Below are 72,089 nucleotides of genomic sequence, written 5' to 3'. Positions count from 1 at the left end.
GACCGTCAGCAAAGTTCCCTGGCTTGCTCCGGCTTCTTCTTTATCAAGGCATTGATCCGATGCGATGAACTGCGATGAAAGTATTTGATCATAGGACCCAGGATTAAATCAGAAATCTGTGAAGGAACACTTATTGATTGAATCAGGTTAAACTGTTTCTGATCTTGACTCGGTAAATAAAATGAATGACGTGTGATTGTGTTAAATGCCAAACTAAAGGAGTGGTGTCATGCTGATAAACGTAGTGACAGTCATGTGATTATTGGTGGGTGGAGCTCGGTATTTCCTGACTGGCAGTGTTTCTTATTCAGAAGCTCCCAGTCCTGAAATTGTCTTTAAGACGGACATTTCTGCAACAAAATGAGTTTCTGTGAGCCCTAAATGACTCGACTCCATTACAGGCACACACATATACACACACACACACTCGCTCTGAACGACTGGGAATTTAAGAGAGTTGTCATGGCAACCCTTTAGCAACACATCTCTCTCTCTGTCTCTCTCTCTCTCTGTCTGTGTGTGTGTGTCTGTGTGTGTGTGTGTGTGTGTATGTGTGTGTGTTGGTGGTGGTCTGGAGGGTACTGTAGGTGATTTTCCATCAGCGTCGCGATCGCTGACCTCATTTCACACTGACGGATTCTGTCTCTTTTCCAAAAAGTCAGCATGTGACAGAGGAAGGGGAGGGGGCGTCTGAGAGGAGCGGGTAATGAGTGTGATGTGTGAAAGACGACTCAGTCCATCTCCTTCATTTCCTGTCTGAGGAGGAACCTTATGTCCTTATCTATTTTTATATCCTCATGGTAGCCGAGCTCAATCACATTGTTCTTTATCTGCGTGTGTGTGTGTGTGTGAATGAATCAGGGAACCGCACATGCTTTGACTTGTTCCTGTGTTGAATTCTAATGAGGGACCGTACGGGACGCCACGACTGTGACACGATTGGTTGTATTTTTTATAATAAATGTTGATTTTATCTAATGACAGTGTGTGTTACTGTGTTTATTATGTTGCGTGTTTGCCGTTGTTTAAAAACTTGACTTGCACAAACAACGTCTCATGCATGTCTTTCTAAACAGTCGTGAGACTTTTCTGGAAACTTTCTGAACTCTCCTGAAGAATGACAACATTAAATTGCACTTGCTGCTTATGTTTAGCTTAAGTTTGCTCTGTTATGTCACTTGTGCCAGAGGATAACCAGGGTTCAGACTGTGATGGAAAACCTGGAAAAGTCATGGAACATCCAGCCCGTTCTCACTCTGAAGTCTTCAAATATTACCGCTTTTGCAGTGCTTTAAGCGTAAAGATCCCGATGCCAATAGCCACCTTTCCCAGCTGTATGGTACGCCGCTGAATGTCATCAGTTAAGAATGATACACAGCTGGACGGCACCTGCCACAGCAGCATGATCAGAGAACAGTTGGTGTCAATTGAGAACGCCACCACATGATATGCCGCTAAACAGCGTCAGGTTGAAACACTGGCAGTAACAACGTAAAATACGGCCGTTCATGCGGGAGTCCTGGATTCACTCACTGTCTTAGCATTATGTTTTTTTCCACACTTAACCATGTGCCTCTTTTTCCTCACGTCTGTGCCAGCATGTGTTTGATGACATCCCAGCGTTGATTTCCGTGTCCTGTTGTTGCCCAATCATAACCACATGCAGCTTAATCCCACCATGTGCTTGTGTTGACGTCACAGTAGCGGCAACCCGGAAAATAAATGGCAGACGCAGAAGGATACCTAGAGCGTAATATGTAGACGCTGGTGTCCGCTGCAAAGCGGCAACATGTGACAAGTTGAGAAGTTCATAAGCACATTCATTTCAGGACTAGAAAAGTCATGGAGTTGGTAAAATTATTAGCAACTTTTAATACTGTTCAAGCGGAAATATTGCACCATTATGTCACCTTGCCCTTCTGTATAAAAGGTACCATCACAGAATGGAGGGACAGAGATGTCTTACTTTTTAAGTTGGCAGGATGGGTGTTTTGATGGCATGTTTTGATAGCATCTTTTGCTTTAGGTTCCACTGCAGGAGAATTAAAAAGCAGTTAGCAACTAACTCAAATAAAAAGAGCAGCAGCTGTAAATGTCCATAAATTGTGAAAACAATGAGGAGCTCCTTATTCTCTGAGCAGAGGTTGAGATTAGCCACCATATAACGGTGACACTAAATGATTGTTATTGGCACATTATTTCATTGTTATTGTTTACAAAGTGCTGCTGAGGTGTATGTGATATTTCATCACGTCTCTTGATTGTGCGGTGCCGGCATGCTATCTAAAATCTCACACTGAAGCGATATGATGCCGCTGATATTTGGTACTGTGTAAGAATGCAAAAGACTCAGTTTTTGGAAATGTGGCCTTTTGTCTGTTTGTTTTATTATTCATGCAATACAGGTTGTGTATCCTCCTCAGAATGCAGAACCGCGTCTGGCTTCAAAAAACAGCCTCCTTTATTCTGTTTGCTACAAGAATGATGATTTTGACGTGCATCAGTTATTTCAGATTAAAAAAATCTGTCAATTCTGACACAAATGTGAAAATGTAAATTCAACTAAATCATGCTTTCTCACTACATTTTGCATTCATATTTCTCCTCTGTCTTTGTTAAATTAGGGATTAGCTGACTCCGAAGCAGCCGGAGAGGAGTCAGCGGGTGGGGACTGTTTGCTCGAGGACTCTACAGTCCAACAAACGGCTGTTATTGGACACAGCGGCAGAGACTGAATGTGCAACCGGATGCTTACAGGACAGTCATTCATTAACAAATCCCCATTCACATTTAGAGCTACTCTGCTGTGAAACTGAGTCTCTGAGAATTGCAATTTGCAGGTAAATGGTTGATTCGCAAACACAAAAATGTCCTCATATGATGACAGCCCTCTGAACAGACCTGAGGGCAGCGTTGTGACCTTTGCTCTGTGCTCTGCTCCTGCAGATATATTCTGCTGTGACAGATGAAAGCTACTTCCTGTTTATTGATCCTGACGCAGTGTCTCCGAGTGCTCACAAAGGTAAAGATGCATGTACATAAAGGCGCTCCACACACACATGAAAGACATGCGCCTCTCTCTGCGACGCTTTCATCAGCTGCCTGCGTGTAGAGGCGACTCGGGTTACAGGTCACCTGCTTTTAAACATACGAAAGGAACATTTCCACCAGAGACACAGACAGGAGCTTGTTTCATGTTTGCCGAGTGTTTTGCTTCCTAATGGAGTCCAAGATATGATCATTACATCGATTTGTCCATCAGATATTTTTGGCTCCGTGGTGTTCGCCATCTGATAAAACTTGAACTTGATGAAAAAGTTTCATCCAGGTTTCATCAAAGTTTTCAGAGTAATGACAGCTGAGGCAGTAAAATTACATGCTCCATGAGTTAGGATTCCCATTCCTATTGTTGGAGCAGAGAAAGTAATTTCACAACACAAATCTTCCGCAGTATAATGCCCCAGGACTTAAATTCACTTTTGTGTGGTTCTCTCAGATGGCCTCATGCTGGAGTTGAGGCGAAGCAACTTTATTTGTATCACACCTTTCAACAACAATTCAGAGAGTTTTACATGAGACAGAAGAGAAACAGGAGGCAATACATAAAGAACCATTTAAATAGGATTCAAAAGAGTAAAATAAAAGATGAAAGAAGTTAAAAATCTGGTAAAAGAGAGGAGGACATGTGAATAAAAACAGCAGTCAGAATGCATTGCAAGCTGTAAATAAGCCATCCCAAGGTTGATTTTATAAAAGCCAGCAGTGACTAAAAACTGAATGGTGATTTTCTGTGTTTGATTTTTTTAGGACAGTAAGCATCAGTCTCACATGATCTGAAGTGGGGCACAAGATCGGAAATTTATTAACTATTATTATTGTATTAAAACTATTATTATTGTATCAACATTAAGTAGGTATTACGGTTATATTCTGTCCCTCTGGGATTTCGGCGGCTGTTTTTGAGATTGTTACAGCCTGACACACCCGATTTCACAGCAGCTATTTGAAAACATTGTGATGCATGTTGTAATGTTAATGCGTTCATTTATTCCGTATTTGTGCACGTTTTCTGAAACCTTACAGATACAGACATAAAGGAGCAGAACTACCGAAGACTGTTGGGGCAGTGTAGCAGAGTTCAAGTAAAATACTTTTATAGTATAAGAATTTTCTGTCCACATGTGGAGATGTATTTAATGGCCTCACAGATCACCCCTGTCTACAAAACCACCTCTCTTAAAAAGTACACTATTACGACCTCCTCCACTGTTGCCTCATTTGTTGTTGTGTGAAACTTTTGACTCTGCCCTCTAGCCCCATCTACTGGCTGTATTTATAGAAACATAAAGGACGCGTAGAAGTATGAGGACAGTGATATTTATAAAGTTTTAGATTGTATCTGTTTTAAATAGTCAGATTTGCTGTAAAGTTGCAGCGGTTGGACAAAATTGCAAGGTCACGCAGAATTCAGAGATTCTTCAGAGAGATTAGCTGATTTTATGTTAACTGTTGCAAGCATTGTGAAATTATGGACGTATTCTTAAAGGAGCTTTATCTGACATTTATAGCTTTGATAAAGTTGCAAATCATTTCTCTCTATGCAAAGGTTTCATGGAGTTGATTCCCTCTGTGTCTGATGTCAGCTGAGCTTCTCTGTTGTTTGTTCTCGTAGACAGTCGGGCCACATGTGCACGCAAATCCCTGTGAGTCTGTCTCAGTGGCTAGCTTATCTGCACTGCGCACACACTGTGGTTACTCCTAATATCACTGGCCCGCCATTGTGGGTTGGGCATTGTCACGAAAGTGTAGCACCTATCCTCTGCTTGGGCCTGTGGGAAAAAGTTTGAGAGTAGAGATCTGTTTACAGCAGATCTGATGCATAAAATGACTTAAAAATAGTAAGGCGAACATGAGGGCAGCAAGAGGAGAATTTCCAATGTTTAATAGTCAACACAATCAAATTGTATTTCGTTTATTAAGTTTTATTTTAAGTGGAAACAATGCAGACCCCAGTCCCTGTACAGAGGAACTGACAGATGGTCTAATTTTCTGACTTTGTTTGTGCAGAATGAGATAAATTCACTGCATGACTTAGTGAAGAAAAGTTCAGGGTTTGTCAGCAGATAAGGCACATGCGTTATACTTGTTTTTGGCAATGATGTCAAAGAAGGGCCGCGTGGCATTTCTAAATTAAAAGTGTGAAGTCTCTTTTCATAGATCTTATAATAAACCCTATTTTTCAGCACCCATGTTCAGCTTTTTGACACATTCTTTTATTAATTTTTGCTAGCATGGTGCTTTTTTTCTCACCAGACACTCCCTTCAACTTAGTGGGGGCAAGGAGAATAATATAATTCTAAATTATCCACAAGATCATTGACTGAGACCCAAGAGAAGTTAGGTGAGGAAGAGAGAGGCCAAATGAATGACTCACTAGTTGTTTTAGTGATATACAGTCTTATGATTAACTGTGATTGACCATGTGTCTTCACAGTGATGGTCAACCCAAAGACAACATTAGGAACAGTCAACAGTAACATTTTGGCTTCTTTGCGGCAGCAAAACAAGTTTTAACAAAATAATATGGTGGACATGCTAAGAATTTGGTTTTTTTTACATTCCCAGCAGATACACAGCAACATAAGCATTCATGTGGGGGTCGTGCTTGTTTTTGCCTCAGACAGTCTGTTAGTGAAAGGTCCGCTGTTCAGGAGACCACTGTTAGTGTTCCGTGTGAAACAGAAAGCAACAGCATTTTAAAAATGTATATGTTCTTAAAATAACATAATACATTGACATAATGCCTAGTTTTATCTGACACATATGATGCATTTCACGTGCATTAAGTTGCATTCTTATTTTAACCAAAACATGATCATTTTTAAAACCTAACCTTTTACTTTTGTTGCCTAAACAGAAAAACAAGGTAAGCCTACATTGGGAGCTTATTGTGAAAGAGACTGTATACATTTGATGAGTGAAAATGGCACATTTCCTGTGAACACTGAAGTTTATTTTGAAAAGACACTATGCATGTAATGTAAATGACTCTAAAAGGTAAGTGAAGAGCTATCATGGAAATAGTGCACTATATAGTGTGTTTGACATTTCGTAGTAGTATACCAATTCTCAGCAGTTAATTTTATCCACTATAAGGTGCACTATAAAATACCCACAATGCACAGCAAATTTGAGGATGCATACCATATACCATACATTTTACTCATGTATACCACAATGCGATTAAGTTGTGTATTTCCAGAGGAAGAAAATTGCAGCATAGTGTCCCAAATCTCATTCAGTTATTCCCTATTATATATAGTTTGCTATTTAATACACACTGCATAGAGAACGGTGAGTGAGTGAAAGAGTGAACGGTGTCGAAAACAGCCTAATAAGGTGAATTACTTCATGTGGGCCTTTATTTTGGTAGTGGTCTTTCCTTTTTTTACTCTGATGCAGAGCCCTTTTTTGTTTATTCTAGTGCATTACTCTGATGGAACCTTTATTTTGACATCTTCTCCTGCAGGAAACAGGATATTGACACAAAAAGTTTGAGTACAAAGGAGGGAGGACTGCTTTTCTCTGCAATACCAAGCTCTTGGGATTTCTACATTTAAGCGCCTGGCTGCAATGGGAGCAAGGTACCGTGTCAGTTAAAATGCTTTGTGATTATGTGCGGAGATATGTGTTTTAATTTATTCAAGACTATCACTGTCATAGCAGACATGCAGACATTTGCTATGGTGATACTAGCTTTTTTGTTTCATTTGTGAAAAGCTCATTTTATTTGCTTGTGTATTTTCTGGGTCTTGCAGTGTTTATGAAGAAAAGCTAAAAAAAAATGCTCAAACATAGATGAAAGCTGAACACATTTAAAGACTTTTGAAAACATCAGTACGCCTCACTATTGTCTGGCCTGGGATTCGCTTCGAAACTCGAAACTCGAAATTCGCTATGTAACGAGGGGAAATTGACTGACCCTGCTGTCCCTGAGCATCCAAAATTGACTCTATAGGAGTACTTAGAGCAGGCATGTCAAACCGGTCCACAGGGGGGCCGGTGTGGCTGCAGGTTTTGTTTCCAACCAAGTAGCAGCACACCAGACTTGACTCATTTAATCAACTGATCTCCGTCTTCAGACAGTTGATTGGTCAAACTGTGTGCTCTTGGTTGGTTGGCACAAAAACCTGCAGCCACACCGGCCCCCCTGTGGACCAGTTTGACATGCCTGACTTAGAGCATCAGTTTGACGTGTAGCGCCACTAACCAAGTGTCATTATTTGACAAGTCTGGATTAAGAACAAGTTGCTTTAATTGCTATATGCTCCATTTTGTTCACCAACTAACTTTGTCAGTCTGCAGTTTGGCGCCAAGCAGGAAGTTTATGGTTAGTTTTTACCAAACATTAAAGTTGAGGGTGTCAAACCAAAACAATGAGCTGAACGACAGTAGAACGAAATGTAAAACTAAGGTGAAGTGCAGAGGCAGGTGGTATTGACTTAATCTTTTATTGGTATAAAAATGTTTATCACAACAGATTTAAAGTGCTAAGAGAAATGGAAATTTGAACTCTATAATATTGTGACATCTGAATAAATGCCATCTCCTGAAGAAGATGGTGTTCTATAGTCAAAAGCTGCAGAATGGCCGATTAATGGCCCTTTCGATGATTATTTTTTTAGCTTCTGTTAAAAATAAACTAGCATTCATTTAAATATACAGTGGCCCTGAGGGTCAAAACACTACATTACCCAAAACACTACAACATTTCACAAAAATATTTCACAGAACAAAAATAGGAAGAAAATAAAACCTACAACTTTACTACATTTTAGAAAACACTACAATATTTCACAAAACAAAAAAAAACATTCACAAAACAAAACAAAAAAATCACAAAACACTAACATCTAAAACACTACAACATTTCACAAATCAAAACATTTCACTAAATATTACAACATTTATAAAAACACTACAACTCTTCCCAAAACACTACATTTCAGAAAACACAGAATTTCCCAGTTGCTATTTTGTTGTTGCTGTTGTGTTTCAACCCTCGTGGCCACCGTAAATTCAGCCAAAATGGCTTTAAATAAATATGCTCGTCTGCAAGTATCAAACTCAAATTGGCTTTCAAAAGGACAGAAGTAGAACATGCACACACACTTGGCCCGGCTCCAGCACCGCTACCCCTCCATTTCTCCACGCCATCCACAGGTGTTGGGGGGAAGCAAATGAAAGTTGGCGTATCCAATCACAGCTTGACGTCAGGGCGCCACCCCTCCTGGTAGTGAGCCCGCTGACAGAGCGAGCCATCTGGGCAGCAGAGAGCCGGCGACAGGCCCATCCATTGCTGTGCCCTGCCCTCTGGGCCAGCAGCCAGCGAGACAGACTGGGAGAGCTGGCGGGGATCAGCGCTCCTCGCTCGCTCGCCAAGATGGAGCATGTTTTGATGATTCCAGCATTCAGTGGGGTCAAGATGTGCATGAGTCACTTTATTTAAAGCGACGGGTTGGTTTCAGCCACGCAGTCTGACTGGTCACAGATGTATCCAGACTGTTGCATTAAATAACCCGTCATATTTTCACATAAATATGCATATGTCGATAGAACGTAGTCATGATTTGTCTGTGCACTTTTTTGACTGACCCGTGATCACAGTTCTCCTGTGTTTTTGAGACATTTTTTTTCTTGGAGGGTGAGGCGGCGATGATAGCGAGGAGACACTACATGCAGGAGAGTTTAAAACCCCTCTGGCTACACTAATCATGGTTGACAGAAAAGTACATGCACATAACTTAGTGAGTTCACTGGATAATAATTGAGAGGTGGAGACCGGCTGTGATGAGAAAATTAAAATGATAATTGTCTTCTTGCTTGAACTGAAAGCTTTTTTTTTGTCCTCATCTGAATTCCAGGGAAAAGTTTTCAGCTAAAATGTCACGCTGAAGCAGAGAGCATCCCATGGAGGAAGTGCCTTTTAGCATTCATGACATCACGCTGCCCGCCAGGCTGGAGACGTCTTCTCTGGCCGAACGCTGAACTGCAGGAGGACGGCCTGCAGACACAACAGACACTAAACTGAATGTTGATCCGACAAAGCTCAGGTGAGTTTTTTGACCTTTGGATTGTTTCATGTGTCCAACTTTTTTAGCTATGCAGTGGCTCTGCTTGTGAGGACTTGCAGCAATGTCAATGTGGATTAGGTCTGTCAGCCAACAGTGATACTCAAAAACAAATCTGGCCCCCGATAGCCAGCCTGCGGCCCCCCCCCCTACTTTTAGTATGAGGTGCCAGAGGGCATAAAATAGCATGAAAGTTTTAAAAAATGCCAGTGGAGGGTCCCCTGCACGCCTCATCCTAGCTAAGCCCTTAATGTTCTAAAATTCTAATAATGTCCCGAAATCTTAGAAATGTTTTGAAATCTGAGAAATGTCCTGAAATGCTAGAAATGTTTGAAAATCCTTGAACTGTCCTAAAATCCTAGAATTCTTTTGAAATCCCAAAAAAATTCCCAAAATCCTATAAACGTTCAAAGATCCTTATATTCTAAAGTCCCAGAATTTTTTTGAAATCCTTGAAATGTCGTAAAATCTTATGAAATCTGGAATGTAAATCCCAAAAAAGTATCCATGTTTGGAGCATAAACATTTAGAAAATGATTTAATAGTTGCACGCATGTGTCAGGTGAGACTGACGGTCATCACTCTGCAGAAATCCTGCAGCTCTTCAGTCTTCTTCTTTCAGACTGTAGTTTGAGTCGTGGATTTGCCCGTGGATTTTTTTTTTCGTTCACTTAGTCAGATTTGGAACAGAAGGCTTTCTGTGACATTTACCCACAATACTCCTTCTTCACACTACCACCGACCGGACTCCCACTCTCTCCGAGTGAAGATGGAAGATTGTTTCAACAGTTTGTTTGGACGAAGAACAACGAGCCACCTGCCGACTAAAAATGGCCAAACGCTGTTACTGAGCAGCTCACAGGATGTGGATGTAGTGGCTGAGAGGCGGAGAGAGACAGGAGAGGTTCATCAGGACCACGAGGAGCACCTGCGCCCACCACGCAGCACACCACCGCGTGTGCGCGCGCACATAAAAAATATGTTTGTGAGGACGCAGCGAGGGCGAAAGTGTGCCTACACTGCAGGAGTAAAAACTGCTGGAAGACTAGTGCACATTTTTTCAAACTGAACACCAGAGTTCAACCTTTAAATCAAAGTTTGCAGAGCATCATACACCGGGAGTATTTTTGGCTCTATAGTATTATGCCCATTGTGCAAAACTTTTACGTACTTTGCGCCCATCTGATGTGTAAACTTCACGTGGCCTCCTGTGATTCCTGTGATCACAACACCACAATTATATTAAAGTTACTTTAGTTGCCACCTGCTGTAGAGCTATCGAAGCCATGTTAAATGTTTTCACACATTGAAGTGTTTAAATGAACATGAACAAAAGAAGCTTTCAGGAAGCTTGTTTTTTTCCAACGTATAGCTGTAAGCACTCAAGTTGCAGTGTAAAAAGCCAAGACTGGAACCAAAAAACAGTCAAACCATTTATGCATCACTGTTGTAATAAGATCACCTAAAGAGAACCCGGACCAGTGTGAGTTCCTGATGACACACTGGAACATTCCTCAAAAACTGGAAAGATAGTCTTTTTAGTAAAGCTGGTCTGTGTCTGCAGTAGAAAGACACAAATACTTTTGAAATTGCTGCAACATGACCAGAGAAAACAGAGATAAAGGAGTGTGACATTCACTTTTGCTGAAGAGGTAGAAAACCTACAACTACCACAATGCATCTGACCAATACAGTGGTAGGTGACGAAATGCGACCTCGTCCATTCGACACATTTACTGCTGCCTGGAACTCGTGTTACAGTTCAACAGTAAGCTAAAACATCTTTCTGAAAACATTTGACAACGCCATAACAGAATCGTATATGTAATTAGCACTGCTTATTTTAACTGTTTGATTCCAGCCTCTGTTTTCACTGTGAGGGAGGCAGTATGATGGCCACTTCCTGTTCACAAACTCTTGCCCATTACGGTGAAACGGGGCATTAAAATACATTTCTGAAAACATTTTAGGCAAGAAATAGGCAGTGCAGTAACAAAATTGTTCAGTTAGATAATCTTCTCAAATGAACACCACTTTGAGGAGTTTTGAAGCCTAAATGTAATCCCCAGATGTAAAAAGCTATTGCGAGGCTAAAATGAACTACACTACTGGACGTGTCGTTACCGCTACGAGGCTGTAAAGTCATGTTTAGTGCAGTTTGGCGTGATGACATTTTGTAGTCTCATGAAACCACTTGTTAGAAACTGTCCCTTTTAAGACACATTAAAGCTTCAACTATTGCGACTGGGGTGTTTGCTGATGTTCTTTATGTTGTAGAATAAAATGTGAAAGTCTCTTCAGATGGTGTTAACCACAGACTTTATTTCAGGCTTCTAACCCACTGACTTTGAGATGAGGGAATGGGGGGTGCTGAAATGTTATTTCATTTCAGGGTTTTAGGACTCATTACAGGGGTTTTCTACAGCGAATGTGGTTAAATTAAAGCAGTTATTCTGTTTTTCCAGTTTGAAAACAAACAGAGATGGTGAAAGTTTTCTGTGTTATCAACTGATAAACTGTTTTCACTAATAGAGTTTTATTTTTTATTTTTATTTTTTAGCTTTCCAGCTTGGAAGCAAAACAATGGATGTCAGGTCCCCATCTGAATGAAGAGGCGTCACATGCCGATGGTAGCTGTTGTAAGACGAACAAACATCACATCAAATGTTAGTGTGTTCACAGCATCTTCACACAGGTAAGTTAAATACAAACAAGTTTAATAGTCATGTAGTTGATGTTTTATGTTAATCTTTCTTTGATCGTTTCTGGCATTTAAAAAGAAACCAGCCCTACATGTTTACAGCTAACGTTAATCACCTTGACGGAAACTAGACAAATATGTTGTTTTTCATGCATTTTCTTATATTTTGAAAGTGTAGGCGCTCACTTCACAAACAAGGTATAAAAAACACCAACCACTCTTTGTGTTCATTCGGATCAAGGCTGTTTAAATTCCTTTAATTTTTTAAAGCAGTCCTTTACTTCCTTTTTCAGTTTCACTGGCTCTGAGACTTCATAATGCATTTTTTGGCAGATTGTTAATCAACTTTTAGGTGCATACCGCCATACACCATGATAGATTTCTTTGCCCTGAAGAATGCCCAGAATGCATTGCACCTATTGCATTGCCTATTCCCTATACCTTGAATATTCGTAGTATTATGTGAACAATGTGCATTTTAGATTTAGTTCATTTTTAAATGTGTCAATAAAAGTTAGCCAGAGACATGCTATTTCCTCCTCTCTGTGTCTCCTTCCATCAACCTGCAGCGTCAGCAGAGTCAGGTGTATTTCACACTGTGGTCGTTGGAATATTCCCACCAAGTCTGAAAGTTCAGAGCTCCTGCGGGCCAACGCTAACCAACTTAAAGTTTCTTTTAGCCAGCAGAGCAATTTGCAGTGTGGCAGAGCAGCCGTTTCTCACTGTCATCACAACATACTCCCCTCGCTGCTGTGTCGCCTCCATAAGACCCCCGAGGAGCAGCAGAGTGTAACAACGTCTCTGAAGCGCCTGCTATCCCCGAGAGGAAACCGTACACACAAACACACACTTATTCTCTCTCTAATGCAGGTACATACCCTCACACAGCTAGCACACACACACTCTGAGACATGTGTGCGCATACATACCTGCAAATATGAAGCATGTTCTTCATAAACACACACAGAGATTTTCTTCTTCTACCTGTCAGTCAACATCCCCTCTCACAACTCTTAGCGTGCCCCAGCACATGACAGCCCATCTGCATGCCATTACTGTGGGTTTCGACACTAATGGAGCCATTTCGCCGAGCAATAAACTGCAGGGGAACATTAGCGCCCAAGATGCAGTCTAACAACACACTAAACTGACGGCTGCCAACGTGCTGCGCATCACTGAGAGCGCCTCCAGGCCGAGGCGATGCAAAAATCACTCTAAATATTAATATTCTGTAGTTTCTCAGAAGAGGATGAAGAGATGAAGAGGAGGGCTGAGGCTTAATGTAAAGATGAAACTCAGTCAGTCACACTTGTCCTCCTATAGAGCATTACCCAACAAATAAACAGGGCGGAACTATCTTTGCTTTTACATGCACTCACACAATTAAATAATATATTACAGAACACAAAGCATCTACATGTTGCAAACATATAGTGCAAAGCCACAATGTACTGTCCAGTTCAGGATGGTTCCAGTTGCTATTGGGGAGATTTCGATTTGTTTTAATAATTTTAATGCCTTGAACCAGCAACAGACGGGGGTGAATCCAAGAGTGGGGCATGGTGAAAATTTCTGGAGGCCAATGTAACTGTTTTTAAGAGGCTGTGGTGCAGTATTATTTTTTTAAACTTTAAGTGTGTTTTCAACTAGACAACCTAATACTCAACTTAGGCCAAGTCTGGCCCCCTGAACCATTTTCTTATTCACAATAAAAATAGCAGACTGAGAATTGTTTTCGTACTTTTAGTATACATAAGGTGCCAGAGTGCATTAAACAGCATTAAACAGAGCTTATCTATCCAAAAAATACCAGTGGAGGATTCAACCCCTGCCAGAGGTCAAAGTTAAGCTCCTAATGTCCTAAAATTTTAGAAGCTTTCTAAAATCCTAGAAATGTCCTAAAATCCTGGAAACATCCTGAAACCCTAGAGATGTCCTAAAATCAAACAAGTTGAGTTTCCCTGAACAAAGACATTACTGGTAGCAACCATGTTTTGCTAGCTTGTGGGGAATTGAGATAAATAAGCTCCACATTCAGGCTAAATTTTGTCAAAGATCAAGTTTTTAAGCTCATCAATGTCTCGTCTTCATCAAGGAAAAAAGGTCGCTGACAATAATTTTCGTAGTCGTTTTTGTTATCAAAATTAACACTGCTATACACATAATTAACATTAATTATAAAAATAATTAAAATCAAAATTATTTAACTCTGTATATACCTGCAAAAATGCATAGCAACTGCAAATTTTCTTGCATAATTTTTGCAAATTATTGACCCTTTGCAGTGCATCACGGCAGTGTTTGAGCCATCGATCCCAGATGTATTACTGACCCTTAATGACATCGTCATGTTTTCTGGCCATTAACGTCAGAAGGGTAGACACTCAGTGAGATACTGAAATTATGACTCTTATTTGTATAGATCTTATATTGTACCAGGGGGAAGATGGTTGTGAAGTATCCATGTTTTCACAGACATGAATGTAAACCGTAACTGCAACTTGACTGGTGCACAGAGGCATACAACTGTGAGGCAGTAATTCTAGTTTTTAATGTCCGCCAGAAGAACATGTTGATATTTATGCACTCACATGAACACGGTCCTCACAAGGATATAAGTAAACACAACGCATCATAGGGATACAAGCACACGCGCAAGCACTCACATGTGATGCTTCCAGATTTCCTTTCTGTGTGCTTATGGCCGTGATTGCATGCCTTTAACATGTTGACATTCAAATTTAATCCGTCCTTGTAATTAGACGGGCCCCAACACCATAAGCAAAAATAGAGGCAGAGCGATTAAAACAGGAAAATCCAATCACACATGCTTCTTATGTCAGTGAACATTCACTGATGAGGTGGCGGCTCCGCATATAGGATATAATGCAGTAACAATTACCCTCTCACATATACTGGCAAACACACACACATACACCGCTACACACACGTAGCTGTACAATCAAACGCACACATACAACAATACTAATTAATCCAGATATCTTTTCCCACACAGGACATCCTTGGCTTTCATCCGCTCCTCAATTAGATTGAACTTCCTACTGTTGTGTTAGTGTTTGGATTAGGAGGAATTACGGAGGAAGGTTTGAAATCCTTCATTGACTTACTGCATGAGACACTTGACAGCTACCTTTTAGAGGGAGAAGTGTGTGGATCTGAATTAGTGTTTATGCTGCACAAACGCGTGCTAGCATCTTTGCTGACTCTCCGTGAATACACCAGCTTCATCCAAACCTTGCATCACGCCTGTCCTTTTCGTATTCCAGAGCAGCGATAGATCAAGTGTTTTCTTTGTCAACTTTGACCCGGTCTCTCATCTCCTTTGGGACTCCGACAACAAAGAACTTGAGTCTTGATAATCACATAAAACAGTACGTAGCTTACATTTTCTCCGGTACCTTGTTAGTCTAGCTGACCTGAATCCAAATCAGCCATATACTGCAGGTCTATGTACTAATGGTAATTCGCACACCTGCTGATTCCAAGGTCATTACATGTCAATGAATGAAAGATAAATTTTGGGTAAAGCAAAATCTGTATTTTTTTATTATTATATTCTTATAAATGTTGGAAAATGCCTGAGGAATAAGCCGCCACCCAGCTACAGACTCCCGTTAGCAGCTATTAGCAACTAACTTTGCCACAAAGGACACACGTCCGCCAACAAGGAACAAGCCACTGCAGAGCATTGCTAGCAGCTAATAGCAGCTAATGATAGCAAATAGCACACATGTTGCCTGAAACAAAGTATGAACTGCTGTGCAGCTACAGACTCTGCAGCATGGTAGCCATCTTGCCTTGGTTTCACGCCATCCCTCAACGATTTCACTTCCAGATGAAAAGTCAGCTCATATACTATGTCACTTTAGAAATGTTGATATGCTACAAATGAAACGTACAAATGCACGCATATCTGTTGTTTGCAGAAATGTACAGTGTAAACATGTTTCTCTGGCGACTGGACTGAACGACCACAGAGTTAAAATTGTTATAAATACTTTTAAGGCTGCAATATTGCAGTATTCTGAGGTGGAGGAGGATTCTCTGCTTCAAGGCAATAAGTTCAATATTGTAGCTTTCAATTCCCTCAATGTCAAGATGCTGTTAATGTGAAAACATAAATGCCTATACCAATGCTTTAAATTCAACACGAGCACCATCTCCACTTCACACACCCTCCTCCCCTCCACACAGAGTGGAGGTTCGCCTCTCCAGGACGTCGCTGGTAGAGATCAGATCAGCCTTTGAGCTGCCTTGATCTCTGTTTTTCTACTTTGGTTCTCTCTTGTTCTTCCTCGCCTCCCTACCTTTGGTCCAGAGGTGCGGTACTGTGGATTTTGAGGTCTGCGGCTCGATAACGGGCCTTGGATCCTGTCAGGATTTAGGGTTTATTGGATTATAGACAGAGAAACAGTGTGTCCGCAACATCAGACAGAGAGCTGGGGAAAACTAGAATTACTGCCTTGCGTTGCACTTACAGTTTACATCCAAGTCTGTGGAAAAGATGAATGCTTCACACACATTTTCCACTTGACAGCACAAAAGATCTATCAGCACAGTTTCCACAGTGTCCTTGACCTTTGAGCCTCTACCATCAAATTCCAGTCAGTTCACTTTTGATTCAAAGTACTTTCTCTCAGGGTGTTCTTGAGACAAAAAGTTAAAGTGAATGAGATGAATTAAATGTTCCAGTGACTTTCAACCACTTAAAGCTTATCAGTTTATCATCTTAGTCCAAGTGGACGTTTGTGCCAAATTTTAAGAAAATCCTTTAAGGCCCTCTTGAGATATTGTGTTTACAAGAATGAGACTGGTGTGGTCACAGTGACCTTGACCTTTGACCAAATTCTAATAATTTCATCGAGTCCAAGTTAAAGTTAGTGCCAAATATGATGAAAATCCCTTAAGGTCTTCTTGGGATACTCTATTTAGGAGAATGAGATGGATGCAAGATCACATTAACCTTGGTCTTTGATCAGCAAATTCCAATCCATTTGCCTTTGCTTAAAGGTGAACTTGAGATATCGTGTTCATGGAAATAAGACAGAGAAAGTCACAGTGACCTTTGACCTATGACCAAAATCTAATTATTTCATTGTTGAGTCCAAGTGGACATTGTGCCAAATTTGAAGAAATTCCCTCAAGGCATTCTTGATGTAGTGTATTCACAAGAATGGATGGGGTCACAGTGACCTTGACCTTTGATTATAAAATTCCTATTAGTTTATTCCTATTCGTTTATTCTTGGACTAAGTTGACGTTTGTGCCCGTAAGAAATTCCCTCAAGGTGTTCATGAGATATTGCATTCACAAGGTCAAGGTCAAGTGACATTGATGGGTGCAGTGTCACTTTGACCTTGACCTATGACCACCAAAACTAGTCAGGTTATGTCCAAGTTGATGTTTGTGCCAAATTTGAAGAAATCAGCTTGTTTGCAGGCATAAAAGTTCCATCAAAACAGTTGATCGCTCATAAAAGGGACTGAGTTAGATGTGCTGATGGATCCTGAAAACTCTGCATGTGAGTCCCTCTGCAATGTGGGATCTCTCTGTTGCTTCGTCACAAACACACTATCCCTCTTTGCTTATCATATTCCCACTAAACTTTGTCACACACACTCACACGTGCGTCACTGACATCCACTCCAGCCTGTAACGTGTCTCCCCTGTCACCTCCTGACACCATCCTCCAAATCTCCAGTCTGCCAGCCGCCCTGAATTATTCATCTAATATGCCCGTTTGACAAAAGCCAGCCGTTGCGCTGGTTCGCCAAACATTACAGGCAAGAAAAATTTGTTTATCTGTCTCTCTATGTCTCACTCTTTCACTTACTGTTATTGTTTTTTTCCCTCATCTTTTCTCACAAATGCCACGTTCCACTCCCGTTTATTGGCGTCCGCTGTCACAGTGATTTGCTAAAGTGGATGTGACAGGCAGCAAGCCTTGTTCATGCCTCTTATGAAAGCCATACATTTGCTTCAATAGAATTTTTCTCATCTCATTCCTTCTGCTTCTTTTGCATGTCTGACCATGAGAGAGAGTCTTTTCTGCACCGCTCTGATGTTTATTACCTTGTTTTGTCTCTGATAATATATGCAAATTGCAGCCCTGGAAATACGTAAGTCTCTTTGCTTTTCGTAATCAGCTTCCCACCATAAACAAAGAAATTACTTTGTGGTTGAGCATTGCAGGGGCTGCTTGACTGGTGCTGCTTGACCCAGCTCAGAGTGCCAAAATGCTCCTATCTCATCCATATTTCAGTGCGCCGAGGGTGTTCTGTAATAATCCCAATTTGTGAACATGCAGGCACCACTCTGCCATTTCCAAGCGCGGTAATCTTTAGTCCCATTCCACTGAGGTGCTGGAGTAACGAGGGTCAGGACAGCCTGAAATGCTATCCATGCAGCAGCCATCTTTTCCATCATCTCCACTGATATTTAGCATGCACAGTTTTCTATATTTGCGACTGCTCTCAGTGCTAAAAGCCTTTCGGTGAGTCAGATTTTTTCAGTTTGACTGTGAGTTGGTTGGTTCAACCTGAGGTGCAGTCTGACAGCTTTCAGCCCTTTGCACCCTAATTACGGACATGTATATCTGATATTACAGTATTTATAAAATAGTCCTTTGAGGCGCAAATGGAGGCTTTTACATTTATTACAAAACCGTATTCCAAAAGCCCTTACAAAAAAGGAAAATAAAGGTTAAAACATGTCATGAGACTTTCATGAAACATGCATTCCAACTGGAAACAGGGAAACAGCTAGCCTGGCTCTGTCCAAAAGTAACATAGTCCATCAGGACCTCTGATACTCACTAATTAACATTGTAAAAATGATCGGTTGGGGTTTTATTGGGGGGTGGAGCATGGGACTATTTCAGTCCCTTCAGGATTTTGCTAAGTTGCAAATGCAACCATTGACATAGATTAAACCAGTCCCATGAATTCTGCAAGATCTTGAAATTTTGTCCAATGACAGCAACTTCACAGTAAATTTGACAATTTAAAATGGGTAAAATCTAATTTTATTTCAGAGCTATGTGCAGTGTATTGATCCACCCAGCCTCTCTCTCTCTCTCTATGTTGGTAATGTGACTGCTGATGTTGGTGTTAAGGCCTCAGTTTAGGATGTTAACTGCTGCTGCAAGACTTCAGCCTATGCGGCAAAACATGAACGTTGTGATGAGATCACGTTGTGCTGTGTTAGATCGTGCTAACCAGGTAGAGCGAGCAGAAGGAGAGCGACTCACCGACTGTCGTTCAGCACAGCAGTAGCTGATTGGCAGCAAATCACAAATAGTCTAGTTCTGTGAGAAACACTGAATGCTTATGATAATACGAGGTACCCACGGTCATGGAAAACCTGGAAAAGTCATGGAATTTCGCAACTACATTTTTCAAGCCTGGATAAGTCATGGAATCCATAAAAATCATTAAAAGTTTAGGAAAAGTCATGGAATTTTGTTGTTGATGACATTCTTAAATCGTACATTTCTGTCTCTCCTTTCATGTATGCCGGCTAGCTGAAATTATGTCTGAATAGAGTTTAAATCTGATACATCTGAAAAGTGCTGGGCAAGTGGGAAAAGAATAAAAATACATATAATGGTTCCTTGAAAAATCATGAGAAACATGACATTTTGTCCACAAAACCCTGATTTAATAAGCTCTAAATTGAAGACAGCATCACAACTGGGCTATTTTTTTCAATTTTCAGTTGACTCCGTAATTTCCTTTTAAAAACGCCTACAAACATTTCAACATGCATCACAATAATAAAAAAAAAATGAAATCAGAAATTTCAGGCTGCCACAATCACAAAACCAGCCCATGAAATTGTAGATTTGCTGTTTATTCTGTGTGAGGTAGTTAAGTTTGTCCAGCAAATATAAAACTATGACAAAACTTTTTTTACTCTAGTGTTTTAGTATGGTTTATACTCCTTCACAGGTTAATTAGTGAACTTTACAGGTGGTGTTAGGTGTATTTTGTTACATTTGGACAGAGCCAGGCTTTACAGTCTTTGTGCCAAGCTAAGCTAACTGGCTGTAGCTTCATATTAAACATTAGAGGGGTGTGGACCCTCTAATTTAACTCTCAGCAAGAAAGCGAATTAGCGCAGTTCCCAGTGTCAAGCTCTTCTTTTAAAGGGTGTGTGTATGTTAACCTCCAGAGGAATGGAGTTTGGCCCTCAGAGCCTCTCCAGCTCTCAGGCTTTCGCCCTCCATCTGCAACCAAAGCCTGCTGCTCCTCTCTCTTCCTAATGAGGGCTGGAGGGATGCAGATCCGCTGCAGTCAGGCCGACTGTGTTTAACATCTCGTCTTATTTTATCCTCCGGCCTGCCATCACTTTCAAGATGTTCCCCTCTCATTTACCATCCGCGATATTAGGACGCACATCGGCTGCCAAACCTTTGACTCATCTCTCTCGGTGCAGACGGGAGCGCATGAACAGTTTTCAATCCTTCACATGTGCCAACCAACCTGACGCCCTCTCTGTGGGAACCACGCTGCTTCCTCCGAGCACATTTATGCATCATTTCATTCAATTTCATGAACCATAAAACTGTAATAATGGCAAAATCAATTATGCTGCTTTTCGCTTCTCTTGTCAGTCCTGATGGTGCCGTGTTACCGCTCCAAGCCCGACCGCCTGCTTCATGTTTTCATCCTGACGTTAAGCTGCAGCAGAGGACGGACAGGAAACGCTCTCACAGACAGATCACCCCAGAGGTAAACCATGGATGTATTATAGTGAAAACCCTCTGAATGTGTTTGTGCAGAGCGCAGCGCGCAGCGCTCCACTGCTCTCTGTAGGCGTGTTCATGACGGTGCATTACTTCAGTCCTGCAGGAGTCATTTCTGTGCATTCCACTTTCCAATATTTTCGTGCTGTTGGAAAAATGACACTAACCCATGCAGCAGGGGCATTTCTAGAATTTGAGGACATTGGGGGCTTAGGCCATACGTCTGTAGGGGGGGTCCGTGGGGATCCTCATTTTTGATGAACAAGCTCTACTTTGTTGGGGGTTTTTTGCACTCCGGCACCTTATTTATCGTAAAAAAAACTTTTTTTTTAACTTTAATTATGCATTGTGGTGTTAAAAATACTAGTAGTTGTTAGCAATTAGTACTGAGTAGAAACAGAATACTTAACTGCTATCATTAAAAATGTACTGACTACAGCTGGAAAGCTAGTATGTATTTTTGTAAAAAAATGGTGGAGTCAAACTAAGTACATTTAGTACAGTGTAAGTATGGACATAATGACAGATTAATAGATCTGGGGTATTTTTCATCAGTATTAGGGACTGTTTGTTATCATGGGGGGGTGCAAAAAGGAGTAGGCATGTCAAATAATTCTTAAAGCACTGTTTTATTTTTGCTTATGGGAGGGGTGTCCAACTTTATATGGCTGCATCTTGTGTTTGTTTTAAAAATGAAAACATACCCACGGGTTTAAAAGGCTTTTAAAGAGATTTTTTTTTCTTTAATTTTTTTGGGTGATTTTGAATCACAGGGCTGAAGATTTGGATTTTCTTAAAAAATAAATAAATAAATAAATAAATAGGTGTTTGTTTGTTTTTTGTCTTTTAAAAATGTTGATGCTTTTTTTCCCCTTTGATATTTTGTGGTCGTTCTTGCAAACTTTTTGTGATTTTTTTTTTCCTCAAAAAAATCTAGGCTATTTTTGTTTTCATTAAAATTTTCTGTGATTCTGTGTTTTCTGGGATTTTACATTTGAAATAAAATCCTTCTTCTCCTTCTAAAACTTCTACTCTCGTATTTTCAGGCATCAACCTCATCCAACCCTTTCGCACCAAGTCTCATTTTATTTTTCATGCTGTTCTTCCTCCAGCTCTCCCCTCACTTCCATCAGGTTCTCTGTTTCAGCTCAAGGCACCTTTAAACTTCCCTGGTCGCGTTGCGCTCTGCAGGCGAGTCAGTGTGGGTTCCTCTGTGCGTCTCCTGCTCCCTTCAGGGTCACCTTTGATGTCAGTGTGAGCTGTTTTCAACTTTCTCTCTGTTGTCAGCTCACGTGCTGTTGGTGAGAAATTTCACTGTGACTCAAAATGACTGGACAAGAAATATTACAGTCCACTTCATGGCCAAAAGTAAATGGACACCTGACTAAGACACTTTTGTTGTATGTTAAATGTCTCATTTCAGAGTGAGTGAATTTTTAGTCAGCTTTTCAGTTCATCCCAGAGGTGTTGGACAGGGTTGAGGACAGGCCGTGTATCTTTGACTGTGTAGTAATTACAGTATACTTAGCTATATAAGACGTTCCATATCCATGCACTTGTTGACAGCATTAATGAAATCGATTAGTGATAGAGGAGTCACCAAAATTTGAGTTTTAATTACTTAATAATTTCTGCAACAGCCCTTCATCCTTCATTGGTTAAAAAAATCAGGATATTAAAAGAAATTAGTTTTCCTGACAGATTCAGTCGACGGTCTTAACACACACACACACACACACACACACACACACACTCAGAGTCACTTCAAGGAGAACTTGAACTAACTTTGCAGAGTCGGAGGGAGTGAAGAAAATAGTTCAGATTATGAAGAGTCCCTCTCAGGGTGTTGTTTTATATAATCTGGCTCCACACGGACTCCAAACATCACAGCGATGAGTGACACATGTAAACATCAAATGGCTCAAATCGAGTCCCAGACCTGTGCTGAGTCACGTCTGTGCCGCTCTGCGAGTCTGTGTGTGTGTGTGTGTGTGTGTGTGTGTGTGTGTGTGTGTTGGTGTCTCGGTATCCCCCTGCTCCTCTGCTGTCGACCTGCTCTGGGTTGACACTACAGTGAGTTTTACAAAGGCCCAGCTGGCAACAGGCTTTGTTATGTGAGCTCTGTTCCTGTCGCTGCATTACAGGAATAATCCACCAGAAGACATGTTAATACTGTCACTAAAACAGCTACCGGCTCTGTTTGCTGCTTTTCTTGGCCCATTTTATGGTTTGATGATTGTTACTTATTGCTGCAGTTATGTAAATGTGGATCAGTGTTTGACTGGTGCGAGTTTTTTGATAATTGATACTGATATCATTACATATTTTGGCAGGTCATAACCACATATGATAGACCCTACAATGTGGTGTTTGATGACAAAGATTTCTCCTTGTCAGGATAATTTAGATGCTTGGTGTGTATACTTAAACAAAATGAATCATGTATACAGCAGAGGCGTGGACTCGTGTCAAATGACTTGGACTCAAGTCAGACTCAAGTCACCAATTTGATGACTTTATGGTTGACTTGACTTAAAAAATGTTTTAAAAAAAACTTGGGCAACAATGGGCAGTTTAGCAAAAATGTCCTACAAGTTGCAAAAACTTAGTAAAAGGTGATGGAGAAATGACCTGAAAAGTAGCTGGGGGGGATTATTAGATATTATAAAAAAAAATGTCCAGAAAAACTATGTTTAAAGTTGTATTAGAATTTTCTTTCTTTCTTTCTTTATTTTTTTAATCTAATTGTCTTTTTTTATTCATTTTTTAAATTTATCTTTATATTGAATGAAAGAAATGAAGAAAAAAAAAGATATAAAATATATATATATATAATATATATATATATATATATATTATTTTGTAACTTTTACTAAATTCTTGCTCTTTGGGGCCATTTCTAGTTGAGTTGCTCATTGCCGTCTCCCCATGTTTTTGCGAAAAATCAAGCGAATTTGCTCAGTGTAGTAATGTCATGTCATAAAAATGACACAATTAGATAAAAAAAAATAAATACCTGGCAGGGTTGTAACTGTCAGTCCTCCGTGCCACTGGGTGGCGATCTTAGTCTTAAATGTCACGCTCGCGCTCACATTCTCCTTTGTTTTTATAGTCACGTGACCGGATGTGCAACTTCAAAACATTGAATGGCAGAAGCCGGTACCTTTGCGTTGTCTCTATCAGCATGATTTTTCACTGTTTAATCTAATTTTATCGCTGTTTGTCAGACACAAGTTGCTGTTTTCGGTGTCCGCGAGCCTCCAACATGGCGGATCCGCTGCTGGAGTTTGAGACGGAGATGTTTCTGGGGCTGTTCGGCTGTGACGGGCTGCTGGTGGCGGCGGAGGGGGGATGGGGATAGACCGCATCCTGCTGCAGTTCATGCGGGTCTACTCGGAGCAGGACAGCCTGGTGCTTCTGCTCAACACCACCACACCTGAACAGGTGAGGGACTCGTGTTGAAGACTTGTGGCGGGAAAGGTGGCTGAAAGCGTAAATCTAAAGTGTAACTCGAGTGTAGAGAACAGAGTTATGTAGATGGTATTGATTTCAGAAATGTGTCTAAATAATCCAGAACCACCAGGTCCTACTAACATAAAGGGGACAATGCACTGTTTACACAGCAGACACAACTTTAATCTATAAATCACCTCTTAAAATATTTATTTTTAATTTATATCAGAATAATTTTTTCACTTCCAAGGAATTTGCACAATAAGCACATTATAAGGAAAATAAAGCAAAGAGCTGCATCACTCCACACCAATATAAAATACAAAAATCACAATAAAATAAATGACAAAAATAAATTTTAAAAAGTACTACATTGAGAAAATTAGCTGTTTCAGAAAGAGAGCTTTACACCTTTGTGCAGGGTGTGCAAAAAATATTAATCAGGATGTGCAAAAGTTTATAGTAGAGTAAATGTGTGGAGGGTGTCTCTTACCTTTTATTTATGCCTTTTACACTGTTTTATTTTAGTTTCGCTTTCTCAAACATACCTTTTGCCCAATGTAACTTTTAAACCTTTTCATCTGCCATTTCTTATATTTCGTAAAGCTTGTTTTGAAAAGCACCTCATTGAAATAATTACTATAATTATTATTATTATTATTATTGTTATTATTAGTTTTTGTTGTTGTCGTTTTATTGTTATTATTATTTGTTTTTGTTGTTATTATTTTGACTTATTGAAGCTGGAAAATCACAGGTGGAACTTATTACATTAGCATTTTATTTATCTTTTTATCTGCTGTGCAAAGATACTCAGAGCAGGTTTAACAAAATACTTTCTGTCTGGTCCTCCCTCCCCAGGAGTATTTCACGGAGCAGTTGCGAGTGGAGGGCGTGACCCACCTGCCCAGGACAGTGACCAGCGACGTCCACAGCACCGAGCGCTATAATGTTTACACTGAAGGAGGCGTACTGTTCGTCACCAGCCGGATCCTGGTGGTCGACTTCCTCACGGACCGCATCCCTGCTCATCTTATATCAGGTCAGACTGCTGCCTGATTTCGGCTGCTAAAATGATAGCCGTGTTTTGTTTGTTTGTTACGCTATTTATCACCAAGAATGAATTTGCTAACATGCACAGACTGTCCCTCTGCACCGCCCCCTCAGGCATCCTGGTGTATCGCGCTCATAAAATCATTGAGTCATGTCAGGAGGCCTTCATCCTGCGTCTGTTCAGGCAGAAGAACAAGACGGGCTTCATCAAAGCCTTCACTGACAAGGCCACGTCCTTCTCCTCGGGCTTCTGCCAGGTGGAGCGCGTGATGAGGAACCTCTTCGTCAAGAAGCTCTACCTGTGGCCCAGGTATGACCCAACATAACAGAGCTGTCACAGCAGACATTTAGTCACTGCAGATGAGCACACGTGTTATTCTTCAGGGTTCCCACGGTCATGGAAAACATGGAAAAGTCATGAGATTTCAAAATCATATTTTTTAGGCCAGGAAAAGTAATGGGACACTGGTAAAAATCATTGAAATTTGTTGTGTGTGATAAATTAAATTACATTAATGGAACAAAACGGTGAGTTTATTTTTTGTAGCTGATGACACAATGTAGCTTTAATTTGTGTCGACCTATGGAAACATTTTGGTTGTTTTCATTTATTGAACCACAAAAGTTTCTTCATTTTCTCCCTGAGTTTGTCTCTCACTTCACGTATGCCCATGAGGCATGTCAAATCGTTTTTAATCACTTTCGTCTTAGATGGCAGTATATGGTATTTAATTTACCGCCAATTTAAAAAAAAAAACGTTTTCCTTTTTTAAAAAAAGAAAAGATTAGCAGTTTTCTTCTTCTTTTTTAATATTTGGCACTTTGTTATTTTCTTTAAAAATTATGGCTAATTCTTTTTTCTTTAAATATTTTTTTATGGAAATAAAATGGCAATTTTCTTTTTCTTTTTTTTAGGGAAAAAAAAGCAAAGAAACCCGGGGGTTTGAAGGCATGTTTTCTTTAACTGCTCATCACAGCCAAAGGTGTAAAAACAGAAATTATTGTTGGATTTCCAAATTTCCAACAGTGCTTGAGCACATCATTGGGGACGTTAACATTGTCTCTTATGTTTCAAAATCCCCAGGCATGTGGGGCAAGGAAAACAATATTGGGCAAGAAAATCATGTGTTTTGAATCCTTGAAAAGTCCTGGAAAAGTTTTTAAATTTTGTTAATAAAAATATTTTGGAAGCCTGATTCTTCCCTCACCCTTCATTACCTGCCTCAACAGGTTTCAAGCGTCAGTGAACTCAGTGCTGGACAGGCACAAGCCAGAGGTGGTGGAGCTCCACGTGTCACTGACGCCGGCAATGAGGGCCATCCAGAGCTCCATCCTGGACATCATGAGCGCCTGTCTTAAGGAGCTGAAACGCTACAACCCCACCCTGGAGGCTGAGGACCTCTCTCTGGAGAACACACTGGGGAACGCCTTTGAAAAGGTCTGTCAGTAGTCCTTTTCACACAGAGATGGCGTTAGAGCAACTACCAAGTGGCAAACCAAACCATTGCGTGTGTAATTTTAGTCATCATGCTGGCATTGTGGAAACAAAAGAGCCGCAACAAAACAGCGTTGGCCTTTAGTGTGACATATAATACAGTATATGCATCAGTAGGGCTTTCTAAACAATAACAATGACATAAAATGTGAATAACAGTCATTATCATCTCTATTATATAGTCGCCGATCTTGCTTTTCTGCTTCTTTGAGTTAGCTGCTAACTGCTGCTTATTGTTAAGGTTGTGTTTTGCCTTTTTCCCATCCAGACGATCCGTCACTACCTGGACCCATTGTGGCACCAGCTGGGAGCAAAGACCAAAGCCTTGGTCCAGGACCTGAAGGTGCTGAGGGTTCTCCTCCTCTACCTCACCCAGTACGACTGTGTCACCTTCCTTAATCTGCTCGAGTCGCTGCGCTCCAGCCAGAAGCTCTTCGGATCCAATTCAGGTAAACTACAGCTTACTCAGGGTGAATAAAGATCTTCATGGTTAACCACTTTTACCTGTGTTTGATTGCATTGCGGCTGTCGTTGTGATCATCAGGGTGGTTGTTCCTCGACTCCAGCACATCCATGTTCATGAACGCTCGGGGTCGAGTGTACCGCATCCCAGAGAGCAGGAAGAAGCTCAAAGTGGGAGCAGAGGCAGAGAAACAGAAGCCATCCGCTGCTTCAGGTAACAAACAGATCTCTGATATTGTGGTCTTCAGAGTAGATATCAGCATCATATGTTCATTATAATGACTAAAGGCTCAATGTCTGTGTGTGTGTGTATATGTGTGTGTGTGTATATGTGTGTGTGTGTGTGTGTGTGTGTGTGTGTGTGTGTGTGTTTTACAGAGGTGAAGCGGGAGCTGGTGCTGGAGAAGAGCCCAAAGTGGGAGGCTCTGACTGAGGTCCTGCAGGAGATCGAGAGGGAGAACAAGAGCTCTCAACACGAACTAGGTCAGAGCTCACTTCTGTTAAAGCGCTGTGCCAACAGAGTGTGTCATTTCTATTCTATGGATTTACATATGATGCACTAAATTAACCCTTTGAAACCTGGAGGGACTTCTCTTTTCTTGTGTGGCTTACAAATTCCTTTCACAAGTATTTAAACCTTAGAATCCTGAGCAAATTGGTGCATTTTCATTCAAAAACTTGGAAAAGAAGGCAATGAGCAAATTTGTAAGAAATGTGCCACAAATTGAAGTAATAAGTAGATTTAGAAAATTATTTTCAAACAGTTGTGAAAAATGTCTCGGGGTAAAAACTATATTTATAGTTACTATAATTATATATTTATTTTTTTTGTAAATTTTTACTCAATGTTCTGGTTATTTTCTTGTACTTTTTACTTTTTGCTATAATTTTTGGGTCATTTCTTTTATTGCTCTAACCCTTCTTCCCATGCTTATGAAAGAAATCAAGCCAATTTGCTCAGGTTTCAAGGAGTTTACAGAATTTAAATCAGAATCAGAATCTGATTTTTTTTGCCAAGTACATTAATATATACAAGGAATGTGACTATGTGTTTTGTTGCAAAACAATTAACATAAAGGACAAAATAAAAACAGTGAATTTAAATAGAACAGGACATAAGATAGATAACATAGAAGCAATTTAAATATATAAAATGACAAAATAGAATATAAAGTACACAAAATGCATGCATTTGTACAATCCCTCCCACATGCAAAAGGTGTTTTTCGGAAGTTTCCTTTTTGTACCCAAAAGGTGGTTTTGTCATCTATTGAAGTAACCTCAATCCATAAGGGAAAAACACAGAAGTACACATCCACACATTTTAAATTTAAAACCAGTAGAGTCTCTGGTCTTAACACAGCTGACATTTCACAAAGTTGTCCTCAGGGTGTGTTTCTGGTTTGCTCTGATCTTCTGCCGTGTGCTACTGCTTTTTAGACTTCATCATGCACGTTACATGTGCATATACACGTGCAAGATCTAAAATTAGAAAGTTTTTGTATATTATGTTGTATGTTGATTTTAATATGTTGTTATTATGTACAGCTGCTACCTCGGCTAGGTCTCTGTTATACATTTTTTTTTTTTTTTTTTATCTCAATGGGACTTCCTGGTGAAATAAAATAAATAACACATGTACTTGCAGTGTGCACAGTGAAGGTATCTAGCTCCCCTCAATTGGGTGAATATACAAAAAATACAAATAGTATTTCACTGATGTAATGCCAGTCTGTCTCTGCAGTAGAAACACGCAAATATTCTTCAAATTGGTGCAACATGACCAGAGAAAAAAAAGATAAAAGTGAAAATTTAAATAAAAAAAAAAAAGATTAAATAAAAAGAACTCCGAGGTTTTATTAAGTAAACATCCCTCCCATGCTAAACATTCTTTGCACTTTTTAATTAATTAATTTTATTGGAGATCATTATATTAAAATACTGATTCAGATAACTTGCAAAATGCCAAATATCGGTCCCAATAATCTGTTGACCCCTAATAAACAACAGAGCCTGGACCTCTATGGAAAGAAAAACACCAACAAATGGATTGCGGCCACATTATTAATGTTTTTAGTGATACCTTGGTTTGATAAGTCCCAATGTTATATAAGGACGCACTCCTCTGACTCTGCTGTGTGTATCTAACGTGTGTCCTCCAGGTCGGGTGCTGATCTGTGCCAGTGATGACAGGACGTGTGCCCAGCTGCAGCAGTACATCAAGCACGGCTCTGACTGGATGCTGAACCGACTGTACGCCCGGACAATCGGTAAACGGGACTCTTCCGCAGCCGCATCCGCTGCATTTGAGCTCGGCTCGCACAAAAAGGGCAACGGCTGGCCTAAAAAAGGGGCCAAAGGGAAGGAGCCTGCACAGAAGAAGAAGATGACTAAGAGTAAAAAGAGGCCGTCTCTGACTCTAACCCAGATGGTGGGGAGAGAGGAGACAGGTGACGCCGCAGTGATGGGTAGCAGTGGAGACGAGGATGAACTGATGGATGAGGATGAAGAGGAGGAGGAGGAGCTGAAGCTGGATTTGTCATCAGATGCTTACTACGGTGTCCTGAAGGAGCCGCTGACTGTCATCCACCCACTGAAAGGCCTCACTGACCCCCACAGCCTGACTCGGGTGCTGCATGAGGTGGAGCCCAGCTTCGTGGTGCTGTACGACGCTGAGGTCAGTTTCGTCCGCCAGCTGGAGATCTACAAAGCCAGCCGGCCAGGAAAGGCGCTGAGGGTGTATTTCGTCATCTATGGAGGCTCGACAGAAGAGCAGAAGTACCTGACGGCGCTGTCCAAAGAAAAGAAAGCCTTTGAACACTTGATCAGGTCAGAGGGACTTCTGTCTCTTCAAGCACCTCCGAGTCTCTGTTGATGTGTATATCAGCCTCTCATTGGTGCTTGTATTTGGGTTTCTCTGCAGGGAAAAGGCGACTATGGTCATCCCAGAGGAGAGGGAGGGGCGAGAAGACACCAACCTGGACCTTGCTAGAAATTTAGAGCCTGCCAATGCCACCGTCAACACCTGCAAAGCAGGCATGTCTATTTTAGTCATTTTTAAAAGGTTTAGATTTGCTCCTGCTTTTTACGCTGGCTGTAGCTGTGGCCGGGAGCCACATTTTATTTTCTCAAAATTGGCACAAACGTACACTGGGATTCAAGGAACAAGTGATCGGAATTGGGTGGTCATAGGTCAAAGGTCAGTGTGACCTTTTCTGCTACATTGTCGTGAATACAGCATCTTAAAAACAACTTGAGGGAATTTTCTCAAATTTGGCACAAACATCTGTTTGGACTCAACAATTAACTGATTAGAATTTAGAGGTCAAAGGTCAGTGTGGCCTGACAATATGTTTTTGGGCCTTAACTCAAGAATTTGTAATTATGACAAAATTTCACGTCTTATAGGACAAACTGATGAAGTGATGACATTTTATATCCAAAAGGTCTCACTGCAGCAGCATCATGTTCTCTGTTTATTACTCAAAGACATAACTCTGGAACAGAAGGGGAGCAAATTCGGTTTTCTTCCAAATTTTTCTTGAATAACTGTCTCATTGTTTTGTATTTCTACTTCCTGTCCAATAACCAGGTGGTCAGGAGCAGCCCAAAGAGCCGTCACGAGTCATCGTGGACATGCGAGAGTTCCGTAGTGAGCTGCCGTCCTTGCTGCACCGGCGTGGACTGGACATCGAGCCCGTCACCCTCGAAGTGGGCGACTACATCCTGACCCCAGAAACATGCGTAGAGCGCAAGAGCGTCAGCGATCTGATTGGCTCATTGCAGAGCGGCCGCCTCTACACCCAGTGCCTCTCCATGACCCGCTACTACAAAAAACCAGTGCTTCTCATCGAGTTTGACCCAGCCAAACCGTTTTCCTTAATGGCCCGGTCAGATTTTCGACATGAGATATCGTCCAATGACATTTCTTCAAAACTCACCTTACTCACTTTGCATTTCCCTCGCCTCCGTATTCTATGGTGCCCCTCCCCGCACGCTACAGCCGAGCTCTTCCTTGAACTGAAGCAAGGTCGCTCTGAGCCCGACGCTGCAGCAGCTCAGGCGGTCACCGCCGAGTCCGACACAGTGACCGAATCAGCAGACCTCTACAACCCCGGACCGTACGACTTCCTGTTGAAAATGCCCGGGGTGAACACAAAGAACTACAGGGCGCTGATAAAAAACGCAGACAGCCTGGCAGATTTAGCCAAACTCAACCAGGACAAGCTGGCAGAGATACTCGAGAATGTCAACAACGCTAAGCTGCTGTATGAATTTCTGCATAATGTTGCTGATGTCCCTGCTCCTGTGCAGAAAGCCAAACAGACATGAAATTTAACTGACCTCAGAGAGACTGATTAATTTTGTAGTCTTCATCTCTTATGTATATAAATATATTTTTCACATTTTTAGGATTAGATTTAGTTTTTGTAAATTTAGATGACAGTGGCATTAATGTACAACAGTGCAGAGTGAATTCATATGGTACATTTGGACAGGATGAGTCTTTGCCTTTAAAAGTTACATTTATATTGTATTAATGTACAGAATGAATTTGAATAATGTTGCTTTTTCTATTGTATTTTATAAACTACTCTGAATGGAACATTTTTAAATTATGATGAAAATAAATAAAGTTCTTATTTTTTTATAATTGTTTTGTATAATCTTTCTTCCGAAATAAAGAAATGGATTACAGAGTGAGTGGATGGAGGTGTTGCTTATCAATTTTGAAATGAAAAAAGAGACAAGTGTGGCAGTATAATTTATTTTAGCAGTGTGTTATTCATCTGTGGAAATATTGCTCAAATACCACAAATGAATAGCACTTCATATGCAGTATACAACCTTTATTTAATCATCTAACTTCACTGAGATTAAGATCTCTGAGAGAGAAAACCAAACATATCCAGACACAACAAAAAGACGAACACATACAATCATATTATCCACATCAACATATGCATGTGACATACATAATCACTTATAATCTTATAAGAAGCTACAAAATGACAAAATTAAAGACAATTACATTATAAATTGAAACAGAAAATGCACTGGTGCACAAAAATATCACCTTTCCTGCACAAGAATGCAGAAAATACAGTGTTCCACCCCTCCCAAAATTTTCCAGCAGTAGAGCCCCGACCTCACGCCGATGACATCTAAAGGTAAAATGGGACAGCCATGTTTGGTTGTTTTTTGAATAATTAAATCCATGTATTCATTCAGTCATTCATTATTATATAATTTCTATAACCTTACTATTATAAAAGATTTGAACTATTCTCAAGGAAAGGATGTTTCTAGAATTTTAGAACAATTCTAGGATTTCATGACATTTCTGGGATTTCTAGACATTTCTAGGATTTTAGGATGTTTCCTTGATTTTAGAACATTTCTAGGATTTTAGGACGTTTCTGGGATTTCAGGACATTTCCAGGACTTTAGGACATTTCTTGGATGTTAAGATGTTTCTAGGCTTTTAGAACATATCTAGGATTACAGGACCTTTTTCTAGGATTTTAGGACATTTCTAAGATTTGAGGACATTTCTAGGATTTCAGGACGTTTGGGTCTTAGCTCAGTCTTCTGTCTGGGGGTGTGAGGGATCCTCCAATTTTTTTTAATAAACAAGCTCTGTTTTAGTGCTGTTTTCTGCACTCTGGCACCTTATGTAGACTTACAGTACAATGACAATCCCTAGTGTGAGTCACTTTATTTTTTATTGTGAATTAGAAAAATGTTTGGGGACCCTTTGGCACCCTATTGGGGGCCAGATTTGGTCTGCGGGCCGTAAATTGAGTATCACTGCCCAGGTCCTAGATACAAAGTAAAGTGTGTGAGAAAATGAGGTTTGTCGTTCATTTTGAACGAGCTTCAGATTGGAAAGTTACGAAACATTATACATTATATGTGAGAATAAAACCAGACGTCGAAAAATGTTATCGATTATAAATCAGTGTTGGTTTTGTGATGCGATTTTTAGTTTATACGCGCTGCCCGCAGGACAGCTCTTCTCCGCCACGCCCCCCAGACCTTCCAGCGTCATGACGTCACTGCATCCGAAACCAGACCAGTCGCAGCCATTTTACTCCGTGAAATAAACTTCAATCCCACAGCCAGAGGAAAAACACTCAACTTAACTCGGCTGACATCCATGGATATCTCAGCATGAATCGGAGCTCGGACACATCCCGGTCTCAACTCTTCGTAATACGGTAAGACCTCAGGGCCGGTTCGGCGCCATCATGTTTTTAGCATGTTAGCATGTGTTAGCTAAAGGGAGCTAACTAGCCAAACTGTGAGGAGGTTGTTGTTGGGGAGCTATGGGGCAGAGGCGGGAGGCGAGACTCGGTAAGACAGCGACGGTTTGACTACTACTAATCTTTCGAAATGTATTTTAGCCGTAGACTTTATGGCGCTTCGTTGTCATTGGTGGTTGGCGCTGTCTGCACTCACCTGTCAGATTTAAAGTAGCTAGCGGCGTTAGCTTCACCCACACCCACCCTCCTCCAGAGCAGTAGCTGATGATTATATAGCAAAATGTGTTATTGCTGTTTAAACCATGTTGTTGTCAAGCCATTGTTTGTCAGAGTTTGTGCGCTGCACGTTTATCGCATGCTCCCCGACAGCTGGTGCATGGCATCCAGTGTCATTGTGAGTTGTCAGCTCTATAACTCAGGTAATACAATCCAATTACAATGGTGTAATGAGGCCCCACGCGCTTGCACAAACCCGATGATGTTATCTTATCGCCCTCCAATCGATTGAAGCGAGCAAAGTGAGGTAACTGTGCTGCAGCAAACCCAAACAGGTCTGTGTGAGTCATACATACAGACAGACAGGATATGGTAGATTCATCCAGTCACAGTCTGTCTCCGAAAAGTGTGAATTATTAGCTTAAACACTAAGGTTGAGGTTGGATGGGAAAGTAATTATCCCAAGTCTGTAAGCCATGTATCCCTGTGTGTATCGCCTATTTCAGCCCCCCAGTGAAGTATTAGTTTGCAGGGAGATTGTCCGCTCAGTTCCCCTCAGACCAGGGTTTCCATGTCTCTTCCTGTGGTGAATTAAATGTCCAGAGTGTAGGATTTAGTGTGCATTGGCAGAAACTGAATGTAATGTAATAACCACGTCCAGTTGCCAGTGAAGAGTAAATGGGTAAAATAATAGAGCAAGAAAAAAGTCTAAAGTGAATATAATGTAAGGGTAAAGAACGGACAAACAATATATTCGCAATTCATAACATAAAAATAGTATGGCACAATCAAATGTCGCCATAATGATAATTCAGAGGTTAAAGAAAAGCAGTGGGTCTTCACTGCTGTATCCTTCTGTCAGACGTCCCATTCTAACAGGGAAGCCATTGACTGCTTCAGGCCCCCATCTATGCTATCATCGAAGCCACCAGACTCCAATGACAAAAACAGTCATTTTAACTCACTGATGACAGGAGCTGCTGATCTAGTACTGCTCTGCTGGTTAGTTAGTTAGAGTTGTCACGTGACTTGTGGTAAATCCAAACCAACCTCTTTAAACGGCAAAGTCACACAATAACACAAACCAACTACCTGATTGAGTCAGCGGGAGACCAGCAGCTCCTTTGTTTAATTACTGTTTTTCTCAATGTAATCTGATTTTAAAGAGAGCAAAATAACAGTATAATTTTCCTTTTGGAAATTGCTGTATGACATTGAGATAAAGCAGTGAAAACACTCTCAATACACCATACAATTAAACTGTTGTTAAATTTTTGTAGGTGGGATGTTTTTTAGGTGTCTAAAATATGTTTTGTTACTACTTCATTCACAGCAGGAGATTGCTTTGCATTTAAACCTGCTTCTCCAAACTGGGGGCTGTGCCCACTGATATCTACTGTATATGATATACTTATAATAGATAAATACCCTTTACAACCCCACTTCAAAATATCTGAACTATCCCTCCCATACTTTTTGTCCTAAACATACAGAATGTTTTGGGAGAAAGGCAGCTTTTGTAGTGGCTGTAGTGGTCCTTCTTTCCATAGGTGAGACAGTCCCATGCTGTGTGATCCTTTTGAAAGAAAAATCTTTTCAGCAAAGTCCACAAAGGCAGCCACAGGAAGGAAATGACACCACATGTGTGTCTGTGGGAACAGAGCAGAACGGTGACTTCACTGAATGAGCCACAGTGATGACATCATCTCTGTCTTATCTCGGGATAAAAGAAGACGTTATTGTTGGACCCAGACAAGGTCTATTTCAGGACCAGAAAACTGCAGACTCAAACTGCAGTTTGGCATCGAATAGTTCTCATGCTGCGGGCTTTGTGTGTGTGTGTGTGTGTGTGTGTGTGTGTGTGTGTGTGTGTGTGTGCTTGGTACATTTGTTTAGTATCTCTCACAGGATGAAAGGCATATAGAGATAGTTGATACAAGCAGTATGAAGGCTAATAATGCCAACATTATTTATTTTTATATGTAGCCTTGTTACACAACATAAAAAGCTAAATCTTGTTAGATAATGTAGCGTTCTTCCCCTGGAACTACATGATGAAACTTATAATCAACCAGTTTTTCCTCAGTATTCCCCTGTTAGGTTCAGATTTCCTTTTGAGATGTTAATCAGCAGGCTTTTCTAAGAAGATTCTCATTCATCCGTGAAATAAGATATCTGTCTTTTAGACAAAGAATTTTCTGCTGTGTCAGTATTTCACTACAGCTTTATCCTTTTTTATAGACAATAGTCAGTGGTGTGTTTATGTCCTTTAAAGCTTCAAACACACCAAACAGACATTAAAAAGCTATCAGCAGCTAAAGCTGCCTGTGATGCCTCATGTCATCTGTGTCTTGGCCAAAAAGTTGCACATGAACATACCACAAACACTACAGCCAACAGACAGTCAGTACATACACTCTCCGCCTGTGTGAGAGGAAATTACTTTCCGTACCAGCAGATGGCAGTTGTCTGTAATCTTCATTCAAAAAGGGAAACGGGAAGAGTGTCCTGATTTTAGTTAGCCAATTATCATATTGACAACACAATTTAATGTTAGAAGAACAAAGCATACCTCCGTACAACTCAAACCATCAGGAAACATTTCAGTTTAAGAGCTCAATGGCTAAAGAAAGGATCAGACTTTATGACCCGTTTCACTGCACAAAAAACCCATTTACACCTGCTAACATCTGGGTTTCTAATGTGTGTGTGCTAGAGTTGCAGTAGTATACCAGTTTCAAGGTATGTTGTGATAGGAAAGATGATAGCTATCATACTTATAAATTTGCTTTATTACAACACTGCAAAAAAAAAAAAAGAATTGGACAGAGTGTCACTGTTTTTCGTAATTTTAAAAAGGAAAACATTTAGAACATGCACCCATTTAAAAAAATTTGTCTTAAGTTTTAACCATAGTCATAAAATGTTTGTTCAACCAAATGTCATCCTTCTGCTTTCATTCCTTCAAGGGTCACAACTGTTGTTGACAATAGTTGTGTAATACCACACACACACACACACACACACACACACACACACACACAAACAAAGGCATACTTGTCTGTGCAGAGCCGTATACACAGCTCTGCTCTACTGGCAATGGGAATTGAGCCTATCCCCTATTTTAAGTGGGTTTACCCATGTTAAGAAAACCTGTGTACATGCGCTAATTTTGGTGGAAAAGTGGTATTATATATCTGACTAGGGTAACAGACACTCACCAACTGCTGATTGCTTGGTTGGTGTGTTTATGTCCTTGAATAGAGACCAGACCTCCTCGACGGTTTACAGTTTATAAGCTCTTGGACCGAAGCTGCAGTTTGCAGTTATCTCATGCTGTCAGCTAAGTGAGTGAGTGAGTGAGTGAGTGAGTGAGTGAGTGTGTGTCTGTGTGTGTGTGTCTCTGTGTGTGTGTGTGTGTGTCTGTGTCTGTGTCTGTGTGTGTGTGTGTGTGTGTGTGTGTGTGTGTGTGCGCGTGCGCACGCGCCAGGCCTGTTTGTAGTAAAGCTGACCCCTGACCCAGTGCACAGATTGGGAAGTGGAGGTATCTCTGTGTTTGTTACTGTTGTGGTTACACAGCTATCTCAATCCTCTTCTGCTAAGTGGCAGCAAAAAATATTGTTTTTGTTATTGTTTTGCTGAAATAGTGACATAGGCGATTGCATAATGTTTCACATTGTGAATCCACACCCACATTGGTTGTGGCTTGTATGTTTTTAGTTCAGTCCCAGCCAATGATTAGAATAATCAGAAAGATGTTTGCGGTAGAAGGTCATAAAGTGTCTCACCTGTGCTGCACATGTCTTTATATGGCAGTGAGAGAGAATAAACAGCCTTGGGGGGCAGACACACCCAGATACTGTCGTCATAATACCAGAATGTGTCGACACAAACGATTACCTAATGAACTCTGATCTTCTCGTGCAGCAGATAATAAAACACAGGTGAAACCCAAAACCAGTTTTGGTTTTTATTGATCATACAATCCACCCTGGTGATTTTTGCTTAGTTTGATGTGCTAACATTGAGCTCCACAGTCAGCCTCGGTGATTTGGAGGAATATTCAAACTAGGGTTGCAAATCGTAAGCACTTTCCTTAATCGATTATTGGTAAAAATTAACAAGCAATTAATCAATTAATCATTATTTTTTGTAAAAACAAAAACAATACCAAATGCGTGTTCTCCTCAACCAAAGCTCACAGAACCATATTGCATATACTGTGACAGCACTGCATAGGCTATTAATAATCAATTAAATTTCACGTGTTCAATTTAATTCTTAATATTGCTGCCCCCTTAGAGTCGGGGAGTCAAATCATCAGTTGGTGACCCCTAAGTCGATCAAGTCGAGCAGTGTTTATGTTGGGTTGTTTTTACTAGTTGGTGTTCTGTGCACAGCTGCACAGAGGAAGTGACTTTAAGCATTGTAAGAATCATAAATTACAGTATCTTCTCTATATTGCTTAGATGTGGTGAATTTGCAGCTCAGAGCAACATAAGACAACACAGTCTCTGGCTTTTGTTTGATATCAAGTGTCAGCAAAAATATTTACAATCTGTTGTAGGTACTGTTAGCTTTACTTTTTTACTATATCACATGAATGTCACTGTTAAACTAAACATCCCAATGAGGCGGTTCATACTGTAAAACTTGATAAGGAAAAACAAAATTAATCGTCAAATATAGGGCTGCACCAAACGATTATTTTTTTATTGATTAATCTATCGATCATTTTTTCGATAAATTGATTAATCTATCGATTATTTTTTTAATAACTCGATTCATATCCCAACGAATTTACTGAAAATAACATTTTAAAACTTGTCAGCAGGGCATTATTCTCCAACAAAAAATAGCCCAGTCTTAAATGGTAATCTGTGTTTTACGGTCTGATATAAAGCAAGCATTTGTTCCACTCAAGTAAAAGGAATGTAGTGCAATCTACATTTAGCAATCCAACAGCAAAATAAATAAATCAAAGTAAAATTCAAGTCACCTAACAAAACAGTTACTCTTTGTTACAGCAACAAACCTCAAAGCTAGCAGTCCAACAAAACATCTTACAGTAAAATTAGTGCAATTTGAATAACACTATAACTTTTCTCTGACAGAAATAATTAGAACTAGTACATTCTTTCTACATCAAAATAGTCCAGCCTTAACTGGGCCTTAAGGCATACTGCTGCCTGCAGATATGAGTGCTGTATTTTCATATTTATAAGCACATAGTCCACTTATTTATGAACTTATACAAGCTCCTGCACAGCTGACAACCCCATCCTGTAAATGATTCAAAATAAAATAAAATATCTATCTTAAAAAAATAAATATCTTAAAAAAGGCGGTTGATAACAAGTTGCTCCAATGTGTGATTTTGAATAGCATGCTGGCATTGTGGTAGCAAAAGAGCCGCGATGGGTGTGACATTGAACACAACAGTATTGTGTATTGTGACATATAATATACAAGTCAGCAGTGCTTTCTAAACAACAACAATAACATGTCAATAACAATCATTTAGTCATTTAGCGCCCTCATTATACGCCGGCTTATCATCTTAGCCGATGTATAAGCACCTCCTGGACCTCATTGTCTTCACTACTTGTGGACTCTTATGGCCCCCATTCTTCTTCTTTGAGTTTGCTGCTTACTGCTGCTAGCTGGTTTTTAAGTCTCTTGCAGCAGGTTACACACATAACACTCCATCAAAATGTCACACCTGTCCAATCCATGGTCCTGACCCGCTGGCTGTGACTTTTCTGCAGACACTGTTTTGGTACTGTTACACCTCCTATGAGGGCTTAAAGGGGAGACAACTCTTATCCCCTCATTTCATGATCGTACTTTTTATACAGAACAGCAAGGTGGCATAACAGTGATATATCCCTGCCCTCAACAGGCAGTGTTAAAGAGGGTATTTATTCCTCATACCAGTGTGGTTTTGTTTCAAGATTAATAATTGCAATTAAAGAGCTGTTTGTCCCTGATGGCGTTAGTTTCTCGACCAACATGACTTTGTTAATCATTTGTTTATAACATGATAGCAGACGAGATCACAGGTTGTTGGCAACACGTTAAGCAACAAAGCGGGTTATGTGCTGATAAGGAAGGGAGGAGTACACTTGTTCATATTAATTGTGGCTGCAAACTACAATGATGATGATTGATGTTAAGCCAAAGCAGAATATTGTACTACTGCTCCAACTCACCCAAACCTCTTTATACCGTTGAGCACACCCCTGACTCTCGTCATGTGTTTGCTGGAATGTGTGTGTCTGCGCTACCCTTTGATGAAACACATGGTACTTGTTGCCTCGTGCCATTAAAAGAGCGGTGGAGGGCAGAGCAACACGCAGCGCCTGCCATCTGGATCCGCTCTTTGATTCTGCCAGGGCAGCTCCGATGTTTATCCCACAGCGCCCTGTCAGCCATGACAGTTGTTTGTTCCTTTTCACAGCCCCCTTTCTCTCTCGCACTCGTTCACCCACCCTCAGTTCCCCCCAACGCACACAGCATGTGGCACTCTGTTGGAAGCCTGCCGTCACTTCCTGTCTTGTGTGTTTTCTTCTGACCAATAGAGATCCTTTTTCTATTAAATTATATTTTGGGCTTTTGTCATCTGATACATGCTTTTTTTATGCTGGTATGTGATTTTTTTTTTTTATCCCGACACAAGATTTGTGGTGAAAACATAACACCAAACAAGTGCTGCATGGTTATGCCCAAAATAATAATCACAATCATTTTGATTAATACTGAAGTAATGGTTATTAATCATAATTATTCTTTTTTTAGGGACAGATTATATATTTTTTGCACCGTAATACTCGAATAAACAGAGAAGGGGTTGACTGATATTGTTTTTTAGAGCCAATACCAGTAGTGATTATTAGTACTTAATGAGGCCAGTAACCAATGTCTGGAACCGATATGCGTTTACAGTAAAAATGTAAATATTTCTGTCGAAATTTAGAATTTGGAATATAACAAACTCCTACATAAAACTTTGTTAAAATGCCTTTAGCAAATGTGCAATCAATACTAAAACTCTCAACATCATATTAAGCAACATCCCTGCAACTTTTTTTCCATAAAGTTCAGTGAAAATTTGAATTAAAAAAAATGAATAAACAAAAATAGCTCTCTGAGGTTTTACAAAGTAAAAGTTCCTCCCATGCTGACACTTGCTTTGCATGTATTGCAGACTGCCTTACTGCTGTTGGTTGAGTTTAATACACACACTTTTTCATGAATTAATTTTATTGGTGCAATGCCAAATATCTGCCTTGATAATCAGCCAGGCCAATAATCTGTCGACCCCTTAACAGAGCACTGCTTTCACTTCAATGTGTAAAGAAATCATCGCCCTGGGACCCCAGGAAGAGTAGCTGTGCATTAGAGTGCAGCTAATGGGGTTCTTAGCCAATAAACAAACAAGTAGCCAGAAAAGAAGCAAAAATTCATTGCAGTTTTTCAGATGCTGTGGTCACAGGGGGATCTACATTAACAAACATATCTTGCAAACATCAGATGTGTTGTAGAAGACCATTATCTGCCCAGTGTCAGTAAATTGATGCATCAGTTACGCTCTAATCTAGTTTTCTAGTTTTTATACTAAGAGTCCTGAAAGCTTCTTGTTATTCTGAGAGTGTCTTCTCTCAGACTGCAGCATGACGCTCCATTACAGCTCTTCAGTCGTCTGGATCAACTGTTTCCATTGTCTCTGCATGAAGGATCCTCTTCCATTGTCATAGAGACTGCTGCAGGTTTTCCTAGCAACCCGTGAACATCAGATCTCAGACTCTGATGCAGCCTTGAGTGTTGGCTAGTTATATTCAGGCATCTTTAAGTGGTGCTTATCATCTGTTTTATTCTGCACTTATCTTCAAACACACCTATTCAAGCAACAGCCGTGTCTGCTTCAGCACTGTGTGTGTTTTCATTTGATCATTTCTGAATGGATTTTCATTCATACTATTGCATTAGTTATGTTACTTCATCTCCACTCTTTAAATTGTATCCGTTTTGTAGTGCATGCCCTGAGAAAATGCTGTTGATCGTGTTTTGGGGCTACAATTTTGTTTTGAATTTTTATTGACAAGAGACGGCTGCCTACAAAAACTCACTTTTGAACTGAACATAATATTTAACTGCTATATTTTGAGTCTGCAGGTTAGAGTTGGGATCCTGCTGAACCCTCTTCGAGTTTCATGCATGATATGTTTGTTCATGTTTGCTCCTTTCTGTCTCTTGCAGGTTTGACTCCATGGCTTAAGCGTGACTTTTGACAAAACTTAGCCCGGACGTCTCTGTCCTCTCCCCCTTACCATCCTCTTCCACTACAGGTAGGCATGAACATAACAACTGACAATGATTTAGAACTGGCCATATGGAGAGAATCAAAATAAAGTGCTATTTTTGACAAAATACCTTGATTGTTATTGTTATTTATATTGTAGATGGTTTCACAATGTATTTACACAATTATATTCTTTTTAGAAGTAATCATAGGTAATGTAAATGTGATGACTGCGTGCATAAAGGCAAATAATGAAACATCTATAACAGTCTGTTACATTTAGAAAATTACATCACTTTACTGTAATGCAGCCTTAACTACCAAGGAAAATCTAAAAGTAGAAAGGGTACTGAGTCAGTGCCAGACTTGCATGACCATTTGTTTTCCTGCCCTGTTTGTTTACGTGTCACAATGTAACGTATCTTGGACCAAATAAGGGCTGAGATGCAGCTGCTGCATAGAGCCATGATCTGTTTGGTGACCAATAACAAAGAAAACAAATGTGCGTATTTATATAAAGCATTAGGTAATATGTAGATATAAGTTCTGCATGAAGGGCTGGATTCTTATAAAGGGACTTAAGTGCTATGTATCCTTCAGTCGCAACTTGTTATCCAATTCCCTGAGAAACTGAGAGGGATGAGTATTATTCTGCAGTACCTCGCTAATGTATGTTAAATTTTATTCCTTAATGAAGTCCTATTCCCACTGAAAGATAACCTGAGAGAGATGAACAGCACTTTTACCAGAGTCAGTGCATGTATAGTTTCCTTTTTAACAGCTTTGACTCAGAAAATTCAAAGCAAAAGGCCAAACAGCATGGGATGCACAGTTTGGTTGTAATCTATAGAAAGTACTCACAGACTGCTTAATCACACATAATGCTGTGACTACAGCTCCGTCACAGAAAACCATTGAGGTTCAACATCAAGGCCTGAAAAAATGTCTGCATCGTCATGTTTCAGTGACACTTCATCATCATTAAGGGTCCAGAAGTCAGAAGCCGTTTACTGACTGGGGTACTTTTACAGCCATTGTCAGATTCAGCATGCACCAACTCAGATTACCAGTAAATGCAAAGTGAACTGGGATTGACTCTATGTTAATACTTGATGTCTGATTGGTGGAGCTGAATGCACACTCTAAAATGTCTCAAATAAAGCAGGTAACAGTTTAAGTACACCAGAAAATGTTAAAGCAAAGAGGCAACAAATCTAAAACTCTGACTGTGAAATACGTAAAATAACAGACATGAAATAATATTATTATTTTTTCTTTTTTGTTATTGCTTTTTTTTCCCTTGCTGCTCAGACGGTGTCACTGGTCTGCCGTCTGCTGGATTCCAGGGGGTTGGGGGAAAATTTGATTCCTAGATGCATTATGATGCGTACCAAGATGTTTCTGAATCAATCGACAAATGCCAGAACACGATTTTTCTTACGTAATATTGACGGAACGAAAAAGGCAGAACTCAGAACTGTGGAAGTGCAGCACCTGCACAGACAGTCTATGGAGAAACCCAATGAAGATGGCTGATCGCAAACTTCGACTGGGGTCTAGCAAAACGTGATGATCGGGCAGAAACTGATTGCCGCCCCTGTGAGCGTGCACAGCCTATTAAACTGTATTGCCCAATATTCACGTCTTCAGCTGCTCTCACATGGATCAAACAGTCGTAGCATATAAATACACATATCCTTATGTCCGTCGTAAGAGCATAGGTATGTCTTTGTGAAACTTTAATGTAAAATTGCATTTTATTTGTTGCATTGGTGTTTTAAAGGTATTTACAGAGGTAAAAAGGGACTGGGTGACCTATAATCTATCAAATAAATCACTGAATGAAATCAAGTCATTTTGAGGCAGACACAGCCTGTCAGTGGCAAGATAGGCACTGTAGTCACTATTTGGCAAGTAAGAAATTACATTTTATGCATTGAAATGGTCTTTTAAAGGTATTTACACAGGTGAAAAAAAGACTGCTGAGCTACAGTCTGTCAAATATAATCACTATAAATGAAATCAAGTGATTTTGAGTCAGAAGCAACCTTTTAGTAACAAGATAACAGCTGCAATCACTTTTTGGCAAGTAAGAAATTGCATTTTATGCATTACATTGACCCTTTAAAGGTATTTACACATGTAAAAAGGACTAGGTGAGCTATAATCTGTCAAATAAATCATGATTTTGAGGCAGAAACAACCTTTCAATGACAAGATAGGAGCTGCGATCACTTTTTGGTAGGTTTGTATGTGTTGTATTGGCTCTTCAAAGGTATTTCAACAGGCAAAAGGAGGCAAAAAGGACTGGAGTGGTTATAATCTTGGCCACAGAGCAGGTAATATAATGCAGGCTCATAAGGATAATAGCAGAAAATACTTTTATTTTTGCATTGCTCAGCAGCAGGAATCAGGAAGTCTCTGCAGCAGTTGACTACAAGTAAGGGTGAATCGAAGGGTCAAAATAACAGCATGCGATTAAGGCAATTTTTAAAAAAAAAAAGACCTGAACTTCATCGCAGTTAGCGCATTAATGCTGACAGCCCTAGTCTAAACTAGAAAGTAATAAAGCAGAAAAATTAAGAGCTGAATGATGAAAAACAGCAAAAATTGAATGTATGTAAGGATATATTTGGCAATACTGTTTCACTATGGTCATGCCAATAAAGCCTCCTTGAATGAAATTGATATATTTTACTTGCAATGAGCAGAGGAGTATTTACTATAGATGGTGATACAATCTTTAAAAGCCGATCAAAAGATGAAACATTGGGTTTAGGGTTTGTTGTGTTTGGAAACATGACATCAGCATTCATCAACCAATCTCTCATGGTCTCCCTGTGCCGTCTGATGCCCTTGGCACTTTAAAGACCGACAGGGAGAAATAAAAGCAGTCATAAGAACTCAGCGGCCGCCAGCCAAGAGCAACACATCAGGGTGGTTAGTAAGGAGCGCTTCGGTCCTGGAATGGCGAGATGTGGGTGCTGCTGAAGAGCGATAAATAGCATGCATGTTCAGCACTCTGTCATGTGCAGGGTAAGAGGCTGTTAGGAAGCCATGGATACTAAACTGTTTGTTTTGCTCCCCAAAATGTTTCCGTTCCCCCCTTTTGAAACCGCTGCAGCGACGTCATATTCCAGATCATGAACAGAGAGAACATTCATGCACAGACGTTTCTCACGAGCGTCGGTTTGAGGCGATTATTTGGTGTAATAGCCAACCTAGCTCATTTAATGAATAATTTGGGCTGCCACTGAGCTCTTCCAGATGGCCCAAATGAAATGCCACCCGAAGCATTTCACCAGTTGGGTGAAGGCATCATACCAACAGGATGATGGCTGTTCTGAATTACTGATGTTCGTGAGTGACGCAGTCCTCCTGGTAAAGAGCAAAGCAGTAACTAGATGTCCCTCCTCACTCTCTCTTCGTCTTGTGTCCACACAGGTAGCAGCAAGACACAAACCAAAGGGACGGTGACCCCTCCCCTCCTGTTGCTTGCCTTTCCCTCCTGAGGCAGCATGGAGATCCAGGCGTCTCACGGGCAGCTGGGAGCAGAGGGGGACTGTGAGATGTCAAGCCTGCTGTTGCCCAGTCCTCAGAGCGAGGCGATGACCCATGAAATGGAGGAACTGTCCTTGCAGCCGTTGCCTCCGCTCAATGAACGCAAAAATGGTGAGAACATCCTGCCGTGCACACAGGCCTGTTATAACATGTTAGGACAGAGGGCATGTTTAAAAGGCCCTCATGATAAAAAAGTGATCAAAATGATTTATATAATCACCACTTATTTCTGCTGAATTCTAAGGAGGTGCTGCTTGGCAGCATGTATGTAAATATCATCAGCAAAGTGTATTTAAACAGGGTTCCCTTGGACCCATAAAAATCTTTGAATTCATTAATCTAAAAATAAGGTCTTAATTTGTATTAAAATGTCTTAAATCAATCTTTCAAAAGTCTTCTAAATGCTAAAGACCCCGACACACCAAGCTGATGGCTGGCCATTGGTCAATGTTGGCTGCGAGTGAGCATCTGTCGCAATAGTATTTGCTGTGTGTTTGCATTGCCGAACCCTTGTTGGCCGATTCAGCAACTGAAATCAGCTTGAGAATAACAGTTTTTACTCTTTAACAACTCTTCGGGAATCCTTTCCATAATGTTGTCAGACACTTAGAATAACAGTCTGAGCCTGTCAGTGACAAAAACAAACACTTCTGAAGCCTGCAGTGCTCTCTGTCATCACTAGACCAGTTGTCTCCATTTCTCACTTAGATACAAAAACGTGGAAAAATAGAGGCCAGTTTGAAAAATACCAAAGTTAACCTTTAAACTCCAACTCAACAGCTACTCTGTATAATAACATTTTGCTCTTTGCATTTGTTGCAACTCCTCACTTAAAACAGCCCTGTTCAGGGGTGCCTGGTGGCTCAGTGGATAGAGCGGCACCCCATGTATGGAGGCTGTGTCCTCATTCACAGCAGCCGCATGTTCAAATCTGGCCTCAGCCCTTTGCTGCATGTCTCCCCCTCTCTCTCTCCTCCTCCCCCTTTCATGCTCACACAGTCCTGTTAATTAAAGGCAACAAAAGCCCCAAAAAATAATCTCTAAAAAAAACCCCAAAAAACAGCCCTGTTCAGCCTTAATGCACCTTTATGCATAGATGGCTGACACGCTGTTAATGCATGCATACATGCACACAGGCATGTACTGCATGAATTCACTGTTAAGTTCAAAACAGGCTATAAAAGTGAATGAAGCTTCCATCAGCACAACAAAATAATCTTCGCCATGCGAGCCCGCCTGCACATTAGCTTGTCATTACCCTCACGATGTTGGTGTTGTTTTGGCAGCCACATGGTCTGACTCAGACACTGATGGATGGATATGTGATTACCAGGCTTTAGGAGTGGGCTAGATCCACTGCTGCCTGTGCCAGTTCATAATCATGGCTTTCGATGGTGTAGGGAGATCAGTGATATTGATCTCCGCGCTCAGAAAAATCTAATTTGTCAGATACAGTCAACAGGAGCTGTGGATTAACCACGTTTTTGGATAATTGTAGGATTTTCGTACGCGGTGGCTGTCTGCAGGAGAGCGTCGTAAAACGTCTCGACTGAAGGTGGAACATTTTTCTGGAATGTCAACAACAGTAGTAGCACCCACTCATCATCTGGGCTTTTGTCATTTCCCTTCCAGTGAGAACACACACCTCATACTTTCCACCCTCTGAGCCATCCGCAGCATTTCGCCAACCGCAGAGTCCCCGCTCGCATACTGGTTTTAACATGCAGGTGTTAATCTGTCTGCCATCATGACAGGCCTGAGTGTCTGACTTCACTTCAGCTATGTGGGAAGAGAGGACTGCTCTGTCAGCAGACTCGGGGCTGTGAGTTTGTTGTGACAGGAGGAAGAGGTAGCCCTTTCTGTGAAATCAATAAGGTTACTGATAGGCCTGCTGAGAGGAGTGCACAGCTAGAAACACAAGATAGTCCAAAGTTTCAGACTAAAATAGGATGATAATCCACTGCTCCCCAAAGTAGAATGCAAACTCACATCCAGAGCATTTATAGACGTTTATAAATAGTGAATGTTGTCTGTCATTAACTCTCACTCTTTATAGAAAATTGTTTAACTGCTTTCTCTGTTGCACAGGAAGTTCGTCACAGCTGTACTATTTGATTTATTTTTGGAATTTAGTCAAATGTTCAAAAATAGGCCATGTCATGGGGAGGTGCACACAGTGTTTAACACTCAGTGTTTTTAAGTTTCAACTGTCAGTCTTCATTAGAACATCACAAACACATAAAACACATGAACACACATCACAGACTGACTGACTGTGAGTCTCTGGTTGTCTGATTGTAATTTGGTTAGATTGTTTATTTTGTTAATAGAGAGAAAAATAATGAAGACAGTGGTGTCGGTTTTGTTTCTCACTTTGTACTTTTATCAGGCTGCTTTAAAGGCATAGTGCGACATTTTGAGATTGTACTTATTTGCTTTGTTGCTGTGTGTTAGATGAGGAGACTGTTACCACCCTCATATCTGTCCATTAAATATCAAGCTAGAGAGTGAGTTTAGCACACCATCATCACCTGGCTAAACATCAGGGATGGGAATCACCAGAGGCCCCACAATGCAAGTTATCACAATACCTACTTCACAATATAATAATAATAATAATATGCTCAGTATTGGGATGATGTATATTGCCATGTATTACCTGTTTTCATTTGCCAATTATATCCCCAAAGGAAAACTTCAACTAAAACATCTGTTTTATGTAATAAGATAAAGTTTTCTCAGTCTGTTGATTTCCCTTCAGTCATTTCCCTGTTTACCGGAGCAACATCAGGCTGCCAAAAGTTTCATTTGTACTTGAAATAATATTAAATCATTTCTATAATTTAAAGTGCTTATCAGCTACATTACCATATTCATTGTATCCCAGGTGAAGCAGAAACCAAACTGAAGAGACGTTCTCCCATTTTTGCATCAAGTTAGCTGAGACCTGAGGTATGACATCAGATTTCATTGGTCGAACATATATTTCCCGCTGAATTGAGGCCCGTCCTGTGTATAGTTTACCCCACACAAATATTTTGCTGCGGTGCACAAGCATTCATAAGAACCCACATAAGAACCCTGTTTTTGTAAGTTTTTGTACAAATCTTTCATATTTAAATAGATGCTTGGTGTGAAATTGCTTTAACAGGAGGTTATGTGCGGGATTATTTCTTGTCTGAGTGTCCTGGAGGCTTTACTGGTTTCCTGGAAACCTCACAGTCATGTTTTTACACTTTTTTTGGTACTGATTAAACAAAGGAGATTTAGCATGTTAATAAGTGATCTAAAGAGGTGCTGGTAGGCAGAGTTTGTTACATTTGAGCTATGCTAGCTGTTTCCTTCTGTTTCCAGTCATCATGCTAAGCTATGGAGACAGGGCAAAGCTAACTGACTGCAGGCTTCAGCTTCATAATAAACAGTCAAACATCCGAATTGACTCTCAACAAGTAAACAAAAAATGTCAAACTATTCCTTTATTATATGCACAATGTCTACATTCATGTCATTTCTACTTCTTTTTATACCACAACATGTTAGTTTCCCACATTTCATCAGCTGTTTGTAGTCGGCTTGTGTTATATTGTGGTTGTTGATCAGGTTTTAAATCCACCACTAGATAATACTAAAAACGTTTTAACTGCAGGTGACACATTTTTCTGCTCGCCTGTGTCTCCTCCTTTGACCTGCTGATCGCTTGCCTGTCTCCGCGTGTATAACAGCTCAGTCACCTTTTGCCTCACTCTGCTGAGGTCACAGGTCAACATGTGTTCGTCAGGCTGGGCGGCATTTCCCGAAGGAACTGAGGACAAAACACTGACTGGAAGTCTATTTATATCACCATAAAGAAACATGTCCCCACTACATACCATGCTGTAGTCGAAATCGGAATTGTTCATTTCTTTCAGGGATGTTAGGCGTCTTTCCAACAAGCTCTGCAACACAGATTTCTGTAAAAGTTTCACCAAAGCTCTAGTTGGAATAAACACACCAGGTGTTGCAATGTGAATTTATTACCAAAAAACATGAGAGAGACATTAAATGTTAGCGAGGCCAGCTGTTTCCTGTTGGACAAAGGCAGGTTGTATTTCCCTGCAAGTTTTGACGCATCCTTTCCTGTGAATGGGGAACTGTCCGTTGTCAGTATTCAATTCGTGCAAATATACACCTCCTCTTTATGTTCTTCCCCCACTAACAACATAACAATAAAGCTATAAAACACTTCAGCTTGAAGATGTGGATGTCCTGAGTCAGTGCTGACTCAGACTCTTGCGTGTTCCTTGGTAGTTACCAGGAGACTTCACATCAGGCTGTGCTGGGACGCCAGCAGCCGGCAAATAAGGAGTCCCAAACTGGTTAAGTGAGGGAGGGAAGTTAGTGTGGAAAGGTAGGAGGGGGTTTTGGCCCTGCTGTAAGAGGGAGGGATAGAGGACGGGCCCAATGCTGCCTCTGTAATTCTTAGAAGTGTCACAACACAGCAGCTTGGATATGACTCTAAGCTACAGATTTGGGCTTTAATATGCTGTAGGATGAAATGGCTTAATCACTCAGCTGTATTTCCGACTGCTCTGTAGGCCAGGACTCTCAGACAATGGCTTGTGTGGAGGTCGAGACCCCCAGTGACTGCTGCACTGGGTTCAGAGAAGGTGAGCTCCTCTTCTTTGTTGGTGTAGGTTAGTGGGCTCATGGTGTTTCCAGCTTGTCCTGGAGTTCTGGAGGTGTTGTGGCTTAATAAAATATCTTTTATATATCCAGTATTTTGGTGGTGGATGTCCGTCTTTTCTCCCCTGTGCTTGCTTTGTTGCATTATTTTGTTTGCGGGTGGCAGTGGTCCAAACCTTAAAGCAGCAGGATTGTGAGCACATAATAACAGCCTGTGAAATGTCATACCCTGGTAAAGAGAGGATTATGTGGAAACAGAATGAAACACCATCCTGTCCTCAAACAGCGACTGAGGACGTTGCACTAGGTAGCTCTATGGCAGTGTTAGAATTACACTGGCTCATGGGATAGCCCTATTTTTGGGGTAGCCTCACTTTTGAGATAGGAGGTTAAGGATACGGTGCACATGCATGCACATACATAAATGCGCCAAAATACTTGCCAAAAAATATACGGCCAATACATTCCAATGCATATAGGATTTTTTTTTTTAGCCTAGGACAACAACATATAGAAAGTTTTTACCAGTGCAGTGTTTTTTGGTAATCACTCTAATGAATAAAAATGCCAAAATCCTATTCACGCAGAACTAATTTTACTTGGGGACCTCACCCCCCCATCCTATCCCAAAGTATGTACCCTTTGCTGTGCATTTGCATAGAATGAACAAAGTCCAAAATACTCAACACAGCACAGGTGAACTTTCTAAAACAGGCTATAGAGTGCTTTCTCATTGCCAGAAGAGTAGAGCTATGTACATTAATCTGCAGCAGACAAGTATGCCTTTCTCTGTGTATGTTTTGGTTGTTTTGGTTTGTCTGCTTGATGTCACAGGCAGGCCGTATACCAGGTCAACTGTAGGAAGCAGCATGGACCAGAGGTCTGTGAAACCTTTACAGTGGTTACTATTCTTTTTATATCTCCCACTTATTCAGTCTCTCTTTCAAACTCAGTGCAGACTAATTTTGAACAAAGTTTTAGGGCTGCATAGGAGGAGACGGATCATAATTAGAGACAGCACCTTATTGCGTTTGCCAGTTAAGGAACTGAAATTAGCACATTCACCTGGGTGTTATGTTTCCATCACTGCTGATCATAACCGGGGGCGATAAATGGCCATAACTTCTGCTGAGTCATTCGAACTGGGGGTGAATGCTGATACTCTTTACCATTGCATTGAAAAGCCAGATGTTAGCGGCTCTTTTGTGTAGTTGGACTGATTTACTCAAATTTATTGACCTTAAACCCTTAAATCCTCAACAGAACAGTTTATGGGATTTTCATGAGCTCTGTGGTGGGTGGCATGGTGGTGCAGTGTTTAGCATTGTTGCCTCATAGCCAGAGGGTCCCTGGTTCAAATCCAGGCTGGGGTGACTCTTCTTTGCGGAGTTTGCATGTTGTCCCTGTGTCAGCTCCAGCTTCCTCTTACAGTCCAAAGACATGCAGGTTAATTGGTGACTCTAAATCTTCCATAGGTGTGAATGTGAGTGTGAAAGGTTGGTTGTATCTGTGTCAGCCCTGTGAGAGTCTGAAGAACGGTCCAGGGTGCACCCTGCCTCTTCCCCTCTGCTTCTTGTCATCTTGAATAGACTCCAGCCCCCCCAACAAAAATAAATAAATGAGAGCTATGGCACATACACTATAGTGCACCACTTTCTTGCTCTTCTTATCCAGAAAATGAGAGCTTAAACACAACCATAGAAAGTCACAATAAATTGAACTCCAATGGCAGGTCTGTCCCCTCTCCTCCTGCTGGTCACACACCTGCTGCATGGTTCAAAGGAGAGAGGGAGTGACCTTGCGCTGATGGCGAAACAGCCAAGGACAGCATTTTCTCTGAGCAGCATGCAGGGAATGAATGACAATATAACACATTCCTCTCCTTTTTGATAATGTTCTAAATAAGTCACTAAATTTCAAGCTGTTGCTAAGAGGGCTAAGAGGGTCTGAAAAGTTGCTGAATATAGCAGCAAAGTTGGCAACACTACATCAGCCTCAAATGTTGACAATGTACGGTACTGTGGGTTGAGTGTGTCCCCATTCATGTATACAGCAGGAATAGATGGCATTGTGTTTGTTTAGTAGCTGTTTATTTTTTTTATTTTTTTAATTTCGAGTAAAAGAAAATATACATTGATGCAAGAGAAAAAGCAGGGCATCAGTGGCTGAATGGATAAAGCAGGTGCCCCATGAATAAAGGCACTGTCCTTGCTGCAGCAGCCTTGGGTTCAACTCCCACTCAAGGCCCTTTGCTGTGTGTTGCCCACCTCTCTCTCCCCCTTTCACATTATTGATCTGTCTTATCTAATAAAGGCTTTAATGGCAAAAAAAAAAAATCTTTTCCGCCCATTAATTTGACTTCTGGCGAGCTCATGTCTTTTTCGGGGGGGGGGCTGAGTTTCCTGTAGATCGCTTGTATTTCTGACCCTGTTCTCAGGAGCTATTAAAAAAAAATCCCACAAGTCTAAAGTCTCCTCTGCAGGCTTTTAGTGCCAGCTCAGGAATAGTTGGTAAAATTCCACCACACTGCCATGCACTTCTGTGTGTAACCACTGTTTATAAATGTGGTCAACTGGCTGGATAACTCACTCCTGAGTGCAAAATGTTCCTCGCAGAATGACGTTATCACATGTTGTCAGCTTAATGACTGAGAGCAGGATGTGAGTGATGTGTCAGGGGGAGGGGAGAGGTTAGTATGTGGTTACCTTCTCTGCTTCATGTCTTTCTTTCTTTCCTTTTTATTTTTATGTACCTGATCTGTTTAATCCTTTGTCTGCTTTTAATGTTTTTCCACGTTTTTCAACTGAACATTACAATCAACATGTCTCTGTTTTTCTTTTCTAACTTTTTTTTTCTTCTCCGTTTTCAGTCTTGCAGTTGAGGCTCCAGCAGAGGCGAACCCGGGAGCAGCTGGTGGACCAGGGCATCATGCCACGTGAGTATCAGCACCGTCCATCATTTACTGCAAAGCTGATATGGTGAGGGAGGGTGTACAATAACAAGCCAGGACCCTGATAGATAAGATAATAAACATTTGTCCTTAAAATTGTGCTCAGACTTGATGAAAATGTGATGTGTTGCAGCTCTGAAGAGCCCGGCAGCTTTCCACGGACAGATCCGCAGTTTGGAGAGAGCCAGGGTAAGACCCTCAGACTCAGTCTGGAGATAAAGCTAACTGTGGACTTGAGAAGCAGATGAAATAATCTACTCCTGGACTGTTGTGTTGCTCAGTGCAGTAGAAGCAGAACAGAGCATGAAAAATGTAGATGATTGACTGAGTTTCTCTGTTTCTCATTAGACTGAGAATTTCCTCAAGCACAAGATTCGCAGTCGTCCTGAGAGAGCAGAGCTGGTCAGGATGCACATTCTGCAAGGTACCGCTGGTTCCCAAATTCTCACTACAAACATTTCTTGTTTTATCTAGTCTTTTTTTTAGGGGGAACAGGGGATCTTAAGGTGGACATAACTGGTCAACAGTAGAAACCACAAAGAAATGATATATGAAAGCTGTAACCTGATTAGAGATTAATTAGATTAATTTGAGATGCAGCTCAAGTTTTTCTAGTCATAAAACTATACATGTATATATGTCTGGATAAGCAATGTCCGGCCACTGTGCTGGGTCACTGATCCACTTGGACAGGGGACGACTGATGGGACATGTAGCAATCAACACTAACAGCTATCATGAACCCTCAGGTTTAGGCAAAGTCGCAAAATAATTTTAAGACATGCCCATAATACAATATCGCTAAATAGGCCAACCATTTTTAAACTTCTTAGATAAAGTCATGGAAACAGGGTAAAATATTATCTCAAAGTTATGGAAATGTTTTGGAAATTCATTGGTAAAAATGTGTGGAAACCCTGACTCATATGAAAACTCATATCGCTACAGCCTTTAAGACAGGAATGTTGCCCAGAATTGCTGGCAACCTGGTGGGTCTCAGAGGGTTAAACGGTAAAGAATTTAGATTGGCACATTACTATGAACAAATATTTCTCAAACTGGCAACGTAAACATGAAATCTACAAGCTGACATATTTGGCATGATATATAGTGTATGCGACTTTTTTTCTGTTCCTCAGAGACCGGAGCAGAACCGTCGCTACAGGCCACCCAGATGAAGCTGAAGAGGGCGCGTCTGGCCGACAACCTGAACGAGAAGATCGCCCAGAGACCCGGCCCAATGGAGCTGGTTGAGAAAAACATCCTGCCGGTGGATTCCAGCGTCAAACAGGCCATCATTGGTGAGAAACCGGGAATGATAAAATGACTAATGTTGCAGTATTAATGCTTTTAGAGTATCTCTGTTTAATAGACGCTACCTGGAAGAAGTCATGTTTGATCAGCTGTGTGTGTATTGGAGGAAAATGATGAGAAATGTTTTGTATTACTGCCAAAGAGATAAAAACTGAGTGTTTAAATGCTGAACTTTTGTCTCTCAGTGGGTCAAGTGAATTATCCCAAAGTGTTGGATGAAGACAGCAGCGATGCCCTGTCCCCAGAGCAGCCGGCCAGCCAGGAGTCTCAGAGCTCTGTCCCGTCTCCTGCAGAGAGCAAAGTCCCAGAGACGCCCTCTCCAGCTCCAGCACCACCACCAGTACCCAACACAATCCTGCAGGTCAGACACACAGCTCAAAATACTGTCTGCATTTCATAACCTTGATATTGGATTTTGCAGCGTTTACTTTGCAGCTCTGAGCGTTCTTTGTTTCTTAAGGCCTTCCCAGTCGCCACACAACCCACAACAGACTTTGTGAAAGTGATCTCGGCCGCCGGCCGCCCAGCTGTCGCTCCTGCACTGCCAGTCACCACAGCTGCTCCATCAAAACCAGGGCCAACACTGGTCAAAGTAAGAACGTTTCCTTCCGTTTTGAATATAATATAAACTCTTATGCTTGAGACATACTGCCTGCACAAGCAGCGCGTGACAGCTACTTTGCTGACAGTGTCATTGCTGCGGAGCTGCTTCAGAGCTGCCTGCAGTATTTCCACAATTAAAAGCCGGTACTCCATTCATTTATGGAGCCCTGCAGACATTGCATCGTCATTGACACGGTCATGCAAAGATTTCACAATAAAAAGCCTTTTAGCAAATAAAGGGATTCTGTCAACAGAAATGTTATGAAAGGGCTTTCATCTTTAAAACGGAAACAGGAAATGTTGAGTTAAAATTGAATTAATGTCTGTGACAGATACAGACATTGAAATTATAGTGAAAGTGTGGCCTGTTAACATGGGTGCCAAAGTAAAAAACCATCAGGTTCTGCGGTGCACATGTGCTGCTCATGCAGGTAGTGTGACCCAGGCATTACTTTGAAATGGGGTAGGTAATGTATATATTCAAATATCATTTTGGCAGATGATCATATCGTCATATCAAAATGTTCCTCTCACATTCTAGTGATTTATTTATGCATTAAATGCAGACCGTGTTTACATGCATACTCGTTCTCCTTCTTTCTGTGAAAGACCAGCATAACTCGTCCACGATGCCCTGCAGTTTATTGTCAATCATTGTCTTGACTATTATCCTCTGCAGAATATGCCACAAATCATTTGATGCTATAGGTAGCAGTACTACAAATCTGTTACATTACTTAAAACACTCTCTAGTGCAGACCACTGCAGCCTTGTCTTCTAAAAGACGGTCAAACTGGCCCCTGCGTTGTTTTGCATGATGTGCATATCTCAGGCATTATGGTAAAAGCGTGTCAGAGCTGACTTCAAAGTAAAAGCCACCTTCTGGTGAATGTCACAGGCAATTTTACTTTCATACAATAATAATGATTAATAAATGTGAAATTAGAAAAACATTCAAGTTAATTAAAAATATCTGCCACCAAGAAATTGTATTTTAAAGAAAAAATCAATTTCAGTTGTGCAAATAATCAGTTAAATTATTAATAGAAAATACATTTTTTGATTTTCTTTATTTATGTATTTAGTTCTTTTTTGTTCCATTTGTGTCTTCTATTGTACTGTTGGTTTTCAATTTGCAAACTTTTATAGATTAAGAACCATTTCTCAGTTCTCTTTGTGCCATGATAATTGTGTCAACAGTGTGGGGCAGAGGGAGCTCCCCCCGTGTTTCTTTTGGGAATGTATTAATGTTATTAGGGGGCAAAAACACACAATTTCCTTTTTCCAAAGACCAATATCACTTCAATATGAGCGCAGACATTCTCACAGTGTCAAACATTATTAGGACTTGGGGTGGAATTTCAAAAGTAAAGCCCACTAAAATATCATATAGGATCTGGGTTCCCTATCAAGTCGGCTTAGTTACTAGAGTGATCAGAAAATCTAAAACCATTGAGATATATATTGTATATTGTTGCATATCCTAAGAATAATCAAGATATCATTTGTAAGCCATATTGCCTACCACTAACTGTAACATTTGAATGCTGCTGGACAAACCGTATGTTTTCATGTTCCCTCCCACAACAGCAAAGTCAGCAGAAGTCCCCCTCAGAGAAGAGCCGCAGTAAGAAGGGCAAAGAACCCAAGTCCAGGGTAAAAAAGCTCAAGTACCACCAGTATGTTCCCCCAGACCAGAAGCAGGAGGCCAGTGAAGCTCCCATGGACTCTTCTTATGCCCGACTGCTGCAGCAACAGCAGCTGTTCCTCCAGCTGCAGATCCTGAGCCAGCAACAGCAGCACTACAACTACCAGACGATACTGCCGGCACCACTCAAGTACGTGTATGAAACATTATCGAGGAAAAGATTGTTATTGTATATATATGTATTATTATGACTCCATGCTGGTGATAGCTGTGGCCAGAGGGTTCATGTTTTCAGATTTTCCATACTTTTGTCCCATTCTCACGAACACGATATCACAAGAAGGCCTGTTGCAAATTTCTTCAAATTTGGCGCAAACATCCACTGGGCCTCAAGGATGAACTGATTACATTTTTGTGGTCAAAGGTCAAGAATTTCTACGCTGATTATGACAAAATTTAGAGGAGACTTTTGGTCAGACACTGAATTGGTGACGCTACTTGAAAATGTGTTGACTGTATAGATCCTCTGTGCTGCCAGGTTAAAAAATGTGTTTGAAGCATCCAGAATTTGTAGGTTTTTTTTTTTTTTTTTTTGCAACAACAGCAAGTTCACATTGTGGTATTTCACGTTTTGTTTATAGTTTGGCTTACCTCCATAACTCCTTATCTGAATTGCTTGAAAACAAGCCTTGTTTTTTTCAATGACCCAGAGGACGATTAGCTAGTTTCCAATAACAGTTCTGCTTCTATTCATATTAATAACTAACAGGATGTTGTTTCACCAGCTGCTGTTTTTAAAAATGTCCTCCCAGCGGCTCCCTTTGAACCCTTGCTCTGTGCTTTGGTTGACTTGTTTTGTTAGTGAGGCGCAGGACACAGGCAGGATAGTCTGTTCATATTGGGAACAGATTTCCCCTCTCTCTTTCCTGCCTCTCTTCAGTGATCTCTCCAATAACACTCCTTCATCCAGCTCACGTCTTTCTCTCTCCTCTTCCTCTTTTTCTGTTTCTTATTCATGTGAAGTAGTATGAGTTATTTCCTGAAATGACCATGTTTTTGCGTCTCTTTCTCGCTGCAGGCCCGTGGCCGAGGGTCAGAGCGCCACCGCCGGCAGCTTGCCGACCCCCATCATGATGTCTCTGCCCACTGCACCTCCACCTGCCCCTGTGACTCCGGCTCGTCCAAACAACTCGCTCTCGAACCGCAAGCCAGGAGTCCTACCTGCCAACCTGGAGGAGATGAAGGTATGTGGAAACCCACTTGTACCAGCAAATCCCTCACCCATGTAGCTTGTAGCATCATGTCACAGCAGCTCAGAAATCAAAGTAGCATAAAGGGAGAATTTACCTGCTTTTGGGCCCACTCAGCTGTTGAACTGTGTCACAGCCAATACAAGAAAGTTTTCTTAGAAATCTGATAACCCCACATTAGATCTAAAAAAGGTTTTGTCTTATCATTAAGGAAGTTTCACTGAGCCGTGATAACCTACTTCAGATAGCTTATCCTCTGTTCGATTGTTTAATTTGCAGTGGATTAAAAATACATTGCCCCTTCCTCAATTAGTATTTCATATTAAGGTGTCAGACTAATCATTCTGACATCTTAATATGAAATATTAGTTTGTCTGTAAATAATCCAGTCCCTCCATGATTTCACAATGTTGTGATTGCAACAGATTATGCAAATTCAGTCCATCCCTTATGAATTCTGTGCAACTTCTTGGCACTGATCAACAACAGCTGATCTCCAACGATCAGTTGCCACAGACCTGTCTAATCCACCTCAACTACAATCATAAATAGATTCAGATTATGTGAGAAACACTGAATGCTCATAATAATGAGCTTTCACTTGCCCCGTCAGTTTTCCTTACATAAACCCCCTTAAAAATTTGCAGTTCTTTTTAGAAAACCTGTGGTGAAATCAGCAATTTCGGGCCACAACAACCACAAAAACAGCACGCGAAATCCTGGAGGGAATGAAAATTCATTGTTTGAATGAGTGCCCCAGGAGAAATAAAAACTAACCAATCAGCACCACATGCGGGACTGAGCTGTTGTTCAGCTGTCGTCAAGCTATGCACCGAAACTAATGATGAATAATAACAAAAACGGCAACTGCTGTAGACAAGACAATCGAGGCTGCTGTAAATCAACATTAGGGATGCATGGTTATTTGATTTTTGCCGACATCTTACATATGTTGACATTTTTAAACTCATTTTGACCAATTGCAGGTGCTGATAACGTTATATGCACATATGTTTTTTTCACCTAATTACAGAGAACATCAATTCCCTCCTGTAGTAGAATTAACATATTATATAATCAGTGTGTTGGCATGGCTACGCTAAGTTTAACTAATTAACACAATCATTCTACACACTTAAACAGCATCTGGCTGTTAAATCCGTGCAAAAATGTGGAAAAGTTGTGGTTTATTTGGGGTTTTATGGACAGGACATCTTTGCAGAAATCAGGGACCTCCTGGAGACTTGGTGGTGCTGCTTATTTCACTGATTTCACTCCAGTGAATGACCGGCAAAGTCAAGTTGCATCTGTCTCTCAGTCTCTCATCCACATATAAAAGTACTGTCTGCAGTGGAAACACTAAAGAGATTCTAGGCACATATCCGTAGGGGTTACCTTTGGTTCTAAAGGTACTATACCGAAAGTACTCAGTGAAGCAGTTTTAAATTGCATCCACGTTTCCCTTACTTGCATCTTTTCCATTCGAGGAGAGAGGAAAGGAGGAAATATCTTTTAAGAGGAATGAAACATGGCTTCAACAGCTGTAGATACTTATGATTTATTCATCATTTGTATTTATTGATATTCTGATTGTGACTATGTTATTTAATTACTCAGAATGTGATCGTGGCGTCTTTTGAACACCCGAAATTATTGTGTTATTAAATTATGTTTCAGGGAAAATTGAAATTCTGTGACTCATTAAACTGATGCTCAGGATTCATCAGGCTCACGTGTGACTGACTCTTGATTAAAGACAGCCGCACTCTGATTTTAATAATTTCCACAGTAATTGTAAGTGGGGGAAACAACAGAACATATAAAAAAGTCTTTTTAATAAGAAATCTTTCACAGATGTCACACCAGAACAACTTTTTGCTTCAGTTTAGAATTGAGGAGCAAGGAAATATCTCTAGAAACTTGAAATGCAGCCATAGTTGTAGTAGTAGTGAAAGGTCAAATTTAGAGCTTCTGGATGGCAGATTTTTTGATAGATGACTTTTGACGGAGGCAGACAAGAAGTTTTTACCTGCTTCCATTATTTATGCTAAGCTAATTAGGAACTGGCTGTAGCTTAACAAACAAGCCAAAATGTCACACTGTCTTTTTAAAATCATCTGCGCTCCTCTTGCTCTCGTCCCGAACTGATAATATATTCGTTTTTGTGCAGGTGGCTGAGCTCAAACTGGAGCTGAAGCTGCGTGGGCTTCCTGTTTCAGGCACTAAGACAGATCTGATCGAAAGACTGAAGCCTTTCCAGGAGAACCACAACACCGCTGCCCCTGCTACCATCCCTGCCCCCGCCACCACCATCCTCTCCTCCATGCCCATGGAGGTCACGACCACCACCACCACCCCTACCATTGTGCTTCCAGTCCAGCAGGTTGCTCCAGAGAATATTAACCCCACACCACCGGTCTCACCCATCCCCAATGATCGCTCCGATGTCAGCATGTCTGAGGCTGTGTCTGAAACACAAACGGTGAACACCAGCTGGGCGGGCCCACAGTCTTCACCTCTCCCATTGTTCCGAGTCCCGGAGGAAAAGGACAGGCGTCTCCATGAGAAGGAGCAGCAGATCGTGGAGTTGATGAGGAAGTTGGAGCAGGAGCAGAAGCTGGTGGAGGAGCTGAAGATGCAGCTGGAGGTGGAGAAAAGAGGCCAGGGTGGCACCGCTGACCCTGCAGCTCCGAAACTGAACCCCGTTCCCACTGTCCTAAACTCTAACGTAGTAAAAATAGAGGGCACGGTCCTCTCAAACTGTTCATCCACCGCCACCACAATCCCCAACTCTATCCTGAGCTCCCAGACTCTCTCCCCCCTCCCAACAGTGGTCAAGTTGGAGGATGTGACTGTCTCTTCTGGCAAGCCTCTGCAGCTCCAGACCCAAACCCAGCTCATCACCCAGATCCAGCCCCAAGCCCCACCCCAGATCACCAGCAGCCCACAGCTGCTCTCCCAGTCTCAGAGGAGTCCCAATCTCCAGTCCCAGTCCCAGCCCGCCGCCCCCAGCCTGCAGCAGTTCTTCATCAGCCACCCCGGTGGAGTGTCTCAGGTGCTGGGGCAGCCGCAGACCTTGTTAACCACGACTGGTCAGGCTGGAACTCAGATCCTCCTCCCAGTCTCACTGCCCAATAACGCTACTGCAATCCAGCTGCCGAGCACCACCGTCAGCCTTCAGGTCAGAGTGACATCACGTATATGGCTTACCTGCTTTAGGGGCAAACAGATGAGACACCTGGATGTGTAGACTCATGATAACGTTCTAACATCATTTCCTTTTTTATCTCAGTCTGTTCTTCAGGCCACGGTCTCTAATCCAGGCCTGGTGCAGGCTTCGGTTCCTCAGCTGAAAAGCACTAAGAGAGAGACGGCGCCCAGCCAGCAGTTAACCAACCAGAACCCATTACTGCAGGTCAGTTTTTTTTAAAGCAGCACAACTCATTTTAGAGTCAAAGCAAATTTCATCTTAGTTGGGCGTTGTTTTCCTTAAAGTGTAGAAGGGGAAAGTGGGGACCAATCACGGTCCGATTAACAGCTCCCCCTTGACGCTGCTAAGTTCGAGTCCTGTGTCCCAGAGCCATTAAATCTAAAAGGATGCAGTAAACTCACTATTAAGGCATCCTGTAGATGTACTCTACTATTTGAACTGATGATATATTGTGAATAACTAATTTGTGTTGAAACAGAGGCACCATAGTGGCAAGTATTTCTCATGTCACAGAAACCACTGAGAATGAAACTTGTATTTAGGATGTTATTATTGCAGCACGGAGGTTTCCCAGGTACCGCCAGTAGACAATAACTTTTGTATTGTAATGTTCATAAAATACATCCAGATTCACAAATATGTAGATTTTACTACAGACATTACTGTTATCTGATGTTGTCCACTGTGACAGCAGATGCTATATTCACTCATGTCAGTGACAATGGTGCTTAACTGTCCTGGGAACACGGCGTGTTTTTCCCCCGACAATGCTAGGTTGTGATAATATGATCGATAACTACTGATTGATTACTGTTGAAAAAACATTTTCACTGGCAGCTGCCGTTTTCTTACAGAACATATTATGTACCCCACACAAGCCCGACATAATCAAACTGACTAACAAAACCAACAGATATTTAATTTACTTAAAAACGTAATCTGTTACCAGAAATGTTTTAATCATTTCAGCTATATGACATGTGAGATGTACATCATGTTGTCTATACCACAACTCTGTATTTTGCAGTGCCTGGTGTCGTGTTTACTGTCATCAGCTTGTCTGTTAGTCGTGATCATATGTCTTCGTTAAAACGTATTTACTCTCAGATTTAGTTGTTTCACTTTTTAACAGAAGTCCGGTGAGTCAGCTGCACCACAAGATAATTAAAATAGTTAATTTATAAAAATATAAATAATGAGCTGTATCTCCAGTTCCTTCCTTAAAGCAACACTGATATTAGACCTTGTTGTCTCTCGACAGACTCTGACAATGTGCAATAACACTACGAATGTGGAGAACCAGACGAGGCCTGAGATCAATCCTCAGTGTTTCCTTAGAAGCTCCCCGGAGAACAGGGTCTCTCCACGGGCGTCACCCAACCACGTCTCCAACGGACCCCTCAATAAGGTATCAGTGCTGAGTTAATACAATGAAGTTCAGTCTGGCCCACTTACTGGACACTTTTTCAGATCATTCACCATTTTCATTTTTTATCCTGCCTGTATTTTCTTCCAGTCTCCTTCTCCTCAGCCGACCTTCATCCTCCAGCCCACCTCCCTCGTTACTCAGCCTCCAAAGACAAAAGAGCCTCCCCGCTATGAGGACGCCATCAAACAGAGCCGCAACCTGCACGTCAACAATGTTTCACAGGTTAGACACACACACGCACATGCACACAGTATCCTTCAGAACACAGAGCAGCATAAATGCATCTGAGACTATTTTCAGTTTTTCTGCCTTGAAAGGAAATGTTTGTCTGCTGGTGAACAGCCTTGAGTCTCCTCACCTTGTTGGTTGTATTTTCAGGTTCCCACAGCAACCAGCCAGCAAATGGATGACTTGTTCGACATCCTCATAGAGAGCGGAGGTAAGGAGGTGTACAAACCCACCAAGTACTAGTTAATATGAGCAACTTCAAAACATTTTGGTCTCAGGAAGCTGCTGTGGAGGCAGCAGCATTTTCAGGTGGGACACATAAGACATGAGACTCTTCATTTGTCACTTTAGATGAACAATTAAATTATGTGTGGTTACTCTCAAGCTGGCAGCTGAACAAAAATGTAATAAGTATTGTTGCAGAGAGCATGAAAAGGAATTTTTAAAAAAGCAGCGGAGGAAGAAGCATTTAGATGCTAAAAATACTCCACTGCAAGTAAAAGTCTTGCATTCAGAACTTTACTTAAGTAAAAGTATCTAAGTATTACCATCAAAAGGTATTGAAAGTAACAGCGACAGCACAGCAGGAAAATGTGTCATCTTCCTTCTGCAAATTTTTCAGGTTGCGCTTATTTTTACTCCTTTATATCCTATTGGGTAGTTTAATCTACAGCAATGCATCATGGTCTATGAGATCATCATGTGTTTATAGCGTGGCTGTCCTGTGAGAACCACGTTTATCTAAACAAATCAGTTTTTAGCATTGTGACGATGCATTTTCCAGCTGATCCAAGAGAGTTTTTTTTTTAAAAAAAACTATTAAAACATTGTCCATTTTGATATAAGTAATCGTCTTAAATAACAGGCAGTTTTTTTCAGTTTATGTTTCAGTTATTTAATTGAAGCATGATTGTTCTGTTTGTTAGGAGTTTAGAAGCTGCTAACACTAAAAAGCTTTCTTTACATTTCATTTAAAAGAGTCTTGTAATCTTATAATGTTTTTATTCCCTCTTCCAGAAATAACTCCGTTTATCCAGCAGGATCCTCACGTCTCTTTCACAAAGACCCTTCCAGTCACAGCAAGCATCTCCACCCTGCCGGTGAACACTGCTCTTTCCAGGCCGCCACCACAGATCCAGGTAGCCCCTCCCCAGACCCTGAACCCGGTCACCAACCCCAGCCTGCCCAGCCTCTCCTCCCTCGCCACTGACAACCAGCTGGAGGCCTTCCTGGAGAATACGCTGGCTGAAACGGCACCAGCGTCAGATCCGCGCACGCGGGGTCTGATGGAGGAGCTACAGGCTCAACTGATGGACCAGCAGCCGTATTCGCCCATGGACACGTCAGAGCTGTCCTTCTGTGATTCGTCTTCACCCTCCTCGCTCAACATGGGCCTGTCTGACCCCAGCCTGGACAACATGGAGTGGCTGGACCTCACCATGCCGCCAGGCCCTGCTGGGGCGCTCACACCACTAGGGATCCCGACGGACTTCCTGGATACGCAGGACCTGCAGCTGCACTGGGACTGACGGAGGTGGGAATGACAGATAAAGAAGTCTGGCGAGTTGGCAGAGCAGCTGAGCCAGGAGTGGATGGATGAAGAGAAGACCGCCGCAAAGACGTGGATGACGCGTCGGTGCCACACATCTAAACCATCTGTAATATTCCCACTCAACTACAGGAAGAGATGCTGTACAGGCTGAGCACTGATTCAAGTTGAACTACAAGCAGGAGTTTGCACAGCTTTGAAATAACGCCATCACTGAGGGGATCACCCGTCGTGTTAGTGATAAGGGATTTTAAACTTTTGCAGCGTGTGATGTCACGATTTTAACGAACAAACAGAGACGAAGAGCCAAATGAATCCTGGTAGCATGGACTGTTTGTAAATAAACCACACTAATTCACTTCCTCTCGGACAGAGGTTGATTTCTCCTGGAGATTTTGTCGGTTGGCTCTCAGTGTGAACTCTGCGTTTTACTGTCGTCAGCTACAGCGGGGATTTCTGATTGGCCCTGATGAGATGTGTTTAGGGTGGCAGTGAGTCCAGCCTGATGCAGCGAGCAAAACAGAATCTTGAACTCAATATGTTTTCATCTTGACGGACCACCGGAAATATATGAATTTGTGGGAAACTCTGAGCTTTTGTTGTGATATAACAGGACTTTTTTTTCATCTAAAACAAGCAGCTCTGACAAGAGGAGACAGAAGACTTTGCAAGACACTTTCCTCCTTTTTTCCAACCTGTAGAATATAACTCCTCCATTAACATGGTCACTGTTCTTGGACTTCAAGTGGAGGAAAACTTTATTTCCAGCCAGGAACCAACTTTTAAGGTTCTGAAACCAATTTATTTTTTGTGAAAATGCTCCAAACGATGCAGAAACTGGAACAGAACTCGTTCTATGTTGATGGAAAAATGGGAATCTGCCTCTGAGCGAAAGGGATTCCTGACTGAGAGCCTCTGATCACAGTGGTTCAGTCTATCACATACTGAACTTTACATGTTTGCTGACTTATCTGATATATCCTTTCAGATGTGACTGTTTTCTTCTGGCCTATCACGACCCCGCGGTCGAGCTGATGAACCAATGACCCTAAAGAACAAACGAGCGGAGGAAGCTCCTCCGTCTGTGTGAGAGCTATGCACATAAGAGGCGGAGAGATCTGACGCCTCGTTCACCTCGGAACAAGGAAATGTGACTTCTGCATATCCAAGGTGATCGTTAACATGATTGTGGTGAAGATCGTTGCTCCGGAGATACTGCAGTCATTGTCCGAGTATCTTGAATGTAATTCGAAAACTTTACTCACAAAGTTGGCAGCTTTTTCTTCTTCTGATAGTAAACTGACATCAAACGGTGGAAAGGGAACAAATATCAGTTTATGAGACGTGCAGCATGAACAGGTGTGAGTTGCGCGTTATATCAAGGATGAAAGATGTCTTTGGGAGAGATGAGCTTTATATCGAGCTGTCCTACAGTGTCTCTGCACTTTGTGTGTGTGTGTGTGTGTGTGTGTGCGCGTGCGTGCGACTGCACATGCGTGTGTTAGGGAAGGAAATTACTGCATCATAGCTGCCTGCAGCTGATCAGTTAGTCTGCTTTGACAGCCTGTTAATCATTGACCAGTCATCATTTCGAGGTATCACACTTTTTCAAGAAGTACAACCCCAATTCCAGAAAAGTTGTGTAAAGTGTTAATGAAAACAGAAAGAGAAATCTTTTTTTTCCTATGATTAATTGAATACAGTGCAGAATTTGATGGCTGCAACATGTTATAACAAAGTTGGGACAGGAGCATGTTTAGCCCTGTTTGACATCACCTTTTCCTTTAACAACACTAAATAACTGTTTGGGAACTGAGGATGCTAATTGTTGAAGTTTTGAAAGTGAAATTTTTTCCCATTCTTGCTCAGTATAAGACTTCAGTGTATCAACTGTCCAGGGGTCTCTGTTGTTGTTATTTGGGCTTCCTAACGCTCCGCACATGTGCAGTAGGAAACAGGTCTGGACTGTAGGCAGGCCAGTGTAGTACCTGCACTCTGTTACTACAAAGCTGTTGGAACACGTGCAGAATGTGTCTCATTGTCTGGATGGCAGCATATGTTGCTCTAAAACCTGTATATACCTTTCAGCATTCATGGTGCCTACACAGCTGTGAAGTGGACTGGCCTCGCTCGGGAACAACTGAGTCTTTTGAAGATGCTCCTTTCATACCTCAATGATGTTTTCATCTACCAGTTAACCTGTGAAATGTTTCAAACAGGTGTTTTTTGAGCATTTAATAACTTTCTTTCTTTTGTTGCTCCTGTTCGACCTTTATTATAACATATCGCAGCCATTAAATTCAGACTGAGTTTATATTTGCAAAATCTGAATGAATATTTTTTCTTTCTACTGCATTCAACAGAATATAGGTCAAAAATGATTTATAAATCAGTGCATTCTGTTTTTATTTGAATTTTACAAAACTTCCCAACTTTGTATGAGTTGTAATATTTGGCTGGTTAAAGAACTCAGTTGCTGTGGACTGTAGGCAGTTTCCTGACCGTGTGTGTGTGAGAGAGACGCATGGAAGCATGTTGTGTGTATGTGTGGATTTGTCTTCCTGTCTTCTGCATGTCCACCTGTGTCTCTGTGTGCATGATTGTTTAATCTTGGGGCTATTTGTCGCCCACAACTCGTCTGAAGAAGTTTGCTAATATCTATTAAATCATTTGCTATTTGGTCAACGCGTTCCAAACCCTTCAAAAGGCTTCTGATGACTGTTTTCTGTTTTTGTAGTTGGGTCGGAGTCCCACAGTTAAAAAACGCACAAACACCTTTGAGGTGTGAGACGCAGTGAAGAGGGCTGAGCTGCTTTTAAAGCCGTTAAAAATTCTTTATTTTATCGGATTGCATCATATCCTGCTCGCTGTTTCTTTCCTAATCTAAATGTTAACTTACTGATTTAGTTCCTCTGTTTAGGATGTTGTTTTGGGATTGATGCAGTCTCACAGTTGACCATTTTAACCACTTAAATCTGTCGTATGTCAGTGGGCTTTAAAGGGCGCCGCCTCTCTTCTGTTTTGGCACATTTTCACTTCCAGCTGTTGGTTCTTCATGGTCGCTTCTAGCAGGACAGATGTTTCTTGCATTTTGAATCGGTGTATTTTCTGCCTGCGTGATGCTGATTTGCTGTTCAGCAGCAATGATTTGTCGGCCTGAGCAAACTGACTGAGAGCCCCTTATGTCAAAGTGGTGCTGCAGTTTCACGTTTATCATCAGATCGAATCTAAAACCACCTCAAAGAGTTGCGCCAAATACTGCACAGACCCTCTCCTGCGCTTTGTTGTATTTCTGTCTTCGAACAAACTCGTGTAAAGCAACCGTTCAGAGATGACCTCAACCTCCTGGTGACCTTTGCGTTGGTTGTGTCGGGGTGCTTGGACGCTCTGATACCTGTGAGCAGGTCGAGTCTTCTTCTCCAGATTGCTGGTAGTGTTAAAGGGATAGTCCAGATTTTTTTAAATGGGGTTGTGAGGGGTACTTATTCATAATCATTGTATTAAATACAGTAGATGGTAGTCACGTTAGCTAAGCAATCTACTGCTGTTGAGGAGTCAACTACAAAACGTATTTTAGCCACCTAAAAAATGTTTGACTAAAGAAATCTGTATCAGTTAAAGTGTACACTACATTCACAGTATTTTCCCTACTCTATCTTTCTGTCTGACAGAGATTTTCAACAGGAAAATTAAGCTGCTTCCTTCAAAGCCAGCCTCCATTGAGAAAAACAGTGCATGAACATTTTTTTAATCACAATTTAATTTAATTTAATTTTTTAAAACTTTTTTTTCAAGGACAAAATTGTTTTCTCCACAACCATCTGTTGCAAAGAAATTGTGCGCATTCGTAAACTGAGCAAACATGCTACCAGGGCTGAAAATCAGCTTTTTATTTCATTTCAGCGTAAAATTCTTGTTCTAATTCTAACCGCTGACGCTGCTCCGTTATGAGTGTTTTTCCGGCAAGTGCGGATTATTTACTGGAACGGCATAATGATACAAGCAGATAATTGCAACCACGTCCGTTCTTTGCTTCCCAGTTGAAAACATTCATCTAAAACATTTAATAATTGATCCTTCTGTTCTCCTCTCAATTATATTCAAGTACTTTTTTTAAGGACAGAGTTTTTAAAAAATGTCTGAAAAGCACCTCAAGCATCTTGTACTAACCTTGAGAAGTAGACGCCTGTGTTCAGCGAGCTAAAATGACGAAAATGATGTTTTTGTGAATGGAGTCTGGTGGTTGAGAAGCATCGACAGGAACTGAAGTCATTAATGACTCACATCAAATCATGTCGTCGAATGTTTAAATAAAACTGAAAATGCTCTCAACATAACATACGCTCAAACTGATGGAGATTTTTTAAATGTTTTGTGGCTGACTCGGTCCAAAGCAGTAGATTTTTTCGCTTCCACGTCAGACTCCAGCCTGCTTCTCCAAAAAAAAAAATCTGCACTGATCCTTTAAAGCGTACATAGAATGAAGAGTAAGAATCACAGGTTGATTTATGTGTTGCCGAGAACAGATGACGAGTTCATGCTGTTTTGTTTTTTTGTGTGTTTTTTAAAGTCTGTCAATTTGATCTTTTGTTGCCAAAAAAGGCAGTGGAACATATTCTCACATTTTGTTAATTTTCTCACATTTTTTGTATTTATCACATTTTTATTTTAAGTTGAAAAGTACAAGAAAAAAAAAAACATTTAATCTTTTAATGTAAAATGTGTAAAAAGGGGATTTCATGTGTATATTTTTGGTTTGCTGAGTTTATTTTTCATATCTGACAAACCTCTGTGGCGGTAAATCTACACGCAGATGTGATTTATTCTCGATGTGACACCACTTTAGCGTTGCTGACTGGCCAGACAGGGACAGCTAAAAGCAATAACGGCTGCTCTCCGTCAATATACTGTACTGTACGTCGGATCCTGCCTTGATTTTAGTAATATAATAACCTTTACCACAGAGTAATACTGTTTCTAAGTTCAAAGGCACTTAATATCTGAGTGGTTTGTTTGAGTAACCCTCTGAATTTAGAGGTTTTGGGAGGTTCCAGTCATCTTCTCTATAGCTGTCTTGCTAGTTCTCATTCAACATCATGTTAACATTTTACATTTATTGGTGGAGAACTTCAGAACAGAGGAGACAAGACGTTTATAATTATAATCAATGTATTTCGGGGACACATCCTCCTTTATCTCCACCTCCCATGCCATGCCTCTTGTTGTTTGTATGCCATATGTTTTGCACATTGTGTACATATTTATATAGATGTAATGCATATTTTTCTACATGTGTAACACCCATGGGTTCTCTATTTTGTAAATACTCAAAAAGATGTATATAAGTACTGTATGCCTTTATGTGTCAATAAAATTTGATGTTCTGTGGACGCCTCTGTGGAGGTCATTTGTAATTTACACTAGAAAATTTTAACTTTTGTTTATGCTCTCATTTTCCACAGGCTTAAGTTAAAGATCGAAGGCTTTTTTATATGCAGTCAGATATATTTCTCAAATGTGTGGCAAGACAGGAACAAGAACATAGGAACTATGTTAACAGTGTATGAACACAGTTCTTGTTTTGGTTACATGTCTGTGTTTGCATATGTTCAGCAATTAATTTCCATTTATATTCCCAGATTTACTGTCCTGATACTGTTCCAAAGAAACAGGTCACAAAGGTCATCAGAGTATTGGCAGACAAACCACAAGGCTGCGTCCTAATATCAGTAGCAAAAAGGCCTTGATCGTTTCACATTTAGGGATCAGTGCAACATTATTTGTATCTGAAACATCTTGTAGTAAGGCAATAAGGGTTTTAAATGGCACTCATACATTTGTGAGCTCAGAGCTTGACGCAGGTCTGTGATTATACAAATATTCTGGTTGTCAAAGCTTAACAGTAGGCTATCCTTGAGTTATCCAGGTACATTGTGGAGTCTAACAGCTGAGACAGAGTCCCTGTTCGAAAACCACCAGGACTGGACACTCCAGCACAGGAGTCGTGGTCAACGTCCATGTGAAAATGGCCGGTAAGTGTTTATGTTTGCCTGGCACTGGGGACACTGGTGGTGGATGTCCTTTACACGGGTCATGAGAAATGGGATCAGACAGCAGCCTGCAACACACCTGCGCAAGTTCAAGTTACAAATAAGTGCATTTTGCTTAATGTTGAATCACCTCTGTAAGACTATTTTTAAACAGCAATCTGGTGTTGTTAAAATCTCTAAAGCTAATATGGCAAAAACACATACCCCATCAAGGTGCACACGCAGCAAATCACCCACGTAGCTTCGCCCACTCTGCTGCTGGTTTTCGTGAGCACGACTTCCTCGCAGGAGGGACACCTGGTTAATGCTGGTGTTTTACCCAAACTGTCCACTGGCACATGAGAAAGACAAAGCACATTACTATGCACATACTAGGTATACAGTGTCATAAAATGAAGTTTAAAAACTTCATAGCATGCAATGTCGAGAAAACGTCACAGTATAGCTTGTCATTCTTTTTTAACATACTATACTGTGATGCTTTTGATTGCATTTTTTGACATGATATTCTATATTTTTCCACATGCTAGCCCATGTTTTCAGTGTTTTCACTTTCTGCACATATTACACTATGATGTTTTTGACTACATATTTATGAAATAGTATGTGCTTTAACATTTTTAACCATTTTCTTTTAACAGAGAGTTTTTTTTACCAGATTTGTAGAAAAAAAAAAGGTGGGAGAGAGAAGGGGGAATGACACGCAGCAAAGGGCAGGACTGGACTTGAACAAGGGCCGCTGCAGAGGCCTCAGCCATATGGGGCACACACTACCAGGTGAGCTAGAGGTCACCTTGTTTTGGGGTCATTTTGGACGACATGCTTTACTATGATATTTTGGGGTCATTTTCAACAACAAACTGTACGATAGTGATTTTGTACCATTTTGGCTCATTTTTGACAACAAACTAAACTATGACGTTTTGGGGTCATTTTTGATGACATGCCATACTATAACGATCATTTTTGACAACATACTGCACTAAGAAGTTCAAGGGTAATTTTTGATGACAGAGTACACCACGACGTTTTTGTGCCATTTTGGGTCATTTTTGACTACATTCTATTCTATAAAATTTTGATCAATTTTTGGACAACTCACATTTTATATGCTTTTCAGCTGTTTTAGGTATAACAAAGTAATATTTTTCGACATACTATATAATGATGTTTTTGGACGTTTTTTCAACATTCTATACTATGACAGGTTTCCAAATGCTATTTTATGTGGTTTTCAGCTGTATTTTGGACGTCACGTTTCGCCATACTGTATGAAGTTTTCAGTAATTTTTACGACATGCTACATTATGATGTTTTTGGCTCTTTGTTCAACTATCTAGACTACTAACTTCTAAACTATGACGTGTCTCAACCTGCTAATGTATGTGGTTATCAGCTGTCATTTGGACATGTCATATTTTGACATTTTTCACCATTCCATGGTATGGCTTCTTTGGTCGTGTTTTCAGCATGCTTTATTATGATATTTTGGCTTTTGTTTCAACATTCTATACTGTAACAAATCTCAACATGCTGTTTCAAGAGGTTTTCAGTTTTTTGAACGTTATATTTTGACATTGTTTAACATAATATACTATTACCTTTCAGTAATTTTTTCAACATGCTATTATTATGTTATGATGTTTTTGACTGTTCTTTTCAGAATACTATACTATGGCCTTTCTCTACATGCTATTTTAAGGGGTTTAAAGCTGTTTTTTGATCATATTTTTAAAATCTTCGCCATACTATTGTATGGCATTTTTGGTTGTGTTTTGGACATGCTAT

General features: G+C 40.9%; 2 protein-coding genes and 1 long non-coding RNA gene across 5 annotated transcripts; all 3 read left to right on the top strand.

The window, feature by feature from the left end:
• Positions 1 to 6,575: 6,575 nt before the first annotated feature.
• LOC121959114 lies at positions 6,576 to 20,573 on the top strand. Its single transcript, XR_006106879.1, has 4 exons — positions 6,576 to 6,644; positions 8,925 to 9,113; positions 11,692 to 11,826; positions 20,468 to 20,573. It is a non-coding gene; the product is annotated as an uncharacterized LOC121959114 (long non-coding RNA).
• A 3,192-nt stretch (positions 20,574 to 23,765) lies between these two features.
• Positions 23,766 to 31,658, top strand: ercc4 (excision repair cross-complementation group 4). Its single transcript, XM_042508053.1, is given in 11 exon segments — positions 23,766 to 23,945; positions 23,948 to 24,043; positions 24,914 to 25,094; positions 25,220 to 25,415; positions 26,336 to 26,543; positions 26,869 to 27,049; positions 27,145 to 27,276; positions 27,441 to 27,545; positions 29,225 to 29,891; positions 29,986 to 30,098; positions 30,655 to 31,658. Coding segments are annotated over 11 exon segments (2,700 nt in total). The 5' UTR covers positions 23,766 to 23,864; the 3' UTR covers positions 31,395 to 31,658.
• A 1,476-nt stretch (positions 31,659 to 33,134) lies between these two features.
• Positions 33,135 to 68,907, top strand: mrtfba (myocardin related transcription factor Ba). Of its 3 annotated transcripts, XM_042507518.1 has the most exons (18): positions 33,135 to 33,283; positions 41,804 to 41,892; positions 45,291 to 45,518; positions 49,982 to 50,053; positions 52,939 to 53,004; positions 53,153 to 53,208; positions 53,368 to 53,443; positions 54,159 to 54,320; positions 54,519 to 54,694; positions 54,794 to 54,925; positions 56,527 to 56,774; positions 57,663 to 57,828; positions 60,005 to 61,015; positions 61,127 to 61,249; positions 62,307 to 62,453; positions 62,562 to 62,696; positions 62,853 to 62,913; positions 63,720 to 68,907. In XM_042507518.1, the coding sequence occupies exons 3-18, from the start codon at positions 45,365 to 45,367 to the stop codon at positions 64,229 to 64,231; spliced, it is 3,297 nt and encodes a 1,098-aa protein (XP_042363452.1). In that variant the 5' UTR covers positions 33,135 to 33,283; positions 41,804 to 41,892; positions 45,291 to 45,364; the 3' UTR covers positions 64,232 to 68,907. The 3 variants fall into 3 exon arrangements, with proteins under 3 accessions (XP_042363452.1, XP_042363453.1, XP_042363454.1); XM_042507519.1 differs by lacking the exon at positions 49,982 to 50,053; XM_042507520.1 differs by lacking the exons at positions 33,135 to 33,283; positions 41,804 to 41,892 and adding an exon at positions 48,295 to 48,359 and having other exon boundaries at positions 45,495 to 45,518.
• The last annotated feature ends 3,182 nt before the right edge of the window (positions 68,908 to 72,089 follow it).

This window comes from Plectropomus leopardus, chromosome 19 (genome assembly GCF_008729295.1).
Source record: "Plectropomus leopardus isolate mb chromosome 19, YSFRI_Pleo_2.0, whole genome shotgun sequence".
In the NCBI taxonomy this organism is placed as follows: Eukaryota; Metazoa; Chordata; class Actinopteri; order Perciformes; family Serranidae; genus Plectropomus; species Plectropomus leopardus.
The sequence above is the reverse complement of the archived record's forward strand: the minus strand, read 5'-3'. Positions and strand labels throughout refer to the sequence as shown.

What these genes read in the sequence shown, in the direction of transcription:
- mrtfba (XM_042507518.1), top strand. Translation starts at nt 45,365, where the DNA reads ATGGAGATCCAGGCGTCTCACGGGCAGCTGGGAGCAGAGGGGGACTGT. An exon ending in GCTCAATGAACGCAAAAATG is followed by an intron (nt 45,519 to 49,981) that starts GTGAGAACATCC and finishes ACTGCTCTGTAG; the next exon opens with GCCAGGACTCTCAGACAATG. An exon ending in ACCAGAACCCATTACTGCAG is followed by an intron (nt 61,250 to 62,306) that starts GTCAGTTTTTTT and finishes GTCTCTCGACAG; the next exon opens with ACTCTGACAATGTGCAATAA.